General features: G+C 46.4%; 1 protein-coding gene, 1 long non-coding RNA gene and 1 pseudogene across 2 annotated transcripts; 1 reads left to right on the top strand and 2 right to left on the bottom strand.

Annotated features, from left to right (window-relative positions):
* Positions 1-29585: 29585 nt before the first annotated feature.
* On the top strand, positions 29586-32312 carry LOC147978724 (uncharacterized). The gene is made up of 3 exons (XR_015618252.1): positions 29586-30060; positions 30810-31051; positions 31780-32312. It is a non-coding gene; the product is annotated as an uncharacterized LOC147978724 (long non-coding RNA).
* Positions 32313-37715: 5403 nt separating this feature from the next.
* LOC125546690 (aspartic proteinase CDR1-like) lies at positions 37716-39013 on the bottom strand. Its single transcript, XM_087514868.1, has 2 exons — positions 38966-39013; positions 37716-38921 (listed from the first exon to the last, which is right to left on the bottom strand). Exons 1-2 carry the CDS (start codon positions 39011-39013, stop codon positions 37716-37718), a joined length of 1254 nt encoding a protein of 417 aa, XP_087370994.1.
* Positions 39014-42388: 3375 nt separating this feature from the next.
* On the bottom strand, positions 42389-43996 carry LOC125546689 (aspartic proteinase CDR1-like; annotated as a pseudogene).
* Positions 43997-72089: the final 28093 nt, after the last annotated feature.

Here is a 72089-nt window from a genome sequence, read left to right as displayed (position 1 = left end):
AGCGTATGAGGCAAACTCAATTCCATATTTTTTTGTAGTTTTCTTTTATAAACTAAACTAGTGATAAAACAAGAAACAAAAAAATTCGATTGCAAGATCTAAAGATATACCTTCAAGCGCTAACCTCCCCGGCAACGACGCCAGAAAAGAGCTTCATGTCTACTACACAACCTTCTTCTTGTATACGTTGTTGGACCTCCAAGTGCAGAGGTTTGTAGGACAGTAGCAAATTTCCCTCAAGTGGATGACCTAAGGTTTATCAATCCGTAGGAGGCGTAGGATGAAGATGGTCTCTCTCAAGCAACCTTGCAACCAAATAAGAAGGAGTCTCTTGTGTCCCCAACACACCCAATATAATGGTAAATTGTATAGGTGCACTAGTTCGGCGAAGAGATGGTGATACAAGTGGTATATGGATGGTAGATAAAGGTTTTTGTAATCTGAAAATATAAAAACAGCAAGGTAACTAATGATAAAAGTGAGCGCAAACGGTATTGCAATGTGTTGAAACAAGGCCTAGGGTTCATACTTTCACTAGTGCAAGTTCTCTCAACAATAATAACATAATTGGATCATATAAATATCCCTCAACATGCAACAAAGAGTCACTCCAAAGTCACTAATAGCGGAGAACAAACGAAGAGATTATGGTAGGGTACGAAACCACCTCAAAGTTATTCTTTCCGATCAATCCATTGGGCTATTCCTATAAGTGTTACAAACAGCCCTAGAGTTCGTAGTAAAATAACACCTTAAGACACAAATCAACCAAAACCCTAATGTCACCTAGATACTCCAATGTCACCACAAGTATCCGTGGGTATGATTATACGATATGCATCACACAATCTCAGATTCATCTAATCAAACCAACACAAAGTACTTCAAATAGTGCCCCAAAGATTCTACCGGAGATTCAAGACGAAAACGTGTGCCAACCCCTATGCATAGGTTCATGGGCGGAACCCGCAAGTTGATCACCAAAACATACATCAAGTGGATCAATAGAATACCCCATTGTCACCACGGGTATCCCACGCAAGACATACATCAAGTGTTCTCAAATCCTTAAAGACTCAATCCGATAAGGTAAATTCAAAGGGAAAACTCAATCCATTACAAGAGATTAGAGGGGGGAGAAACATCATAAGATCCAACTATAATAGCAAAGCTCGCGATACATCAAGATCGTACCACCTCAAGAACACGAGAGAGAGAGAGAGAGAGATCAAACACATAGCTACTGGTACATACCCTCAGCCCCGAGGGAGAACTACTCCCTCCTCATCATGGAGAGCACCGGGATGATGAAGATGGCCACCGGAGAGGGATTCCCCCCTCCGGCAGGGTGCCGGAACGGGTCTAGATTGGTTTTCGGTGGCTACGGAGGCTTCTGGCGGCGGAACTCCCGATCTATTGTGCTCTCCGAAGCTTTTAGGGTATATGGGTATATATGGGAGGAAGAAGTACGTCGATGGATCTCCAGGCTGTCCACGAGGCAGGGGGGCGTGCCCAGGGGGTGGGCGTGCCCCCCACCCTCGTGGGCAGCCCGGGACTCTCCTGGTCCATCTCCGATACTCTGTGGGCTTCTTCTGGTCCAAAAATAAGTTCCATGAAGTTTCAGGTCAATTGGACTCCATTTGATTTTCCTTTTCTGCGATACTCTAAAACAAGGAAAAACAGAAACTGGCACTGTGCTCTGGGTTAATAGATTAGTCCCAAAAATAATATATAAGTTTATAATAAAGCCCATAAACATCCAAAACAGATAATATAATAGCATGGAACAATAAAAAATTATAGATACGTTGGAGACATATCAATTAGCTACATGGAATTGGTGCAGCCAAGCAGCCTTTTTTTATGCTGAACATAAATTCAGTGATCTATGAGATCCAAAGGATGACAGTAGCGCCAGCACAACCGTCACATGTTTGGTAAAACTTATTGAGTAAATAGATCAGTCTAATCCTCAATTTTTAGCCTATGCATGCCATCTTTAAAGAAAAACGAGGTAAATGTCATTATCAAATAAAACATGTAGGAAGTTAGTGTAAGAAATAAGGAAAAATATCTCATGATTTCATGAGTCAAAGCAATAACGATTCATGTATCTTGTTAGCTGCTCCAACAACAGTGTGAATCTCCTCAATGAAGAGAATGACATGTCCATCAGAATCTGCGTCTTCTTTAAGCCTATCCTCAAATTCTCCTCGATATTTTGCACCGGCAATCAAACCACCCATGTCAATTGGTAATTAGCTGCTCAAAACAAAAGCAAAAATCACTCATAAGATCCTCCCACTACTGGAATCACCCTATACGCCGAGTGCCACGGACACTCGGTAAAGGCCCAAAAACCGCCGACAACGCCTTTGTTGAGTGTCACCTTCGGCAAAAGCCACCCGGCGTACACCTCTTCGGCAAACAGGAATTTGTCGAGAGCCATAACACGGGCACTCGGCAAAGCCTTTGCCGAGAGCTAAACAGCCCGTCTCGGCAAAATAAAGCAGCTAACGGATAAGTCCGTTAGCTCCAGGCATGTGGGACCACGTAAACTTTATCGAGAGCCACTCTCGGCAAAGGGAACCATTAGGAGGCTGACACACGTTGCCTCTTGACATGTGGGACCACAACAACAGGCCGAGGGCCAACTTTGCCGAGAGCCACTCTCAGCAAAGGGAACCAGTAGGATGCTGACACGTGTCACCTCCTGACATGTGGGACCATGAGAGCAGGCCGAGGGCCAACTTTTCCAAGAGCCACTCTCGGCAAAGAGAACCAGTAGGAGGCTGACACGTGTCACCTCCTGACATGTGGGACCACGAGAGCAAGCCGAGGCCCAACTTTGCCGAGAGGCCCTCTCGGCAAAGGGAACCAGTAAGAGGCTGACACATGTCACCTCCTTACATGTGGGACCACGAGAACATGCCGAGGGACAACTTTGCCGAGAGCCCCTCTCGGCAAAGAGAACCACTAGGAGGCTGACACGTGTCACCTCCTGACATGTGGGACCACAAGAACAGGCCGAGGGCCAACTTTGCCAAGAGCCCCTCCCGGAAAAGAGAACCACTAGGAGGCGGACACGTGTCACCTCCTGACATGTGGGACCACGAGAACAGGCCGAGGGCCAACTTTGCCAAGAGCCAACCTTAGCAATCCTTTTCCCTTTACCGAGAGCTCCTCTCGGTAAAGTTGTCAGGGGAACCACAGGTTATTATCGTTTACCAAGAGGCCTCTCGGTAACCTGACACCTTTAGCGAGAGGCCTCTCGGTAAAGGGTGCATTCTGGTCTAGTTTCACAGTCATTGCCGAGAGCCACCCTCGGTAATTGTGTGCCTAGGAGCCTTTTTTCCTGTTTTTGTTTCTTTCCTGCAGCAAAACATATACAGCAGCAGCATATAGTTCATCACACATAGAACATGTCACATATAGGCATCATTGAACAAAAGAAGCAATGATTGATTTTGAAAAACATTCCACATAAAAGCAATAGTAGTGAAGACACTCGACTACCACAAGTTTACAAGTCTCAAGATGCAAGAGTTCTCAACATACAAGGAACAGTTTCAAACATAACATAACATGAAGTTAACGCGATTTTGGAGATCGGAGTGATAACATCAACATTAGAAGGCATCATTCCGTTTGCTGCCCCAACTCCATCAACCGGAGTGATAACATCAACATTAGAAGGCATTATTCCGTTTGCTGCCCCAACTCCACCAACTTGAGGTGGAACTACCGGAACATTGTTCGACCCTTGTGATGGGTTGAGTTGTGATGGATTGACCCAATAGTGAGATGAATGCATATGGTAATGCCGAAAATGGTGATAGAAATAGTTTGAACGAAACTCACAATGTTCCACTTTGGCGTCGGTGGCATCTCTGGCACTGGTTGGCCTTGCATGGAATAACGATTGGCCACCATATGTTGTAAATACTTCACTAGATCATCTTGTGCCTTCAGCTTGGCATGATTTTCATCTTGTTCTTTCTCGGTGTCAATCAATCGAGTCTACAATATGGCAATGCAAATGTCATTCATGTTGAAATGCAAATATGCAAGACCATGAAGGATCAATGAAGAAGCACTGACCTGAATATCCTCAATAATGCTCACGGAATGTGGTATGTGACACTCTACGGTAGGAGTAGAGCCAGTACTCATAGCACGGAGCGTGTTGACTCTCGGAAGGGAGGAGGTTATGAAAGAATCGAGGTGAACCGCCATCCGGCCATTCGGTCTACTGCCAGTCGTGGCAATGGCCACAAGAGGGTCAAACGGTAGCACGTGAGGATCAGCGTCAGGCCCGTACGTTGAAGGAAATATGCCCTGGAGGCAATAATAAAGTTATTATTTATTTCCTTATTTCATGATAAATGTTTATTATTCATGCTAGAATTGTATTAACCGGAAACATAATACATGTGTGAATACATAGACAAACAGAGTGTCACTAGTATGCCTCTACTTGACTAGCTCGTTAATCAAAGATGGTTATGTTTCCTAACCATAGACAAAGGAGTTGTTATTTGATTAACGGGATCACATCATTAGTTGAATGATCTGATTGACATGACCCATTCCATTAGCTTAGCACCCGATCGTTTAGTATGTTGCTATTGCTTTCTTCATGACTTATACATGTTCCTATGACTGTGAGATTATGCAACTTCCGTTTGCCGGAGGAACACTTTGGGTGCTACCAAACGTCACAACGTAACTGGGTGATTATAAAGGAGCATTACAGGTGTCTCCAAAGGTAGATGTTGGGTTGGCGTATTTCGAGATTAGGATTTGTCACTCCGATTGTCGGAGAGGTATCTTTGGGCCCTCTCGGTAATGCACATCACTTAAGCCTTGCAAGCATTGCAACTACTGAGTTAGTTACGGGATGATGTATTACGGAACGAGTAAAGAGACTTGCCGGTAACGAGATTGAACTAGGTATTGGATACCGACGATCGAATCTCGGGCAAGTAACATACTGATGACAAAGGGAACGACGTATGTTGTTATGCGGTCTGATCGATAAAGATCTTCGTAGAATATGTAGGAGCCAATATGGGCATCCAGGTCCCGCTATTGGTTATTGCCGGAGACGTGTCTCGGTCATGTCTACATTGTTCTCGAACCCGTAGGGTCCGCACGCTTAAGGTTTCGATGACAGTTATATTATGAGTTTATGAGTTTTGATGTACTGAAGGAGTTCGGAGTCCCGGATGAGATCGGGGACATGATGAGGAGTCTCGAAATGGTCGAGACGTAAAGATTGATATATTGGAAGCCTATGTTTGGATATCAGAAGTGTTCCGGGTGAAATCGGGATTTTACCGGAGTACCGGGAGGGTTACCGGAACCCCCCGGGAGCTATATGGGCCATAATGGGCCTTAGTGGAAAAGAGAATGGGCTGCCCTAGATGGGCTGCGCGCCTCCCCCTTTCCCTAGTCCTATTAGGACTAGGAGAGGTGGCCGGCCCCCTCCTCCTCTTTTCCCCCTCCGCGAATCCTATTCCAACTAGGATTGGGGGGGGGGGGAATCCTACTCCCAGAGGGAGTAGGACTCTCCTGGCGCGCCAAGCTTGGCCGGCCAACCTCCCCCCCTGTAGTCCTTTATATACTAAGGCAGAGGCACCCCAGAAACACACAATTTGATCCACGTGATCTATTCCTTAGCCGTGTGCGGTGCCCCCTGCCACCATAATCCTCGATAATACTGTAGCGGAGTTTAGGCAAAGCCCTGCTGCTGTAGTGCATCAAGATCGTCACCACGCTGTCGTGCTGACGGAACTCTTCCCCGACACTTTGCTGGATCGGAGTCCGGGGACCGTCATCGGGCTGAACGTGTGCTCGAACTCGGAGGTGCCGTAGTTTCGGTGCTTGATCGGTTGGATCGTGAAGACGTACGACTACTTCCTTTACGTCGTGTCAACGCTTCCGCAGTCGGTCTGCGTGGGTACGTAGACAACAATATCCCATCTCGTTGCTATGCATCACATGATCTTGCGTGTGCGTAGGAAATTTTTTGAAATTACTACGAAACCCAACAGTGGCATCCGAGCCTAGGTTATTTATGTTGATGTTATATGCACGAGTAGAACACAAGTGAGTTGTGGGCGATATAAGTCATACTGCCTACCAGCATGTCATAATTTGGTTCGGTGGCATTGTTGGACGAGACGACCCGGACCAACATTACGCGTACGCTTACGCGAGACCGGTTCCCCCGACGTGCTTTGCACACAGGTGGCTTGCGGGTGACTGTCTCTCCAACTTTAGTTGAACCAAGTATGGCTACGCCCGGTCCTTGCGAAGGTTAAAACGGAGTCTATTTGACAAACTATCGTTTTGGTTTTGATGCGTAGGTGAGATTGGTTCTTGCTTAAGCCCGTAGCAGCCACGTAAAACTTGCAACAACAAAGTAGAGGACGTCTAACTTGTTTTTGCAGGGCATGTTGTGATGTGATATGGTCAAGGCATGATGCTGAATTTTATTGTATGAGATGACCATGTTTTGTAACCGAGTTATCGGCAACTGGCAGGAGCCATATGGTTGTCGCTTTATTGTATGCAATGCAATCGCGATGTAATGCTTTACTTTATGACTAAGCGGTAGCGATAGTCATGGAAGCATAAGATTGGCGAGACGACAACGATGCTACGATGGAGATCAAGGTGTCACGCCGGTGACGATGGTGATCATGACGGTGCTTCGGAGATGGAGATCACAAGCACAAGATGATGATGGCCATATCATATCACTTATATTGATTGCATGTGATGTTTATCTTTTTATGCATCTTATCTTGCTTTGATTGATGGTAGCATTATAAGATGATCTCTCACTAAATTATCAAGAAGCGTTCTCCCTGAGTATGCACCGTTGCCAAAGTTCGTCGTGCCCAGACACCACGTGATGATCGGGTGTGATAAGCTCTACGTCCATCTACAACGGGTGCAAGCCAGTTTTGCACACGCAGAATACTCGGATTATACTTGACGAGCCTAGCATATGCAGATATGGCCTCGGAACACGGAGACCGAAAGGTCGAGCGTGAATCATATAGTAGATATGATCAACATAGTGATGTTCACCAATGAAACCACTCCATCTCACGTGATGATCGGACATGGTTTAGTTGATTTGGATCACGTGATCACTTAGAGGATTAGAGGGATGTCTATCTAAGTGGGAGTTCTTAAGTAATATGATTAAATTGAACTTAAATTTATCATGAACTTAGTCCTGGTAGTATTTTTCAAATCATGTTGTAGATCAATAGCTCGCGTTGTTGCTTCCCTGTGTTTATTTTGATATGTTCCTAGAGAAAATTGTGTTGAAAAATGTTAGTAGCAAAGATGCGAATTGGATCCGTGATCTGAGGTTTATCCTCATTGCTGCACAGAAGAATTATGTCCTTGATGCACCGCTAGGTGACGGACCTATTGCAGGAGCAGATGCAGACGTTATGAACGTTTGGCTAGCTCAATATGATGACTACTTGATAGTTTAGTGCACCATGCTTAATGGCTTAGAATCGGGACTTCAAAGACGTTTTGAACGTCATGGAGCATATGAGATGTTCCAGGAGTTGAAGTTAATATTTCAAGCAAATACCCGAGTTGAGAGATATGAAGTCTCCAACAAGTTCTATAGCTAAAAGATGGAGGAGAATCGCTCAACTAGTGAGCATGTGCCCAGATTGTCTGAGTACTACAATCACTTGAATCAAGTGGGAGTTAATCTTCCAGATAAGATAGTGATTGACAGAATTCTCTAGTCACCATCACCAAGTTAGTAGAACTTCGTGATGAACTATGATATGCAAGGGATAACGGAAATGATTCCCAAGCTCTTCGTGATGCTGAAATCAACGAAGGTAGAAATCAAGAAAAACATCAAGTGTTGATGGTTGACAAGATCACTAGTTTCAAGAAAAGGGCAGAGGGAAGAAGGGGAACTTCAAGAAGAACAGCAAGCAAGTTGCTGCTCAAGTGAAGAAGCCCAAGTCTGGTCCTAAGCCTGAGACTAAGTGCTTCTACTGCAAAGGGACTGGTCACTGGAAGCGGAACTACCCCAAGTGATTGGTGGATAAGAAGGATGGCAAAGTGAACATAAGTATATTTGATATACATGTTATTGATGTGTACTTTACTAGTGTTTATAGCAAACCCTTAGTATTTGATACTAGTTTAGTTGCTAAGATTAGTAACTCGAAACGGGAGTTGCAGAATAAACAGAGACTAGTTAAGGGTGAAGTGACGATGCGTGTTGGAAGTGGTTCCAAGATTGATATGATCATCATCGCACACTCCCTATAATTTCGAGATTAGTGTTGAACCTAAATAAGTGTTATTTGGTGTTTGCGTTGAGCATGAATATGATTTGATCATGTTTATTGTAATACGGTTATTCATTTAAGTAAGAGAATAAATTGTTGTTCTGTTTATATGAATAAAACCTTATATGGTTACACACCCAATGAAAATAGTTCGTTGGATCTCGATCGTAGTGATACACATAATCATAATATTGAAACCAAAAGATGCAAAGTTAATAATGATGGTGCAACTTATTTGTGGCACTACCGTTTAGGTCATATTGGTGTAAAGCGCATTAAGAAACTCCATGCTGATGGGCTTTTGGAATCACTTGATTATGAATCAGTTGATGCTTGCGAACCATGCCTCATGGGCAAGATGACTAAGACCCTGTTCTTCGGAACAATGGAGCGAGCAACAGATTTGTTGGAAATCATACATACTGATGTATGTGGACCGATGAATATTGAGGCTCGCGACAAGTATCATTATTTTCTGATCTTCACAGATGATTTGAGCAGATATGAGTATATCTACTTGATGAAACATAAGTCTGAAACATTTGAAAAGTTCAAAGAATTTCAGAGTGAAGTGAAAAATCATCATAACAAGAAAATAAAGTTTCTACGATCTGATCGTAGAGAAGAGTATTTGAGTTACGAGTTTGGCCTTCAGTTAAAAACAATGTGAAATAGTTTCACTACTCATGCCACCTGGAACACCACAATGTAATGGTGTGTCCGAACGTCATAACCGTACTTTATTGGATATAGTGCAATCCATGATGTATCTTACCGATCTACCACTATCGTTTTGGGGTTATGCATTAGAGACAACTGCATTCACGTTAAATAGGGCACCATCAAAATCCGTTGAGACGACGCCTTATGAACTGTGGTTTGGCAAGAAACCAAAGTTGTCGTTTCTTAAAGTTTGAGGTTGCAATGCTTATGTGAAAAAGTTTCAACCTGATAAGCTCAAACCCAAATCGGAGAAGTGCGTCTTCATAGGATACCCAAAAGAAAAATGTTGGGTAAACCTTCTATCACAGATCCGAAGGCAAATTCGTTGCTGAGAATGGATCCTTTCCAGAGAAGGAGTTTCTCTCAAAAGAAGTGAGTGGGAGGAAAGTAGAAAAACTTGATAAGGTAATTGTACCTTCTCCCTTATTGGAAAGTAGTTCATCACAGAAATCTGTTCTTGTGACTACTACACCAATTAGTGAGGAAACTAATGATGATGATCATGTAACTTCAGATCAAGTTACTACCAAATCTCGTAGGTAAACCAGAGTGAGATCCTCACCAGAGTGGTACGGTAATCCTGTTCTGGAAGTCGTGTTACTAGACCATGACGAACTTGCGAACTATGAGGAAGCGATGATGAGCCCAGATTCCGCGAAATGGTTTGAGGCCATGAAATCTGAGATATGATCCATGTATGAGAACAAAGTATGGACTTTGATGGATTTTGCCCGACGATCGGCAAGCCATAGAAAATAAATGGATCTTCAAGAGGAAGACGGACGCTGATAGTAGTGTTACTATCTACAAAGCTAGACTTGTCGAAAAATGTTTTTGACAAAGTTCAAGGTGTTGACTACGATGAAATTGTCTCATTCGTAGCGATGCTTAAGTCTGTCCAAATCATGTTAGAAATTGCCGCAATTTTATGAAATCTAGCAAATGGATAAACAAAACTACATTCCTTAATGGGTTTAAAGAAGAGTTGTATATGATACAACCAGAAGGTTTTGTCAATCCTAAAGGTCCTAACAAAATATGCAAGCTCCAGCGATCCATCTATGGACTGGTGCAAGCATCTCAGAGTTGGAATATACATTTTGATAAGTTGATCAAAGCATATAGTTTTATACAGACTTGCGGTGAAGCCTGTATTTACAAGAAAGTGAGTGGGAGCACTATAGCATTTCTGATAAGTATATGTGTATGACATATTGTTGATCGGAAATAATGTAGAATTATTCTGTAAAGCATAAAGGAGTGTTTGAAAGGAGTTTTTCAAAGAAAGACTTTGGTGAAGCTGCTTACATATTGAGCATCAAGATCTATAGAGATAGATCAAGACGCTTGATAAGTTTTTTCAATAAGTACATACCTTGACAAGATTTTGAAGTAGTTCAAAATGGAGCAGTCAAAGAAAGAGTTCTTGCCTGTATTACAAGGTGTGAAGTTGAGTAAGACTCAAAGCCCGACCACAGCAGAAGATAGAAAGAGAATGAAAGTCATTCCCTATGCCTCAGCCATAGGTTCTATAAAGTATGCCATGCTGTGTACCAGATCTATTGTATACCCTACACTGTGTTAAGCAAGGGAGTACAATAGTGATCTAAGAGTAGATCACTGGACAGCGGTCAAAATTATCCTTAGTGGAATAAGGAAATATTTCTCAATTATGGAAGTGAACAAAAAGGTTCGTCGTAAAAAGTTACGTCGATGCAAGTTTTGACACAGATCTGGATGACTCTAAGTCTCGATCTAGATACATATTGAAAGTGGGAGCAATTGGCTACAGTAGCTCCGTGCAGAGCATTTTTGACATAAATATTTGCAAAATACTTATGGAACTGAATGTGACAGACCCGTTGACTAAAATTATCTCACAAGCAAAACATGATCACACCTTAGTACTCTTTGGGTGTTAATCACATAGCGATGTGAACTAGATTACTGACTCTAGTAAAACCCTTTGGGTGTTGATCACATATCAATGTGAACTATGGGTGTTAATCACATGGTGATGTGAACTATTGCTGTTAAATCACATGGCGATGTGAACTAGATTATTGACTCTAGTGCAAGTGGGAGACTGAAGGAAATATGCCCTAGAGGCAATAATAAAGTTATTATTTATTTCCTTATTTCATGATAAATGTTTATTATTCATGCTAGAATTGTATTAACCGGAAACATAATACATGTGTGAATACATAGACAAACAGAGTGTCACTAGTATGCCTCTACTTGACTAGCTCGTTAATCAAAGATGGTTATGTTTCCTAACCATAGACAAAGGAGTTGTTATTTGATTAACGGGATCACATCATTAGTTGAATGATCTGATTGACATGACCCATTCCATTAGCTTAGCACCCGATCGTTTAGTATGTTGCTATTGCTTTCTTCATGACTTATACATGTTCCTATGACTGTGAGATTATGCAACTCCCGTTTGCCGGAGGAACACTTTGGGTGCTACCAAACGTCACAACGTAACTGGGTGATTATAAAGGAGCATTACAGGTGTCTCCAAAGGTAGATGTTGGGTTGGCGTATTTCGAGATTAGGATTTGTCACTCCGATTGTCGGAGAGGTATCTCTGGGCCCTCTCGGTAATGCACATCACTTAAGCCTTGCAAGCATTGCAACTAATGAGTTAGTTGCGGGATGATGTATTACGGAACGAGTAAAGAGACTTGCCGGTAACGAGATTGAACTAGGTATTGGATACCGACGATCGAATCTCGGGCAAGTAACATACCGATGACAAAGGGAACGACGTATGTTGTTATGCGGTATGACCGATAAAGATCTTCGTAGAATATGTAGGAGCCAATATGGGCATCCAGGTCCCGCTATTGTTTATTGACCGGAGACGTGTCTCGGTCATGTCTACATTGTTCTCGAACCCGTAGGGTCCGCACGCTTAAGGTTTCGATGACAGTTATATTATGAGTTTATGAGTTTTGATGTACCGAAGGAGTTCGGAGTCCCGGATGAGATCGGGGACATGATGAGGAGTCTCGAAATGGTCGAGACGCAAAGATTGATATATTGGAAGCCTATGTTTGGATATCAGAAGTGTTCCGGGTGAAATCGGGATTTTACCGGAGTACCGGGAGGGTTACCGGAACCCCCCGGGAGCTATATGGGCCATAATGGGCCTTAGTGGAAAAGAGAATGGGCTGCCCTAGATGGGCTGCGCGCCTCCCCCTTCCCCTAGTCCTATTAGGACTAGGAGAGGTGGTCGGCCCCCTCCTCCTCTTTTCCCCCTCCGCGAATCCTATTCCAACTAGGATTGGGGGGGGGGGGGAATCCTACTCCCAGAGGGAGTAGGACTCTCCTGGCGCGCCAAGCTTGGCCGGCCAACCTCCCCCCTGTAGTCCTTTATATACTAAGGCAGAGGCACCCCAGAAACACACAAGTTGATCCACATGATCTATTCCTTAGCCGTGTGCGGTGCCCCCTGCCACCATAATCCTCGATAATACTGTAGCGGAGTTTAGGCGAAGCCCTGCTGCTGTAGTGCATCAAGATCGTCACCACGCTGTCGTGCTGACGGAACTCTTCCCCGACACTTTGCTGGATCGGAGTCCGGGGATCGTCATCGGGTTGAACGTGTGCTCAAACTCGGAGGTGCCGTAGTTTCGGTGCTTGATCGGTTGGATCGTGAAGACGTACGACTACTTCATCTACGTCGTGTCAACGCTTCCGCAGTCGGTCTGCGTGGGTACGTAGACAACAATCTCCCATCTCGTTGCTATGCATCACATGATCTTGCATGTGCGTAGGAAATTTTTTGAAATTACTACGAAACCCAACATACGTCTCCTTCAATTTTTTGGTGTAGTTCTCTCCATCTGATATAACCCTCGACAATATAGCATCCTTGCATTGAAAAGTATACTTACTCGACAATTTGTCAGTGCTTGTGGGACATCTCCTTGCACTATCCTCTGAGCAAGCCTAAATAAGAATGGAAAATACAGTAAGAGAAACTACTTACATACTCACCACCCAATCATGAGGGTTACCAGGGTATCTGATCAGAAACTAGTTTTGCAATGCACTGGAAAAGACCATATATCCATAATGGTAACAAATCTCATTGCGGCAATATCTCTAACAATTCAGAAATATTACATATTACAAAACAACACAATAGCACACGCAGTAGCAGTAGCAAGCAACATTCCCTGCGCTCTTACATTGAGTGACCATCCTCTCACACAGCAAACAGAACAACAACCAAGTCTCTCTAGCCTCCCTGATTGCTAGAAATCACTCTGTGGTTGTCGGTGTCAAAACCGGCGGATCTCGGGTAGGGGGTCCCGAACTGTGCGTCTAAGGTGGATGGTAACAGGAGGCAGGGGACACGATGTTTACCCAGGTTCGGGCCCTCTCGATGGAGGTAATACCCTACTTCCTGCTTGATTGAACTTGATGATATGAGTATTACAAGAGTTGATCTACCACGAGATCGTAGAGGCTAAACCCTAGAAGCTAGCCTATGGTATGATTGTATGTTGTCCTACGGACTAAGCCCTCCGGTTTATATAGACACCGGAGGGGGCTAGGGTTACACAGAGTCGGTTCCAAGGGAGGAGATCTACATATCTGTATTGCCAAGCTTGCCTTCCACGCCAAGGAGAGTCCCATCCGGACACGGGACGAAGTCTTCAATCTTGTATCTTCATAACCCAACAGTCCGGCCAAAGGATATAGTCCGGCTGTCCGGAGACCCCCTAATCCAGGACTCCCTCAGTAGCCCCCGAACCAGGCTTCAATGACGATGAGTCCGGCGCGCAAATTATCTTTGGCATTGCAAGGCGGGTTCTTCTCCAAATTCTGAATATCTGTTGAGTAGTGTCTGGCTCCCCATAAATGTTGCACTTCTTGGCTTACACGCCCAATAAGGGCTATCTTCCACGTGTCTAGCGAATGCGAGGAGCCAGGGCATTTTTAAATTCGCCACCCTAGCCATGTAAGTAAACTGTCTATTAAAGAGACGGGGATTCTTAGATCCAAACCACACCATCCTCCCACGGCGAGTATCCATCAGAGCGCGCTTGGAAAAATCCATTCTAACATGGCCGGCCATCGCAGCTCCTCCTCCCGCTCCCGTAGCCCTAAGCCCAGTGACTGGGAGAAGTGTTCCATCCCGCACAGCCAATTAGTAGAGTTACAGACCCAAGGATTTCTCCCTCCAGCGTATATGGTCCCCGTTTGAGCCGGCTCGCCACCTATAATGGCGGGGAGCAAGCGGAGAGCTTCCCCAATCCTTCCAAGGGGGAGCGGGTATGCCTTGTCCCTTATTTACTAAGGGGACTTGGATTTCCGATCCATCCGTTCCTCCGCGGGCTCCTGGAGTTTTATGGCCTCCAGTTGCATAATTTCACCCCCGCTTCCATATTACACATCGTTGGTTATGTTGCCCTTTGTGAGCTGTTTCTGGGCTGCGAAGCTCATTTCGAGCTGTGGAAGAGGCTATTCTGCCTTGTGCCCCATACACAGAAGGGGTCAATATATCAAGTGGGCGGAGCCGAAATATGGCGCATCGTCGGGACCGGATACCTGTCCGGTACCCCGAAGAAGACATCCGAAGACTGGCCTTCGGAGTGGTTTTACATGGAGGACACCCCCCTTCCAGACCCTATCCGGATGGGTCTTCCCGAGTTCGACAATGCCTCTTTGAAGAAACGCCGAAGCTGGCGCCCACGGAGCCCTCAGGAGGAAGATAACGGAGAAGTCTGTTACCTGATGGGCCGAATAAAAGTGTTGGCTCAATCAGGACTGACAATAATCGAGGTTATGTCAATATGTATAATGCGGGGGGTGCAGCCACTTCAATATCGAGGGCACCCCATGTGGCGCTTTAACGGGGAAGATGATGCCACCCGCTGTGGGCGTAAGGGACCGGACTCAATTGCTGCTCTAGCAAAAATTCTGTCCGATTTATTCAAGGGAGAGGAAGAGGAGTTCATCCGTATTAAGCCACGGGATGGATTCTCCATGTACAACCCTCCAAGCTGGGTGAGCTGTCACTTTTTACTCCCAACCTTCCCGCATTCTTCGTCATAAATACTCACCTTGCCGTTTCATCGCAGGAACTGCGAAAAGCCGTAAGGGAGGTCAACAGCCCACCTCCACAACCAGAGGACCCTGACCGGGCCCTCGATCCCGGACTCGAAGAGGATCCGGACATATTTGTGGAGCTGATTGACAGGACATTCTATCAATTGAGCTGCGATGATGCCATGGTGGCCATCATAGCCGACTATCCTGGGCTACTCCCTGCATCGCATGTAAGAAAACCGGAGTCCCAACTTTCGAGAAGGATCCTCTTTTATGCACTTCACCTACCGTACACATATGGTGTTTTACAGGGAAGGCCCTCGGGACGCCATGCCGAACCCGCAGTGACTCGCCAACAAGGGACACCGAAGCCGGGTAGGCTAAAAAGGAAGGCGGTCAGGACTGAGACGCCGGCGCAGAGGTATGATACAGAACCTCGCTCCCTGGTTGTCGTCTTTATTAAAATATAATGACGTCCATGTTTCCTAGTAGGAAAAACGCTCGCCGGACTATATCCGGAGAGGTTGCTGATCACGCCTCCACCAGTCGGGCTCCATGGCCGGACATAAAGGCGGAAGCTAACACAGGGCGAACGCCGGATGCTCCTCCTACATAGGATGCGGATAGACTATCCGCTACAAATTCCAAAGTGGAGAGCGCCATGAATCACAGGCGTCGCCGGGCCATACTTCGTGACGCTTGTTTCTCCCAAGGGGCATTCGATGCCTTCAACTCAGGAGACGTATACATCCGTGCTGCTCAAAACGGTCTTGCCAGAGCCACTGACCAGTATGTAAAGGATATACGGGTAAGAAAATCTGACGATTATATATATTAGTAGCCCCTGAGACTTGAAACAGTTGACACAACTGATTTAAGGATCATTATTTGTGCAGGTTCTTACAGAAAAGAATACCCAATTGTCTCAAGATCTGGAAGAGTGCAAAGCCCAGCTACGGGCCGCGGTTGCCGCGTTGAAGGAGTCCGAGAAGGCCCCCTCTGGTAACACTTGTTTCCATTGCAAAGAATGACAGGTGCCAGATAGTATGCGGCATGCATGCAAATCTAACAACAGATGTTGCAGATGACTCCGGAGTGAAGCCGGAGGCCGTGCCGGAGAATGCGCAATGTGCTAATCGACAGCTAAATGCTGGCAAGCGCGTGCTTACGCGGGTCATGCAGTAGAAAAATAATCTCTAGGATGCCAATATCCAGCTGGGCATGGAACTGAAAGATGTCTGAGCCCAGCTTGCGGACTCCATGAAGGAGAATAAGCGGCTTCGATGCGACATTTTCAGTAAGTGCTTGAACAAACTTTTGAAAGAGTTCGACGAAGAAGCCGGCTAACAGAGTTATGTCTGCAGGTATGCTGACGGGTCGTCCCGTGAAGGAGATGCCCGGGTCTGCAGGTGATCTTCTACCAGAGCTCTCACAACTGCACGAACAAGTTCGGCAGGTGATGCAGGGTATTGCCCAAGCCTTGTGGCCATCCGCCTCCCTGCTAGGAGGCATGGGGGAGCTTATAGAGAAGCTCAAGGGAGCACGGCGGCGCTTCCGATTATGGAAGATATCAGCCTGCCGACAAGGTGCAAGGGAAGCCTGGGCCATGGTGAAGACGCGATATACCAAAGCTGACCCAAACCACATGGCCTAGGTCGGACCCATGGGGCCCGATAGGAAAGAGATCCCCGTCAGTTTGGTGTATGACCAAGTAGAATTAGCCGCAAAGTATTCCCAACAGGATTGTAGGCTAGACAGCCTGTTTGATGGTATAGAAGAAGAATTTAGTCAGTCTTAGTGACTGTGTACTTTAAGTGACATATATAATGTCCCTAGACGGATTGTAAATCATTTGTCATGGCGGACCTTTTCACTTCGACCTCCGAACCCGATAGTCCGGAGTGTAGTCGAATACCCGCTCGGTTATGTAAAAGTCGGGGTATGCCTGGAAACCAGGCGTAGGGGTCATAAGTGCCTGAGCAGACAAGTACCCAACTAGCTATGTTATATTACATGGATAGTAAGAAACATCTTCCAGGGAGAATAGTTCCGTTAAGGGTTCCTTTCCCTGGGTACGCATGCCCTAATGTGCATGTTCGAACTATGAAAAGAGACGCATGCTATAAACATCTGGGGGTATGTATCAAAATAAATAAAAGTCATCTTTTGTTCACTGACCGAATATTCCCTTGAGAACACTAGCTTTCGGCTTCACCCAGTCTGAGGTGCACATCCGGCTGACCTGGCAGTAACAATCGCAGAGGTGCTCCCCTTATGCCCTAGCCGAATTAACGAGAACGTAGGGCATAAATACAAGAGCCAGGCAACCCAGCTTGGCTAAAACTTAAGTCATATCGATGCATATAATGGCGAAAAAGGTACATGTGGAAGAATAACACATGTGTGGGGCATAAAGCCCAGAAAAATAGTTATATTAAGCTTCTGTATAAGAAGCCCCCAAGTATAATGAGCGCGGTTAGCGCATCAAGATTGTGTAGTCAAGACACAAGTTAGCCTTTTAAGGCCTTGAGGAGAAGAGAAAAGAAGAGAGAAAGAGAGAAAAGACAGATAACGGATATGCAAAAAATTGACGGGGGTGAGGAGACGAACATAGAGTCCGGCACTAGGCGTAGAATCTTCGGAGTCTGGCTGCGTTCCATGGGTTTGGCTCGAGTCGATTGTCCGATGCATCCCGTAGACGGTACGCTCCACCGGTCAGAACCTGGTCAATAATGGAGGGACCTTCCCATTTGGGCTTGAGCTTGTTCTTTTTCTTCTCCGGCAGGCATAGAACTAGTTCGCCAACGTTATAGGTTTTGGCCCGTACTTCTCTGCTTTGATACTTTCGAGCCTGTTGTTGATAGAATGCATAACGGGCTTTTTCCATGTTGTGCTCCTCCTCCAGGGCATCCAAACTGTCCTGCCGATCGAGCTCGGCCTCTTTTTCTTCGTACATGCGCACTCGAGGTGAGTCATGAATTATGTCACAAGGCAGATCCGCCTCTGCGCCGTACACCATAAAAAACGGTGTGTATCCGGTAGTGCGATTTGGCGTGGTCCACAGCCCCCATAGTACGGAGTCGAGCTCCTCTACCCAGTGCGTGTTTGATTCCTTTAAGGACCGCACTAATCTGGGTTTGATGCCGCTCATGATAAGACCATTTGCTCGCTCGACTTGACCGTTAGTTTGCGGGTGATAGACATAAGCATAATCGAGCTTGATGCCCATGTTGCTGCACCAAAGTTTTACCTCGTCGGCTGTAAAGTTCGTGTCGTTGTCAGTGATGATGCTGTGGGGGATGCCATAACGGTGTACAACCCCGGATATGAAGTCTATCACCGGTCCGGATTCAGCCGTTTTAACGGGTTTGGCTTCTATCCATCTGGTGAATTTATCCACCATGACCAGTAAGTATTTTATCTTATGGGTTCCCCCTTTAAGGGGTCCGACCATATCAAGCCCCCAGACCGCAAAGGGCCAAGTAATGGGGATTGTTTGGAGAGTGGTAGGCGGCATATGGCTTTGGTTTGCAAAAAGCTGGCAACCGACGCAACGTTGGACCAGATCCTGTGCATCTGCTCGGGCGTCGGCCAATAGAAACCTGTACGGAAGGCCTTGCTTACAAGGGCCCGGGCTGCGGCGTGGTGGCCGCTGAGTCCAGCATGGATTTCTGCCAAAAGCTTACGCCCTTCCTCTTCGGAGATGCACCTTTGAAGGACTCCGGTAGTGCTTTTCTTATAAAGCTCTCCCTCGTGGACCTTGTAGGCTTTAGATCACCTCACTATGCAGCGTGCCTCATTTTGGTCCTTGGGTAGTTCCTGCCTGGTTAGGTAGGCCAGGAATGGTTCTATCCACTGGGCGATGACGGCCATTATCACATGGGCTGAAGGTGTTATTTCGATGGCAGAGCCTCCGATTGTGTCAGAGTGTTTGGTATTTGGTGTTGTGGCCGGGTCCGGACTATTGTTACCGGTGTCCCCTTCCCATACCACGGATGTCTTAAATAGCCTTTCCAAGAATATGTTAGGTGGGATAGGATCGCGCTTAGCGCCGATACGGGAGAGGATATTCGCCGCCTGATTGTTTTCCCAAGCCACATGGTGGAATTCAAGCCCCTCGAACCGAGTTGACATTTTGAGGACGACGTTGTATGCCGCCATTTTCGGATCCTTGGCATCGAAGTCTCCATTTATTTGAGATATTGCGAGGTTCGAGTCCCCATGCACCTCCAGGCATTGAATGCCCATGGAAACTGCCATCCGGAGACCATGTAATAGGGCCTCATATTCGGCTGCGTTGTTGGAGTCTGTGTATAGTATTTGGAGTACGTATTGGACTGTATCTTCGGTGGGGGACGTCAGGACGACGCCAGCCCCCAGACCAGCCAGCATTTTAGAGCCGTCAAAGTGCATGATCCAATTGGAGTACGCGCCGTACTCTTTAGGGAGTTCGGCTTCTGTCCACTCGGTGACGAAATCGGCTAGTACTTGCGACTTAATGGCTCGCTGTGGTCTATATGTTATGTCGAACGGGAGGAGCTCGATAGCCCATATGGCAATCCGGCCGTGGCATCGCGGTTGTTTATTATGTCGTTGAGTGGTACTTCTGAGGCCACCGTAATTGAACACTCTTGAAAGTAGTGTCATAATTTCCGGGATGCCATGAATACCGCGTATGCTATCTTTTGATAATGTGGGTACCGTGATTTGCATGGAGTGAGGACAGTGGATACATAATATACCGGCTTTTGAAGTGGGAATTTATGTCCGTCCGTCTCTCGTTCGACGACGAGCACTGCGCTTAAAACTTGGTGAGTTGCCGCTATATATAACAGTATTGGTTCGCCGACATTTGGCACGGCCAAGATTGGGTTGGTGGCCAGGATGGCTTTTATTTCTTCCAATCCGGCCATGGCTGCGTCCGTCCACTCGAAGTGTTCGGTGCGCCGAAGAAGGCGATAAAGGGGGAGTGCCTTTTCTCCTAATCGGGAGATAAAGCGGCTTAAGGCCGCCACACATCCAGTTAACTTCTAGATTTGCTTGAGGTCAGTTGGGATAGCCAACTGCGACAGAGCTCAGATTTTAGCCAGATTTGCTTCAATTCCTCTACTGGAGACAATGAAGCCCAGGAGCTTTCCGGCGGGTACGCTGAAAACACATTTTTCCGGATTGAGCTTAATGTCGTATGTTCGGAGATTGTCGAACGTGAGCCTCAAGTCGTCTATTAAGGAGTCAATGTGTCTGGTTTTAACGACCACATCGTCTACGTATGCCTCCACTATTTTGCCGATCTGCTTTTCCAGACATGTCTAAATCATGCATTGATACGTTGCGCCGGCATTTTTGAGCCCGAAGGGCATTGTGTTAAAACAGAAGGGGATGTATGGAGTGATAAATGTCGTTGCGGCTTGATCGGACTCCGCCATCTTAATTTGGTGGTAACCGGACTATGCATCGAGGAAGCACAATAAGTCGTGTCCTGCGGTGGCGTCGATAATTTAATCGATGCGAGGGAGGGGGAAGGGATCCTTTGGGCAAGCCTTATTAAGGTCCTTGAAGTCGACGCATAGGCGCCATGATTTGTCCTTCTTTGGTACCATTACCAGGTTTGCTAGCCCGTCCGGATGTTTTATTTCTCTAATGAATCCGGCCTCCAGTAACTTGGCTAGCTCCTCTCCAATGGCTTGTCTCTTAGGATCGAAGAAACGACGAAGAGTCTGCTTGACCGGCTTGAATCCCTTTAGAATGTTAAGGCTATGCTCGGCCAGCCTGCATGGGATTCCTGGCATGTCTGAAGGATGCCAGGCGAATATGTCCCAATTCTAGCGCAGGAACTCCCGTAGTTCGGCGTCTACAGTGGGGTTTAACTGTGCCCCGATGGATGCTGTTTTTGTGGGGTCTGTTGGATGGACTTGGAATTTGACTATTTCATCCGCTGGTTTAAAAAAGGTGGACTTGGATCTTTTGTCGAGTATCACGTCGTCCCTGTCCACTGTGGAGCGCAGCGCAGTTAATTCCTCCACCGCAAGGGCTTCGGATAATGCCTCGAGGGCCAGTGCGGCTGTTTTGTTCTCGGCGCGGAGTGCTATGTCCGGGTCACTAGCTAGAGTGATGATTCCATTGGGCCCGGGCATTTTGAGCTTCATGTACCCGTAATGGGGTATGGCTTGGACGGTCATGAATGCCTCCCGCCCTAGAAGGGCATGGTACCCGCTACTGAACGGGGCCACTTGGAATGTAATTTCTTCGGACCTGTAATTCTCCGAAGTGCCGAATACCACATCTAGTGTGATTTTCCCGACGCAACGTGCCTCCCGACTGGGGATGATTCCTCGGAAGGTCGTGCTGCTTTGCTCAATACGGTTTCTGTCTATTTCCATTTTTTGAAGAGTCTCCTCATAAATGAGGTTTAATCCGCTGCCGCCGTCCATGAGCACTTTAGTAAGCCGAAAGCCGTCCACAATTGGACTGAGGACCAAGGAGGCTGGTGCTCGGGCTATTCGGAATTTAGGTTCGTCACTGGCATTGAAGGTGATAGATGTGTCACTCCATGGATTTATTGCTGCCATGTGGCAGACTTCGGCAAGGCTATGGAGTGCTCGCTTACGCCTATTATTTGAGGTGAAGGTCTCGAAGACTGTCAATACTGTATTGTTATTCATGGGATGGTGCTCTGTTGTGTTTTGAATGAGGAGATCCTCACCGCTCTTGGCCACCTGCCGGAGTACCCAACATGCTCTAAGGTTGTGTGTTGGTATGGTATCCGTTGTACTATGAATTTTGCAGGGCCTGTTAAGCCATCCCTCCAATACGGTTCCATGCCCTGTAGTGGGCTTTTGCTTCTTTGTAATTGAGTCGGGCGACTTATGAGAGTGCACCCTTTTAGTTCGGACTGGGGGTTTTGTCAGAGCCGGATTATCCCAAAATTTTGTTTGGGTTTTCCAGGCGCTTTCAATCGCACAGTACTTCCATACTATGGCCGCCAAGTCAGCGAAGTGTGCAATGTCACGGCGAATTATGGCGTTGAGGATTCCCTTGTCCATGCAATTGTTGCAAAAGAACGAAATTGCGTCTTCCTCGCGACAGTCCTTGACCTTGTTCATTACAAGGAGGAATCTGGCCCAATAGTGATGTACTGTCTCTTGGGGCTCTTGCCTAATGTGGGAAAGATCGTTTATATCTGGGTTGGTGGGTGGATTTAAGTCCAGACCTTGACCCAATCTAAGACCCAGGGGCGGGGGAGTTTCCGATCTTGGAAGTTCGGGCTCCGGGATGTTGCCCCGCAGGTTCGGCATGCAGCCTGATTCTAGGTTCAGGGTTAGGGCGATGTCCTCCCGTGGACGGGTATCCGGCTCAGAGAGATCGGGAATCCGGACATAGTTCGTCCTCAGGATAGAGGAAGAATCGCCGCATTGCTCCTCCACCACCGCTATCTGATGGGTGACCGACGGAGAGTTAATCTCCCTTTGGTCGGGTTTAAGCCCAATCTGATCATAGTCTGTGGCGACTCCCAGAGCGGTGATGCGGTCCAAGAGCTCGTTCAAAGAGGAGAGCTCCATTGGATCCATCTGCTCGGTGAATTTCGAGCCGATGTGGAGGCTATTTTCGATGACCCAAGAAGTCATCGTCGGTGCAGCGGCCGAGCGGGCGATCATGACGAAGCCGCCTAGTCGGAGAGTTTTGGCCTACAGCCAGAGCTCCCCCAAAGGTGATGTTGTTCTTGGCAACGAGACGAGCCATGCCTCCTTATGATGACGACACAGTGGAACTCTCTAGGAAAGCACCAATGTCGGTGTCAAAACCGGTGGATCTCGGGTAGGGGGTCCCGAACTGTGCGTCTAAGGTGGATGGTAACAGGAGGCGGGGGACACGATGTTTACCTAGGTTTGGGCCCTCTCGATGGAGGTAATACCCTACTTCCTGCTTGATTGAACTTGATGATATGAGTATTACAAGAGTTGATCTGCCACGAGATCGTAGAGGCTAAACCCTAGAAGCTAGCCTATGGTATGATTGTATGTTGTCCTACGGACTAAACCCTCCGGTTTATATAGACAGCGGAGAGGGCTAGGGTTACACAGAGTCGGTTACAAGGGGGGAGATCTACATATCCGCCAAGCTTGCCTTCCACGCCAAGGAGAGTCCCATCCGGACACGGGACGAAGTCTTCAATCTTGTATCTTCATAGTCCAACAGTCCGGTTGTCCGGAGACCCCCTAATCCAGGACTCCCTCAGTGGCCCTTGCTATAAATCCATGATTGCCGGCTAGACAATTCTCTCCCGCTACCAGTTGCACGACGTACCTTTTCTTCTCACCCTCTCTCCTTCAGATCAACACATTTGTCATTTGGGAAAACAGTACAAAAAGTTGGATGAATATTCAATGTATATACATGAATTCAATAGTAGCTACGATGGTCACATACTTCATCTTCTTTTCTATCAGAGTAGACACTCAATCAAGAGAGTTGATGGTGCTCCTCCTCAACTCGTGGTGGTGAAGGAAGAGAGAGGGGTGCAGCCCGCGGTGACGAATATGGACGGGGCTTGTCTTGGCCGGAGCACGTCATCATCACCTGTAGGGATCAGGTTGTCGTCATCAGGCTGGAGCTGATCTCGAGGGGAGGGATGTAACACCTCGTCCCCATCATGGTGGTAGTGCGTTCGCGGTGCTCGTCGCCGCCGCCGCGACATACTCCGCCTCGTCCCCACCATGGTGGTAGCACGTCCGCGGTGCTCCATGGTCGACGTCGTCCTCCCGCGCGTCGGTCTCGCGTAGGTGACGGCGAAGTCTTGCGGAGGAGGACGGCAAGGGCGTGAGGAGGAGGAAGTCGTCGCTAGGAGGCACCGCGTCGGCGTGAGGTGGAGAGCCAGATCGGGGTGTCCGTGACCCACGCGTAGCGGCCATTAGAATGACATCAAATCTTCACAAACCCGACGACGGTCTGGAGAGCAGGCGACTACAGCTGTGGAAGCATGAGGATGGTCGAACAAAGAAAAGAAGGGGGATAGGTCCTCATCGATTACCAGGAGTATTATCGATAACCAATGAATTTTCCCATGTATTAGCAGTGATTTTCGATTGCCTTCTGTTGCGGACATGTACCTGAACCAAACATGGATGAATTCCCATGTAACACTGTCAAATTCCCCTTCCCTATCCCTGATGAATTCCCATGTACCTGAACCAAACATGGGACGTTGAACCTCACACCCTGTGAACTCCCATTCCCCACATCCTACTCCCCCCAACCAAACGCGTTGTTAATCGTAGAACCACGGGAGCAGCGGCCAACACAGTGATGCAACCAAATCCGCATTGATCGAGCGGTACCATAGGAGAAGGCAGCAGGAGGTTGGGAGATTTGGAGCGTTACCTAGGATGTCGAGCCTGATGGAGCCGTGGACGACGTCGACGCCGATGCCGACCACGGAGACCCTGGCCACCTGCCAAAGCAACATCACGAGGGGAAGAAACTGACCGGTCAGTAAGTCAGATCCGATCCGCGAGGCCGCAGACGAATCAGGGGAGGGGTAGGGAGGGGTGCGTCGGTCGCTTACGAGAGCGAGTATGCTCTTGTCGGTGGTTCCTAGCGCCCTGCCCTAGGGTTCTGCATAGGTGGCGGCGCGTGGATCAGCGCCGGCTCCTAAAGGGGATCGGCAAACGGCTCCTCAAGGGGGTCGGTGGCGGCTCCTCAAAGGGTTCGACGCCGCCGATCCCATTGGAGGCCTCGATCCTTGATGCGAGCGTGAGGGCTGTGACGAAGGACTGGATTGCAAGTTGCCTGATGCGAGTGCGAGGGCGGCGGCGAAGCGATCTGGAGGCCTCGCTCGAGGGCACTCTGGAGGTCACTCGCTCGTGCGTGCGAGTCGGATGATTTTTTGTCGGTTTTTTTTCGCTGGTTTTTTTTTTGTTCAGGCATGCGAGTGCGAGGCGTGCGAGGGACGAGAGGTATTGCTCTTACGTGGTTTTGGTAGGTTTTTTTTTGGTATACGGGAGGTGGGAGGGAGAACGAAAATAAACCGGCGTTGGTGGAACGAAATTTAACCACGGAGACTACCAACCGAGATATTAGAAGTAGATATTTGCATGTTATTTATGAATGAATTGTACTGTTCGATAATTATTTTGAGTGTTGTGAAATAAAAAACATTTAGGAGATAAGGTGGATGACCGATTGTCGTATCCGTGTATGTGAACCGATATGTGTCAGTTTTACACGTGAGTGTGGAGATGTCCAATTTTCACTTGGACGGTTTTTCTTTCCGCCACAATTTTGGATAGGATGGGTATTTCGTAGCAAAATATGGGTATATGCCTAAACGCGTACACTTTTTTTTAAAAGATGCTGCACTTTTGGGTATGCTGCTGGAGGTACTATTTGGACAAAATATCCATATTTTGTAACTTCAATTATTCTTTGAAAATTTGGATTTGCGCCGTTGGAGATGCTCTAATCCTTGCCATTTCTCGAAGACTAGCAGTTGCTAGCATCCACAAAAATAACCAATGCCCGATTATCCCTCTTCAACTAGCCACAATGAAGAGTAACATACACATATCCCTAAATTATATTACTATCTTTATAATGGGTACTAAGGCTGGTCATAGTAGGGAGTAACTTAGACTGGTGTCATGCATATGACACTAGTCTAAGTTACTACCTTCATAATGCAAAGTAACATACTAGTAGTATCATAAATAGCTTCATTTATTAGCTCGTAGACTCATCTTGTCTTGAAAAACATTATGTTACAGTAACATATTATGTTACAGTAACATATTATGTTACAGTAACATATTATGTTACCATCTCTCATTAATTACTTGCCATATAAGCAGAATTTTCTCGAAGTGCGTTATGTTACTAGCTAAGTTACTCCCACTATGACTAGCCTACATAAGTATGGTAACATGCAAAGTCTTATTTATTAGTTTATAAATTCATATTGCATTGGGACATGTGATGTTACAGTAACTAGCTAAGTTACTCAAACTACCTCTTTCCTTATTAACTCATTGCCACATAAGTAAATTTGCTGAGTTGGACTCAATATTACTACCGAAGTTATTCCCGCTGTAACTAGTCTTCTGCAAGATTGGTAAGTAATTAATTACTCCTCATCTCTTAGCATGGAATTAATTACTGCCTTCAAACTCTTCAGTTTCAAATGCAAAAGGTAGTAGTAGAAAGTTAACGAGTAGAAACTAGTAACCGCCCTCCCAATCAACTCTACGCTTATGTTACACTAACCCCTCCCCCCCCCCCCATTAATAAGGCTACCTCAGCATTGCGTGTTAGGCCAACTTCACCGCGCTATCCCATCCTATATGCATGCGTCTGTTTAGAGTAAAACAGACAAACTAGACGGCCCAGCGCGCGGGCGCAAACAAATTTTGTTCATTTTTTGTCCGCTTTTGACTCATCCCGGTCCAAGTTTGTGCCGCTTTTAAGGTGAAACGGACAGCACGCGGGCGGGCAGGGCGTCTGCGCGTGTCCTCCCCTGGCTCACCCGTCGATGGCAGAGGGGCTCCTTTTTCTACCCCCCTCCCTCCGGCCGCACCCCCTCCACTCTTCTCAACTATCCCCACTCTTCCCTCGCCGCCGCAACCGCCACTGCCATTGCAGCTGTACAGCTCGGACGTGCGCTCGTCCAGCCTCTTCCCCTCAGTGCCCCCGAGCTACCCAACCACGGCCACCTGATTTGCGCACCCGCCGGCCGGATTTGGGGCGGATCCGGTCGGTCTTGAGCTCGCCCGACTGTGGGAGGCCGCGCCACGCCATGGACTGGCCGAGCACCGGGGCGGAAGGCCCTGGCAGGGCCGCAAGGCCGCATGCAGGCAGTGGCTCCTCCTCTGGCCGCTCGGATCTACACCGTCGGTGGTCCGGCGGCAGATACATGAATGGCGGTCAGTCGGGCTCAGTGCTAGCCGAAAAGCTCGCCGGCGCATCGTTGCAACACATTAAGTGCGACCACTGCCCAAAGAAGGTCATGCGCCACGTGTCTACAACGCCGGAACATTCCGGATGGGTGTTCATCAAGTGCTTAAACGATCGGGTATGTGTTCTTTTTAGCTTCGGTTTGTGCTCCTAGATTTGACTAGTTGTGCTAACTTAAAATTTTATGGTGTAGCATGGATGCAAGTTTTGGTATTGGGAAGAAGAGTACATCGATATATTGATACAGCGCAATTTAGTAAATGTTCGTGCACTTTTAGCTAGCATAGAGACTAGAGATGAGACTAGCGCACTTGTTGATAGATTAGAGACTAGACATAAGACTAGATGCGAGGAAGCAACCTCTACTTCTTTAGACTCGAAGAAGAAAGAAGCACGCAAGATCGAGCCTCCTCCACAGATAAACAATGAATGCATCGAGAAGGCACTAATCCAACTTACAAGAGCAGTTATGAAAGTTGGATATCTTCTAAAATGTATTCTTGTGGTTCTTGTTTTCTTTGATCTTACTTTTCTAATCAAAATTTGGTGATGTATCCTCATGTACCAAAAATGAATGATAAAAAAGTTAAGGGCTTGCAAAAAAATGTATGCGAACAGGATACGTCCGCACATTGGGGGCACGGCCACCGCATCCCAGAAACGGTCCGGAGACGACCCCATTGCCCTACCCAAACGGACAAAATCCGGGCAAAACAGACGTCCGTTTGGGATCGCGTGGTGGAGTTGGCCTTACTACGCCAGAACATCATCGATCATAGGCAATGGCAGGTGCGAGATGCTACGCTCTCCTTGTCGTTGGCGTCGTCCTGCCAGCCCAGCTATGCGGATGCACGACGTACGTCGGTGGCGAAGGCTTTACCGTGGAGTTCATCCACCGGGACTTTGTTCAGTCGCCGTTCCACAATCCGTCGCTCACCTCGCACGGCCGCCTGCTTGCCGCCGTGCGGCGTTTCGCTAAAGTTTTCGTTTTAAAAAAAACACTTATGTTTCGGTAGACTCCTCTAAACACATCGAGAACTGAGATTGTCCCATACCCCTTTATAATAAAGGGCAAGATGATCTTTATAAAAGTATGCCGTGAATCCTCGTATACGGATTACACAGACAAGAACGGGCCGGCCCACTAAGCCATGCCCCTCCTAACAATAAAAGCAGGGTAAAAATAGAATAAAAAGGTGAACTCATGTGGGCGGATGCACGACGTACGTCGGTGGCGAAGGCTTTACCGTGGAGTTCATCCACCGGGACTCTGTCCAGTCGCCTTTCCACAATCCGTCGCTCACCTTGCACGGCCGCCTGCTTGCCGCCGTGCGGCGTTCCACTAAAGTTTTCGTTTTAAAAAAACACTTATGTTTCGGTAGACTCCTCTAAACACATCGAGAACTGAGATTGTCTCATACCCCTTTATAATAAAGGGCAAAATCATCTTTATAAAAGTACTAGTAAGTGTGCACGTGCAACACACGTCTTTATTAACGCATAAATTTTACTCTTTTACAACCTACAACGCACGTTTTCTTGCACAAGGCAAGATTCTCTACACATCTAGGTTACAACCTACAACAAATATATTTGAACACAGTTTCCAACTTGCAAGCAGGTGGTAAAATCAAGAAAATACGAAGGTCATCCTTTTAGGAATTAGAGGTCCTCGTCAAGGATTTCATTGTTTCTCTCCTTATTTTTATTGCCACCTGGCTATCATAAAGAGTGAAAATGTTACATACATCTTAGTGTCATATAATCCTATTCAAGTGTTAATATAATAAAATATTCTTGATGACCTTTAACACTTCCAAAAACACTCACTGTGAAACATAAAAGTGTTCAGTTGTCTTAACAAATACTTGTAAAACTGAAAAAACAAATTCATGGCGTAAATTTAAAAATTAACATAAAAATAATGCCGAAGAAAATGTAAGTATAAATAAATTTGAACTAAACTTGACATATTTCAAAATCAAAACCTTTATATGGCTGGCAATGAATCATCCTATACAACAAAATATGAGTGTCGGACAAAATACCGCCCGTAGATACTCCATGAAATTTAACATTCAGAGACCACAACTTGCATGATTATGAAATTTTGATAGGTTCAATAACAAATACCGATAAAAATCTTAATAGTTTTATAAAACTTTCAAAATGATTGTGAATGAATACTTTTTGTACCCCTTGTGACTGTATAAAACGATCGCACATCCACATAGTCAAACTGAACACACCTGATAAAAAAGAATTAGACAAAGTCCAATACTGAATACAAACCAAATGACCAAATGCGCTAGGGATAAAAAAAATGAATTGGACAACATCGGACGCTATATCTGATCTGACTTAGACCAAAAGGGCTAAAATACCAGCTCAGAAAAGAAAAGAAATGACCCCTTAAAAAAGAAAAAAGAGCTAAAAAAAGCACACTTGTCTCTCCCTCTCGGTTCTCCTCACCTCTCTCACCAACCTGCCCCTAACCTTATCCCTTCACTGTCTCCCCACTGCTCCCTATTCCATGGTGGCCACAAGCCCACAACACACACACACACACACACTATCTCTCTCTACCTCCTCAGGCCGCCCATCCTCTTCGTCCCCATCACCGGAGCGAGGTCTTGCAGGCTCGCACTCCCCCCAATCTTCTCGGCCCCTCCTCGTCGAGTCTGTCGCCGAAGTGCCCAAGGATCCGCTCGAGCTCGGCATGGTCGCTGGGCGCGGGACTCGTCTCCATCAGATTGGGGGCAGTGGCAATCGTGCATCGCAACCTCCGCGCCCGGTGCCTTCATCTCCATCTCGCTCGTCGGTGGCTCCCACCACCCTGTGCGTGCGACTGCGCCGCACCCTGCCCTGCCTAGGTCCGGCAGCAGTGCCGCGGTGGCTGGTCCCTGCAAGGGCAAGCCGGCGCCATTAGACGATCTATTCCCCACTTCAGCTTTCATATCTGCTTGTATCTGATGTGAGTTACTCCCCATTACCCACTTCTTCCAATCCCTAATTGCTATCCATTCCTGTATAGTACATATGTAGCTCAGTAGTCTAGGTTTAAGCATGAGAGTCATTTTAGAATCGGGGAGAAAAATTAGAAGTTGGGGTGATCCTATTTTGGTCTGCCTAATCTTGGAGTAAGCTGTTCGATTAGACGTTCTTAACTTGGTTGGGGCAACTGTTATGAGTGGGGATTCCAGTTAGTTAATATTCTTCAGGCAACCATACTGCGATAAAGCTGATTGATTGGTGGATTAGAATTCTGGGTGGCTAGGGGCGATAGGGACCAAGACAGATGAGGTTGATTTGGCTTGATCCTGCCAAAGAAATTTACTTCTATTTTGAAAAATGAACACATGTTCTTAGATGTGCAGGGTTAAGTTTCCAAATGTGAGGTTTATAGCAAATCAAAGAGGATCAAGAGAAGCATAGTACGATAGTACAGTAGGATAAGCATGTATGACTGTAGGATAATACAGTTTGAAGAATGATGATGGTATGGTTCTCATATATAGAGGACGGTGGTTGGCTCAAAGAGTTTATCACCTCAAAAATTTCCTTTCTTGGAATAACTTGCCTTATTAGAAGTCCATAAACATCTCTGGCATCTTCAGTACTACTTACGGCAGCTGCACAAGTGTTATTCATGATATAGCACGACCTTTTAGATATATTTCTTGTTGTCCCGGCCCCCCTGTTAAAACAGAAGTGCTTTTGCAGGCTTACAAGAAATGGATTTTGAAGACCATCTAACTATCTAAGAGTCATGGAATTCGTTCCATCCTAAATTTTTGGGACTCTGGAATAAACACAAAGATGGGAATGGGGATGCGTACCTGCCTGCCATACACATTGACATGTTTTCAATACTCATCCCGAAGCTTTTCAGCGTTGTACAGAAGAAGTTATTGACAGGTTTACTTCATGATAGTCTTGGCTTTTGTTTTGGCCAAAATGATCAGGTACTTACTCACATAATTTCTGAATATTCCAGTTATTTGTTGAATGCATCAGTTAGACTACTGTGATACATCAAAGCTTCTCTGTAACTGAAACGACATAATTTTGGAGGAGGACTATCCTGTTTCCAAATCCTAGCTCTGCCATTGATTCTACCTGAATTTACTTTAGTAGATTTTCTCTTGTAAAATCCAAACTGTTTCCGAGCCTATATGTTTGGTTTAATATTTTTGTTTATCATGCAATACTTATCCCGCAGCCATCTAATATGCAAATTTGATAATAGAAGACGACCTCATTTATGTACAGAAAAAATGCATATTGTTGGACTGGGTTTTCTTCCGCACTCTCTTGGATCAGGTTACAAATACATCATACTGACTGGGTTTTATTCATTCAGTCATATAGATTTGAATACTATACTGTTAAACCAATATGATGGAGGGCTCCAGTTTGATGCACTGTTAAAATTCATGTTGAAGTTACAGGAGGTAGATCTATTATGGTTTGCACAAAAATGATGCATTGATCAGCACATTGTTGTAAATATGCAAATTTGAGAGTGAAGAACATTGTTATAAGGATGCAAATTTGACATGGATTAGGGAAGCAAATGAAGAACGCACATATATGTTAAATAGAATTTTGTGTAAAATCAGGAACTGGTCGGCCCCATAAGTTAACCCAATTGAATATCCTGTAAAATCATACCCATGTTCCTTTGGTGCAGGCAGGTGCGTTGCCTGAGGAGTTCGTCGGCGCCTACGTCGTCGGCCGCGAAAGGGGGCGATGGCCAAAACTGGCTGGGCGGCGACGGCGCAACAGTGGCTTGCGGCGCCGACGTCTCACTGCAGTGTCCGTCTGAATAGCGACATCGAAGAAAGACACTGAGATTAACTGGGATGGAACCGGCCACATATTGCGCACAAGAGGATAGTCTGCACCTACTTTCGCGAGAAGCTCTTCGGCGCGGTCGTCGTCCGCGCCACATGGCTGCGATGGCGCAGGACAGGCTCTGCGGCTGCGACGTACGTCCGGGTGGGCAAGGGTAGGAAGATCCATCTGATTCCCGTAAGTTTAGCTATTTGTTGTTAGGCGGACGTGTTTAATTGCCGTTAATTGTGGCTAATTTTCTGTAGTTTAGCCATTTGTTGTTGGGACGCGAACAGAATTTGTGAAACCGTTCCGATCTTGCGCGAGCGTGTGTTTAATAGTAGTGTAGATGTGGCTAATTTTCTGTAGTTTAGCCATTTGTTGTTGGGACGCGAACAGAATTTGTGAAACCGTTCCGATCTTGCGCGAGCGTGTGTTTAATAGTAGTGTAGATGTGGCTAATTTTCTGTAGTTTAGCCATTTGTTGTTGGGACGCGAACAGAATTTGTGAAACCGTTCCGATCTTGCGCGAGCGTGTGTTTAATAGTAGTGTAGATGTGGCTAATTTTCTGTAGTTTAGCCATTTGTTGTTGGGACGCGAACAGAATTTGTGAAACCGTTCCGATCTTGCGCGAGCGTGGGTCCGGCAGAGTTTTCGTCCGCCAAGTTCTCCTGTTTAATAATAGTGTAGATGCCGTGAATCCTCGTATACGGATTACACAGACAAGAACGGGCCGGCCCACTAAGCCATGCCCCTCCTAACAATAAAAGCGGGGTAAAAATAGAATAAAAAGGTGAACTCATGCGGACTCGAACTCAAGACCTCACACTTAAGCACACGTGTTGCTAACCAATTCACCCACCACACCTTGTGAAAATTTGTGGCGCCAAATAAATAAGAAAACACAACAGCATTCATACATATGAAATATTTTCTAAAAAAAAGGTTCAAACTTTTACTGAACAAAACAGGAGCGATTTTGAAATGCCGTATTATTATTTTCGTTTCTCCTGATTGTAAATTTTTTATTTATTTTCTATTTTTTTTTTCAAAATTCACAGACTATTTTTAAATATTGAACATTTTCTTAAATATGTGAACTTTTCAAATTCGTGAATATTTTCTTAAATTCGTGAACTTTTTCTAAACTATTTTGTCAAATTTGTGAACTTTTTTCAATTTAGTAATTTACCAAACTCTTTTGTCAAATTTGTGAACTTTTTTCAATTTAGTAATTTACCGAACTCTTTGCTCGTGTCCGGATCGCTCCCAAGCCCACATCTGACCACCCCTCGTTCCGCGCCCGTGTTCTTAGCCCGCGCCAGCTACCCGCATTCATGCCGATGTTGTGTCTCTCCACATTGAACACGACTCAGGATGGATGCGACCTCTCGCTGCCTCCGCCATTGAAGCGACGCGTTGGTCGATGGCGCCGCCCGAGAGCGTCTCTGGTGTCTGCGCATGTTCAATGCCAGAGACGCGTTACTGGATGGGACGGACGGATATCTACCACGGCGATTCTATTGCATGTTCATTTGTATGCCGTTATTAAGCAGGCTCGCCGTCTGAGAGATGACGGGACGGGTGGACAACCACTATGACCGCGAGCGGGAATGATCTATGGGACAGTCTGTCACTAGAGATGAAGCATGCGGTGGCCACCCTTGCCGTCGCGTGGCAGAACCGCCATGCCAGGCGAAATGAGGCTGGCTTGCCTGCCAGTTCGCCCAAGGTCTCCGACGAGAAGACAACTCCACGATGGAGACGGGCTCAAACGACATCATCCCGGCTCCCGTGCCTCATGTGCACGTCAGCTTCACCATGGAGCAGGCGCAGGCGCAATACAACGCCGCCATGGCGGAGGTGCAGCCTGGGCCAGCACCTTTGTTCCAACAGGCGTGGGAGGGACATCGATACAACCTGTTCCTCCTAGAACAGCACCGGCTGGCGCAGGGCTAGATCTACGGCGAGTGCGCGGGCGAGAAGACCGTGTCGGACCATAGCCGCAATGAACCCTAATTTCGTCGCAGAGCAGTGTGTCATCTATGATGTCGTCCGCGCTCAAGCCACTGCTCGCCAGGAAATAAGGATGGTAGGATACGGGCATAATTTTGTGCCCACGGATAGTACCCATACCCTACCCGTTAAGTCATGGGTAGGGCACGGGTATAGCATTTCATCCATGGATATATCCATACTCTACCCATTTATACTAAATATGTGAACCTTACCCATGATAAAAAGTGTACCTATTTTAAAGTTGTGTTGTGAGATTGTGAACCTATGTTAAAGTTGTCACCAATTATCATTTTGAATTAAGATAATTGTCATGTAGCCATCCATCTATTATTGAGTTGAGATCAATGTTTTTTTCCTCAAATGTGCTATAGATGAATGTAAAATTGCGAATAATTTGTATACTGTTTGATCTACCCATTGGATATCCAATGCGTATGGGTACCCATCGGGTATGGGTACGGATAAAGTTTCGTACCCATGGGTACGGGTATGAGTATGGTATTGCTCTACCCGCTCCATACCCTACCCATTGCCATCCTTACCAGGAAACGACTGCCGCTGAGGCGCAGCTCTGGGCCATCACAAAGGAGAACAAGGTCAGTTGTGTCTCCTACATGTCGCCAATGAACCATCAGGCGGCCCGGTGGGACAACAACAACCCGGCTAACTGAACAATCCGAGTCAGCGTATATAATTGCCCAACAGGAGGCGCGGGTATTGCGCACAACCAACTTCTCCCGGGTATAGTCCCATCTCGTCTGTGAGAGGAGATGACGAAAAGATTTCCAACTATATAAAAGGTGTTGCTGCTGCATTTGAATCACAACTACTGAAAACTATACCATACTGAATTTTCAGTTATCTATTTTAAATTACAATTTTTGGTTTTTGTTTGTCTAACTGAATTAAAAAATTAACCGGATGGTAAAAACCAAATTTTTGGTTTATACCGAACACCCACTCCTAGTTGCCGGTTTTTCAATTTTTTTTAAAAAAATCATAGTTTAAAGAAAAGTCTGCAAGTTTAAATAAGTTTATCGGTATGATAGAAGTACACAAATGGAACAAAAAGTCCATGAAATTGAAAAAAAATTATCGATTTGAGAAAAGTACATAAATGTGCCAAAAAGTTCGGGAAATTGAAAAAAATAAGCACTTTTGTAGGGGTTTTTTTTTCAAATCAATGAACTTTTTCAGTTTTCCAATTTTTTTCCAAATTCGTAAACTTTTTTTCAAATCGGTGAACTTCTTCAGTTTCACGAACTTTTTTGTCCTTGGAGCTAGGGGTGGGCATAACAACCGACAAACCAAATACCAAACATAAAGAACTAATTTTTTTATTTTTTGTGTTGGTGTTGGAAAATTTCTGCCACATGTTCGTGTTATAATATTTATTACTGTACATAAAAATTATTTGCATTTTCAAAAAATTGTTCACTATTTCAAAATTTGTTCTTGTTTTCAAATTTGTTTCTTTTTTCATAAATATTTGAGATTCCCAAAAAATTGTTCGCATTTCACAAATGTTTGACATTACAATATTTTGTTCAGAAACTTGAAATGCTCGCGTTAAAAAAATATTTATTTATTTTCAAAAAGAAAATCATCAGCTCCCCCACAAGGCACCTCAAGGGGTTGGCCATCCTCGAAACCCTGACGGCCTGGTCTATCTGGAAGCAGCGAAACCGCTGCGTTTTCAATGGCGAGTCCCCCTCCGCTTCCTGGCTCCTTGAGCTTATCCAGAGCGATGCACGCTCTTGGGCTAGGGCTGGAGCTCACGGTCTTATTGTGCTGCTGCCATAGGAGCTTAGCCATGTATCCGGGCTGCGCAGCCCGTCATCACTGCTCCCTGCTCCTTGTCTTGCCTGCGTGCTAGACACCGAGCCCCCCCCCCCCCCCCCCCCCCCCCCCCCCCGCGCGCGCGCGGGTACTCACTCTTTCTACCTATCAATAAAAAGATATGCTCTCAAGCGTATTCGCGAAAAAAAAGTGCCATGCCACCATTGCAAGGATACGTGGGTTACTAATATACTAAGACCATTTGGATCACTAAACTAGTGTAAGACAAGGCAGCTAGCTAGGTGAAGTTGTGATTCTCAAAAAAAAAAAACTAAAAAAATAGGTGAAGTTGTGGTGACGTACACGTAGGCATGCATGGATGTACCGATTGGTACACGAGTACTTGCACACATGCATTACTAGACAAGAGTGTAGAGAGGAGGTTGGGTTGTTGGTTCGGAGGAGGTGTTGGGGTTGGTCGACGATGGTTGAGCTTGGAGACGTGGAAACGGTCGACGATGCATGCATGATCGATCTCTTTGGGCTTGGTGAAGGAATCAAAGCCGGCTGATGAAGAGGTCGAAGTAGTGCGGAGCCATGCATCCAGCGTGTGTTATTGGTGGTACGCGATTCCCGATCGATCCAGCGCCGGTTGCGGCAACGGAACGGAATGGAATCCAAACGAGAAGAGATGCGCCCTTGGTGCTCCCTACCAGAGGTGCGCGTAGCCTGTGGGCAGAGCACTTTTGAGCTCCTCCTCCTCGCCGTCGACCCGTCGTTCATGCTGCACGTCGCTGCCCGCACAGCTCCGGCGGCACTCGTCTGCGTGCTGCACGTCTGCCTTGACGTCGTCGGCGATGGGAGGTGGATGGAGGCTGAGGCCATGGCCGGTTGGGAGGCTCGCGGGTAGAGGGGTCAATGTGAGGAGAAGGGCCATTTTGAGGTGGTGTCGGACGCGGAAGCATGGCGGATGGGAGAGAAGGTGACCTAGTTGCAACGACAAGAATTCTAGCGTTGCATGTGGAGCGTGGGCGGTGACGTCTTATATCAGTGGATGTGGGTCACCGAGGAAGACATTGTTGTGTGCTGCCGAGGTCATCTTTTGAGTGTCCAGTTATATTGTCTGTTTGCACGTTAGCCCGTCGTCTAGCCGAGGGGCCTGTTTCGTCTCGTGTCGTGCACTAATGAATGAATGGCGGGGAAAAAAGAATAGACCCCTCTCGACAGAGATTTTGGTGAAGCTCGTCCGGTGTGGGCGGGCATCGATGTCTCTGGTGAACGTGCGAGCACTTGATGTGCCTCGGCTTGCGGCGATGGCATGGCGACCACCGACCGCCACCGGCGGCATGAGAAATTGGTGAGGAAGGAGGCCAGTTTTGTCGAGATGGACAGGGTTGCTAGTTGTTGATTGGTTAAATAGTCAGTACTCTGACCGGCCGGTTGACCACCGTTGGAGTCGACGTACGTCAAGCAAGATACCGTTGGGGTATTGATTAATTCTTTTTGTTACTCCTGGACTTGATCGAATTAAGTTGATTCTGAATAGAGGCCGGCCGCGTACGGCATTGCAAGACAAGATGCAAAAAGGGGTGGTTGACTCATGCAATGCAGCTCCATGTATACTATGCTAAGCTATGCTGCTTATCTTTGTCGCAGAAAAAAGACTTGTTTTTCTCTCCATGGAAAACCATCGAAACAGAAAGCTGGCTGTCCCTACAAGAGTCGTACGGTGCGGGGGTTCATCGAGTGGACGCACGCATGCGAGTTGAGTCGAGTCGAGTCGAGTCGAGTCACGCTTATTTATTTGCAAAATGTCAGCGAGCGAGCGAGCGATCGATCGACCGATGTTCTTTTTTGTTTTGAGCATTCGATGGATGGAGACACGCATCATGCATGCATACGTACGGGTCGCCCAAGCACGGGTCATGTGTACGCGCGCATTATCCAAAGTGCAACACATGGATCGCGAGCATCCAAACGCTGAGTTCATGGTGCTACAGAGAGACAGAGGCGGGAGGAGAGGGGTAGGAGCTCGCGCAGTCGGCAGCGGCGAAGGTGACGGTGCCCTTGTCCAGGTCGAACCCCACCCGGAAGTTCTGCTGCGCGATGTTCCCGATGATCGCCACCGACCGATCGTCCGTCACCGGCGCCATCGCCAAGCACACGGTCCCCACCGGCAGCTCCGCGAACGCGTTCCGCGCCTGCAGCGTAATCGTTGCGCCGCCGCCAAACTCCAGCGTCACTTCCGGGAAATTCTTCTCCCAATCCTGCGTCGCACCGCCCACGCCCACGTCATAGCACAGATCCAGCTGCTTCTGCGGCGACTGCTTGCGCGGGAGCTTGATGCTCTTGCTGAGCTCCTCCACGATCGGGTCCAGCAGCGCCTTGTCGAGGAACGTCAGTGACGTGCCAGAGTCGACGATGATGGGGTACGGCTTCGGCGGCGCGATGGTCGAGCTCCCGATCTTGACGGACGTGAGCAGGATGGTGTAGAAAGCGTCCACGGCGGAGGGGATCAGCGGCGTGGTCACCGCGCCCGGCTCCGTCACGGTGGCGCGGGCGCCAAAGTCGAGGATGGACGAGACGTTGACGTAGAAGGGCGCGAGGCAGTAGGCGAATCTCCGGCCGAGCGACGTCAGGGCTCCGATCTGGTTCACGAGGGAGCCGTTCCCGGCGCCAAGGCCGACGTAGCCGGCCAGCTGGAACGTGTTGCCGGTCGCTTTCGTGGCGCAGCCGAAGTTGACCCTGGACAGATGCAGCTGCGGACGCTCGCGGCATCCAAGACAGCCGCCGGGAGCGTCGTCGAAGTAGAAGGTCTCGGTGGAGAGGATGCCGGACGTGGTGGAGCCGTCGCCGTAGGAGGACTGGTACTGACAGAATTGGTTGGCGTCGCAGGACGTGCCGTAGATCGCCTGGCACGAGGGTAGCCGGCAGGCCACGAGGCCGTAGGTCGACGAGGAGGACAGGTCGAACACCGGCGCTGCTCCCCCGGCGGCTGGCCGAGGACCGGAGGTAGAGGTTCCGTTTCTGCATTTGAACCACACGAGGTTGCTGCCGCTGTCGACGAGGGCGAGCATCCGGGTGGGCGGCGTGCCAATGTGGCATGTAAGGATTTGGTATGAATTGCTGATTTCCCGCCGTGTGCGTAATGGTGAATTGGAGAGAGATTTGTGATTTTGAAGGCGGTAATTAAGTTCGTGCTAAAAGATGATTAGTAGTTATACTTGTTAATTAGCAGGCGAACATTCCGGTGGCCAGACAGGGCAGCTGATTGATTCTTTTCCTTGGCCATAAAAATTGCATGAACATTGAATTTTTTACAACGGCAGCGATTAAACTGATTGCAAATTTTTCCCGTCTTCTTTTCTTTTGTTCTCCCCACTTTCTTCTCTAACCTCATTTAATAATTCAAATTTCATACTTAGTCAGTCCAAAAGTGCACACGGTCGATCGATTAAGCACACTGATCGGTATCGCTAATTCGGCCAAATAAAACCTTGTTGTGCAAGACTTATCCTAGCCGCCTCATCAACACCCCCCCCCCCCCCCACCCCCAAGCACACACACCTCCTCCCCTCTTCCTCACTCCACGGCATCAGCGAGAGCAAGAGGAATAGGGACCAATCTGTCCGTTTTTCGTTTCTCCCCTTCGGGTTTTGTTTCTCCGGTGACATCGATGAGGTGATTGCCGGCGATGACGTGTTGGACTAAGGTATGTCCAACCTCAACGACGTCTGATCCGGCTCCGGTGAAGGGCCTGTGAAAGTTTGTACCATAAAATTTGTTGGCTCTCTTCTGATCTCACTAGTTGGTGTGTCTTTCAATAAAAGCAATTGGTTGGCTTTTGATGTGACGACTTTGAATTGCCGCAAAAATAAAGATGTGACGACTTTGACATCTATTTATGTGTTGTACTGTGGCATGGTCTAGTTTCTCCAATCCTCGGGATTGGTGGTGATGGATTCCAAACCTAAACTACATGGGTTGATGCTCCTCCTGATGCTTCTTTAGTGACTCCTACATCTCGTCTAAAGGGGCTTGTAACTATTGCGTCCTTAAAGCCTGGTGTGATGAAGGCGTTTGTAGGTGTAATTTCTTTATTGTTGTTTCAGTGTAATTTTCAAACTCCGACGGGGGGCATGCAATTGGATGAATAAGAAGTCTAGTATGTTTTGCAATGCAATTTTATTTTATACTGGTCAATCTACGTCTAGTTGTCTTCCATTGTATCAGCTATTGTTTTCCTAATAAATATAAGATATAAGATGTCGTTTGGGAGTAGGGCATTTTTTTTAGAAAAAACTCCATAAAGCTTTTTTTTGTAAAAAATGCAAATAACTTTTTCAAGTGTCAAAAAATTCTGTAAAAATCATACATGTTCATATTGATCTGTTTTACATGTGTGTAAAGTCGGACGATGAAATACATTATGGTTGGAGCTACACACAAAAGGGAATATCGTGATCATTTCAAAACCATCTTCAAATTTTACACACATGTACTACTATACATCAGTATGAACGCGTGTGTTCTTTAGATTTTTTGAAACTTAAAAATGAGGTTTAAAATTTTAAAACAAAGGGCTCCATGGAGCTCCTCCTCCAATTAGCACTTTCAGTCGTTTCGGTGTCTCTTAAAAAAAGACCACGGATAGGTCGACTCCTACACCATAAGATTGGGCCGCTTATATGCGTTGGATCGCCTTTGTGTTGCCCCTGCACATCGCTCGCGGCTCCCCAGGTCTCCAGTAGGCGCGCTACCCGTCTCACTCCTATCACCGGGTGGCTAGCAACAACTAGAGTCATCGCTCGCAGTAGAGAGCCCTCGCTGACCGCCGCCACTCTCCACTCGTCCCCATTTTAGGATGGCTTGCCGCATCACTGCTCAGGTGCATCCCTTGTCACCGAATGTCTCGCAACACATTGGGCCACTGCTCACAATAGAGCGTCCTGGTGGTCGTATGGCATCATCGTTTTTCGTTGGTCGGCAGGTAGCACTAGCAGAGCGACACGCGGATGCAACATCGCGGTTGTGCATGTCTGGTCGCTGGCCGGCTTGCGGCCACGCCATCAGCCAGTGGTACCAACCCCTCTACCGTTCGTTCGCATCGTTGTGAACCAGTCGCAGCAACATCGACTGGGGTGACAGCGTTGCCGCTAGGCAGTTGAAGCACCACTTGTCGTCACACGCATCTGGTACTAGCGGTATCGTCGCTGCTACTATGGATGATGGATCAACCAACTCAAATTGGTATGTTTTTTTTTTTCAGAAAGATGATTACCCTTGGTCTCTACATCAGACCGATGCATTCGGCTAATTGGTAGGGTTTTTACCCAGGCCGTTTGCTTCAGACACAACATCGACCAGCTAAATCGTGATGATGCTACAATCACATGTTTGACCGCTTTAGTATATCAACTTATTGACATACGAAAATCAGCACTCCCGTCGTGCAGGTCATGCATCCTCTGAAAAGTAGTTTCGGAGATGAAAGTACATGTTGCATTCATGGTCCAACTTCGACACTGAGACACATCAACGCATGCATGCATAGATTTATTATGGCAAAACAATAGACGTAAGGGTTATTAGGCCCTGTTTGATTCATAAGTCTTATGACTTTTTCTAGTCTCTATTCCTTAAAAAGTCATTCCCTGTTTGTTTCTAGGGACTAAAAAATACCTAGTCACTCAGGTTATTTTTTTTTCTCAAATACGTAGGAGAGAGTGCGTATCATTCATTAGAGAAGAAAGGATACGAAATCCATGTCCACCGTTACAGCGTTATGTACAAGCGGATTTCCGCCTACCTTTGACTACCAAAGCCTACTACTCGCTGACATCCCACGCAACTTGAGCTACCTCGAACCCTATATTATCCTCCTTGAAGAGACCCCACAATTGTCCTTCCTCGTGAATCCGTTGCATGGCGTGTTGAAATGATGGCGTTGCTCCATTAAACACCACATCATTCCTATGCTTCCATAATGTCCACATGACCAGCAGACACTTTGCTCTGTGTGCTCTCCGGTTAGCCGAGACATCCTCCTGCCGTAGACACCATTGCTCAAGCGATTCCCCATATCTGGGCTGAACCTCCACCTTGTTGGCCATGCTTTGTCCCTCAGGTTATTAAATGACCATGTTACCCCTATTATATAAAAAAATAACAACCAAACAACATCATAGGGTGACGGGCCAATGGGTGCATGGAGGGGCATTGTTGGAAAAGTCCCAAAAAAGACTCTCCTTGAGAGTCTTCTTCATTTAGTATCAAAAAAGCAACTTTTAGTCCCTAGTAGTCCCTCCCGTTTGGTTAAAAAGTCTTTAAGAGAGACTTTTTTTAGTCCGTACACTAAAAAGTCCCGGAAACAAACACCCCCTTAGTTACTCCCTCCATCCCGAAATACTAGTCTTAGAAATAGATACAAATGAATGTATCTAAAACTAAAATACATCTAGATACATCAATTCTTTGGACAAGTATTTCTGGACAGAGGCGGTACTCGATAATCCTAGTTATTACTCCTTCCGTTCCGAATTACTTGTCTTGAATTTGTCTAGATACGGATGTATCTAGACTTATTTTAGTGCTAGATACCTTCGTATCCAGACAAATCTAAGACAAGTAATTCGGAATGGAGGGAGTACATGGTGATTAGCTATATCTACTCATGGTGATTAGAGGCGGGAGGAGAGGGGTAGGATTTCGCGCAGTCGGCCGCGGCGAAGGTGATGGCGCCCTTGTCCAGGTCGAAGCCGACCCAGAAGTTCTGCTGCGTGATGTTACCGATGACCGCCACATTGTCCGTCGCCGCGGACATGGCCAAGCACACGGTCCCCCGCTGCGGCTGTACGAACGCGTTCTTCGCTTTCAGGGTGATCACGGCGCCGCCGCCAAACCCCAGCGTCACCTCCGGGAACAGCTTCTCCAGCACCCAGTCCGGAATCGTACCGCCCACCTCGTAACACAGGTCCAGCAGCTTCTCCGGCGACTGCTGAGCTCCTCCACGATCGGGTCCAGCAGCGCCTTGTCGAGGAACGTCAGTGCCGTACCAGAGTCGACGACGACGGGGGACAGCTTCGGCGGTACGATGGTCGAGTTCCCGATCTTGACGGACGTGAGCAGGATGGTGTAGAAAGCGTCCACGGCCGACGGGACCAGCGGCGTGGTCACCGCGCCGGGCTTCGTCACGGTGGCGCGGGCGCCGAAATTGATGGAGGAGGCGTTGACGGATAAGGGCGCGAGGCAGTACGAGAACCTCCGGCCGAGCGATGTCTGGGCACCGATCTGGTCGATGAGGGAGAGGTTCCCGGTCAAGAGGAACGGGCTGCCGCCGGTCGTGTTCGTGTTGCAGCCGAAGTTGACTCTGGTCAGTTGCAGGCTTGCAGCTGCGAACGATCGCGGCATCCAACACAGCCGCCGGGAGCGTCGTCGAAGGTGAAGGTCTCGGTGGAGAGGATGCCGTCCGTCGTGGAGCCGTCACCGGAGGAGAAGTGGTACTGGCAGAGGGAGTTGGCGTCGCAGGAGGTGCCGCGGACCGCGTGGCATGAGGGCAACCGGCAGACCACGAAGCCGTAGGACGACGAGGAGGAGGTGTCGAACACGTAGCTCAACGCCCCCCCACCCCCCCCCCCCCCCCCCCCCCCCCCCCCGCCCCCGCGGCGGCTGGCGGAGGGCCGGAGGTTCCGTTGATGCATTTGAACGGCACGAGGTTGCCGCCGGTGTTGACGATGGCGAGCATCCGGGTGCGTGGCGTGCCGATGTTGATGTACATCAGGTACTCGTACGGACTGGACCTGATCTCGACCACGCCGCCGGAAGAACCGTACGAGCGCGCCGTGGAACGCCGCACGGCGGCAAGGACGCGGTCGTGCGAGGTGAGCGACGGGTCGTGGAGCGGCGACTTGGGTGGTCTACACCCGCCATTGTGTAGTACCTCTACACCCGGTCGCTTGCTAGAGTCCCGGTGGGGAGACGAATGTGGTAAGCAAGAAATGATAATTTCCTGCAATAATTTGATTGGAGAGAGATTAGAGATTTGAAGGCGGTAATTAAGTCCGTGCTTAAAGTTTTTTTTGTGATCACTTGTTAATTTGCTAGCACGCGAATATCTCAGTGGCAAGACAGACAACTTTTTTAGAGAAAAGTTTAGAGTCTGACTTTATAAATAAAGCCATCCGGCAGAGTCAACAATGTAGCCGTACCAAACGAAACGACACACCATTCGCAAAGTATCAACGCCAAAACACGGCAGACAGAAGTTAACATACATAGCTCCCAGGCTAGTACACGGCACACAGGCCGGAGACTCAGGAACGACGATAGTAGGGTCATCAGCTCCTAACCGCCGGCCTGAACTCGAGGAAGGGTAGTAGCTGTAGCCCGAATCTTGGTAGCCAAGCTAGTACACAGCACACAGACCGGAGACTCAGGAACGACGATAGTAGGGTCATCAGCTCCTAACCGCCGGCCTGAACTCGAGGAAGGGTAGTAGCTGTAGCCCGAATCTTGGTAGCCATATCATCAAATGCGTCCCGATCCTCCTCCTTAATCAAGAATCTCTACTGCTCCCTTCAAAAAAAAAAGAATCTCCACTACTGCAGCAATATGCAAGTTTTAAATAAGCAATCAGCGGGTTTAGCAGGAAAAATGTGTTCAATGGTAAACTTGTTCCTAGTCGTCCAAAGGGTCCAGCGCATGGCTGCGAATCCCATCCAGAACATTCTTCTCTGAGCCCCAACCAGGTTAGAAGCCAAAAGACAAAGTTCTAAGAAGGAAGCAGGCCTTCAAGAGACATGAAGCCGCGATCTGATACAACACCAAAATAGCTTAGCCAAGACACAGTTGAAGAAGATGTGAGTTGTGTCTTCTCTCTGGCCACATAAAGCACATCTATCAGATCGCGGACCATTACGCTTGCGAATCTGGTCAACTGCCGGAAGGCGCCCTCGTAGAGCTTGCCATAGGAAGACCTTAACCTTAGGAGGGATGCGGGCCCTCCGGACACTTAAATTTGGTAGTGGTCGATCCAGATATGAGTTTGCCATATAACGATTTCACAGGAAAAACGCCCAGATGTAGAGTGAGGCCAGGCCACCGAGTCCTCCTCCGAGAGCACAGGGAAGAGGGCAAAAGGACGTTGCCAGTCGACCAACTCTTCAAGAGACAGAGAACGAGCAGCTCAAGGTCCCAATTGTTGTCAGAGTCCTCCGTCAGAAAAATGGCAAGGACATTAAATCATTCAGAAACGGCAACGGTTAAACTACTGCATGATTTTCTCCTATTTGTTTCTTTATTATGTTCTCCTCGCTTTCTCATCTAACGTATTTCATAAATCTTTTGTGTTTTCCTCGTGAAAGAAAATGATTCTGCCAATACAAGAAAAACATATTTTGTCTTGTGTTTCTCAGTTATGCCGAGAGTATTATGTCGGTGGGATTGCAAGGGCGCTACGACAAGCAAAGACCCCAGCCATGATGATCAAGCTTGACATCGAAAAATCATTTGATACGGTGTCATGGGAATTCTTGCTGGAAGTTTTGCAGGCGAAGGGGTTCGGCAGGAAATGGTTGAATTGGATTTCAAATCTGCTTGCCACTCAATCCACTCGGGTGCTCATCAATGGGAAGCTTTCCGAGCCAATTATCCATAGAAGAGGTTTGCGCCAAGGCGACCCATTATCACCGCTCCTCTTCGTCATCGTCCTGGACTGCATGGCAACAATGTTCGCCAAATCATCTCAAGTAGGGATTCTAAAGCCCATTGGCAACCAGAGATTGGCCTACAGAACATCCCTATACACCGATGATGCAATTATATTCATAAACCCAGACATCCAAGAGATGAAGGCTGTTCGGGATATGCTAGACACCTTTGGTACAACATCAGGATTGCGTACGAACTATGGAAAGAGTTCATTAACACCTATCTGCTGTGGAGGGATAGATATGGAAGCAATTGCCGGGGAGCTGGGCTGTCCGATCAAGCACTTTCCTTGCACATACCTGGGTATGCCTCTCTCTGACTGCAGGATCACTAGAGCTGACTGGCAACCGGCGCTGGACAAGGTCTACGGCAAGATGAAAGGATGGAAATTAGCTCACTTCTCCATGGACGCCCGGCTGAGCCTAGTGCAACAGGTCCTCTCGGCCATGCTTGTCTTCCAAATGATCTCCATTGACCCTCCAGTCTGGCTACGCAAAGCTGTTGATAAGGTCCGAAGAGGATTCCTTTGGGAGAGCAAAGAGGTCGCCCCGGGCGGGAAATGTTTGGTAAACTGGAGGGCCGTATGCAGACCACGAGAGCTCGGAGGGCTTGGCATCACCAATGTTGAGGCACAGAGCACAACACTTAGAATGAGATGGCTTTGGCAAACATGAACCCAACCTGAAAAACCATGGCCAGGCTTGCCACTGCCCACGGATGAGCGTGTAAGGGCACTCTTCAATGCATCAGCGAAATTCCATCTTGGAAACGGCAAGAAGATAAGCTTTTGGACGGAACCTTGGCTCCTAAGTGCAAGTTCGAACATTTGCCCCCCTGAGCTCTACAAACACTGCACAAGAAAGAAGCTCACGGTGGCAGAAGCAATCGGCGGCACAAGATGGACAAGACATATCAAAGCAAACCCCTCGGGCCAAGCCATCCGGGAGTTCACCACACTCTGGGTGCAACTTCAACATGTGGTGCTGACCGACGAGCCGGACTGGGTGGAATGGAAATGGACGGCTGACGGACGATTCACGTCGGCATCAGCGTATGCGATTCAATTCGAGGGATCGATGTGGACTGAATTCAAACATATCATCTGGAAGGCCGACGCACCCATGAAGTGCAAAATATTCTCCTGGCTTGCGGTGCTAAATTGATGCCTCACCGCCGACAACCTGGCCAAACGAGGATGGCTACACAATGCATCATGCAGTCTCTGCCAGAGGATGCCGGAGAGCGCATTTCACCTGCTCGCCTCATGCTCCTTCACCACAGAGCTTTGGCAGAGGGTGCTAAGCCGGTGCGGTCTACCGGCGATGCTGGCACCGTCCGCAACCGCGGCAAACCTTCTAGAATGGTGGGATCAAAGCCGGTCCAGGGTGCCGAGGGACCATAGACGTGGATGGAGCTCGCTGGTGCAGCTGGTCTGGTGGACGGCATGGAAAGAACGAAATGCGTGGATCTTCGTTAACAAGTTCTCGACGGGGGTGCAAGTCTTCCGCCGCCTGATTGAAGACATCAACACTTGAACGATAGTCGGTCGTAACAAGATCAATAACCTGCTGCATAGACCTCTAGAACCAAACTAGACATTAGGATACGGAATGCGGTGGTGCACATTTCGTGCAAATTTTGTAACTAACAGGCGTTGTCTTCCCTCTCTCATATTCAATGAAAAGCTGCACAGCAGCATTTTCGTCAAAAAAGTATTATGTCGGTCACTCGGCTGAAAGCACAAGTGCTCCCTGGGTGGTTTTGGTAATTAATGTCAACATATCTCTTGTTGGACTAACACTTTTACCTAGTATGTTTAAGATAAGTTCAACAATGGAGTGGCATGGACTAGAGGATGTGGAACCCCTTCAAGATGCTAAGGACAAAGGATTGGCTCAAGCTTCAAGATCAAGACTACATTTTCTATTTTAGTGATCCAAGATCACATTGAGTCTATAGGAAAAGCCAATACTATCAAGAGGGGATGAGGTGTTGCTTAATGGCTTGCTTTCTCAAAGTGCTTAGTGATATGCTCCAAAACCCTCAACTACCTTCCCACATCCACATATGACCTAAACCAAAAGTCAAACTCGGCCCCACCGATTCTATCTATCCGGCGCCACCGAGTTTCAAATGTCATAGCCACTGCCACAAACCCTAGCAAATTGGTTTCACTAATAGGGATCTCGGTCTCACCGAGATGGGATTGTAATCTCTCTGTGTATGTCCATTACCAAAATCGGTCTCACCAAGTTTGAGCAATCGGTACTACCGAGATTACAATGCAAACCCTCTGGTTAGCTTATTACCAAAATCGGTCCCATCGAGTTTGTGTAATCGGTCCCACCGAGTTTGCCTGACCAACTCTCTGGTTAGCTTATTACCAAAATCGGTCCCACCGAGTTTGTGTAATCGGTCACACCGAGATTACGTTATGCCCTAACCCTAACCATATCGGTCCTACCAAGTTGCATCTCAGTCCCACAGAAAATCTTAACGGTCACTAGGTTTGCTGAATCGGTCCGACCGAGTTTAACCATTCCGTCCCACCGAGTTTGGCAAACTGTGTGTAACGGTTAGATTTTGTGTGGAGGCTATATATACCCCTCCACCCACTCTTCATTCGTGGAGAGAGCCATCAGAACATACCTACACTTCCAATACACATTTTCTGAGAGAGAACCACCTACACTTGTGTTGAGGTCAAGATATTCCATTCCAACCATATGAATCTTGATCTCTAGGCTTTCCCAAGTTGCTTTCCACTCAAATCTTCTTTCCACCAAATCCAAATCCTGTGAGAGAGAGTTGAGTGTTGAGGAGACTATCATTTGAAGCACAAGAGCAAGGAGTTCATCATCAACACACCATTTGTTACTTCTTGGAGAGTGGTGTCTCCTAGATTGGCTAGGTGTCACTTGGGAGCCTCCGACAAGACTGTGGAGTTGAACCAAGGAGTTTGTAAGGGCAAGGAGATCGCCTACTTCGTGAAGATCTAACGCTAGTGAGGCATGTCCTTTGTGGGCGACGGCCGTGATGGAATAGACAAGGTTGCTTCTTCATGGACCCTTCGTGGGTGGAGCCCTTCGTGGACTCGCGCAACCGTTACCCTCAGTGGGTTGAAGTATCCATCAACGTGGATGTACGATAGCACCACCTATCGGAACCACGACAAAAACATTCGTGTCTCAAATTGCGTTTGAATACTCCAAACCCTTCCCTTTACATTCTTGCAAGTTGCATGCTTTACTTTCCGCTGCTCATATACTCATTGCATGCTTGCTTGATATGTATTGTGTTTGTTAAACTTGTGCTTAAACTCCACTTAAACTTAAGAATATTAAAAACTGCAACTTTTGACACTTAGTGTCTAATCACCCCCCCTCTATAGACACCTCTTCACGATCCTTTCATCGGCTTATGGCCCTCTAAGCCGTGTGTTGATGCCAAGACGCACGGAGCGGAGTCTCGGCGCACCACCACATACACCATGGTACGGCTCGAAAACACTCAGCGTATTGGAAAAAAACTCGGCATATAGTGATAAAATTCGAGTGTTATTGTGGCCCGCGCGACGGATTACCACATAATAGATTCGAGTGTTATTCTGGCCCGCGCGAGCCACAATAACACAATAAAGAAATTTGAGTGTTATTGTGACCCCTTGGCTTACCGCACATGATGACATCGTGACGGCGTACATAATAGATTTTCTTGTAAAACAAATCTGAGAACTCATCATCCAGGGTAAGCCAAGGGGTCGACAAAATGCACTCGGCTACATTGGATAATATCCGGCTAACCGTCCATTCGTATGATAAACTATTATTTTGGCTGCGTGACTGTTGCTACCTTGCTATATGTATCGATGCAATTGTTGTTTTTTATGATCTAATACACTATGCTTCCTAATTTTGGAGCCCTCTCTTTCAATTGAGGTGTTTCATTTTTAATTGGGTTAATTATCTTTTTGCCCTCAGTGGTGTTCATGTACTCAGTTTTGCCCTCAGTTGCGAATCATGCTCAGTTTTACCCCTAGACTGTGTGCAACTGCTATGACGAGCCCAAACGGGCAGTTTTGAGTCCATTCCATCTATTGGCGTTAGCAGTAGTGGGTCCGGAGCTTACATGTGGGACCACGTGGACGTGGGTACGCAGCTTACATGTGGGACCATGCAACAACGTCCCCAAATGAATCCTAGGGTCTAACCGGGCCACTCGACGCCACTCTGTTTCGTCCGCCGTCCGGCCGTCCTGCGCCACCGCCACCACCTGCACCGCCGCCAAACGCCCGCCACCTTCCTAAGATGCCATGTGTGGGGCGCCCGCCACCTGCTCGACCCGCGGTGTGGCCTCCTTCCGTGCGCCCGGCCAGAACGCTGATAGGGGGGCTGGTGCACACAGAGGAAGTACGAGGGTGAACCCCAGGGCAAAATGGCGAGCGACGGCAACCCCAGAGTATTTGGCGAGGCAGGCATCGGGCCGTAGATCCGCCGCGTCCATGACTGGGTTCCCGAGGGGTAAGTCACGATGTCAGTGTCAAAACCGGCGGATCTCGGGTAGGGGGTCCCGAACTGTGCGTCTAAGGTCGATGGTAACAGAAGACAGGGGACACAATATTTTACCCAGGTTCGGGCCCTCTCTATGGAGGTAATACCCTACATCCTGCTTGATTGATCTTGATGAATATGAGTATTACAAGAGTTGATCTACCACGAGATCGTAATGGCTAAACCCTAGAGGTCTAGCTTGTATGGCTATGATAATGAGTATCCTCCTCCGAACTAAGTCCTCCGGTTTATATAGACACCGGGAGGATCTAGGGTTACAATATGTCGGTTACAAAGAAAGGAATCTACATATTTAGTCGCCAAGCTTGCCTTCCACACCAAGGAGAGTCCCATCCGGACACGGGTGCAGTCTTCGGTCTTCGTATCTTCACAGCCCATCAGTTCGGCCCATGGCTAACAGGCCGGACGCCCGAGGACCCCTTAGTCCAGGACTCCCTCAGTTTTGGTGCTTTCATTGAGAGTTCCACTGTGCCGTCATCAAGAGGTTCGATGGCTCCTTCAACCATCCACAATGATGCTGCCCAAGGGGGAGCCTTCCTCCCCGGACAGATCTCCGTGTTCGGCGGCTTCGCTCTGCGGGCCAACTCACTTGGCCATCTGGAGCAGATCGAAATCTACGCCCCTGGCCATCAAGTCAGATTTAGGAGCTTGAACTACGTTGCGGACATCCGTGGAGACTTGATCTTCGCCGGATTCGAGACCGCGGATACCACTCCTGGTCACCCCGAGGGACATGACCTAAATCTGTCATCGGACCGCATCCAGGAGACAGCTCCCATAACCGCCCTGACCTTAGATCCAGAGCAGACTGCGCCATCCAAGGACGGGAGGATCGACCCCACCACGGAGGCCACAGATTCCATGGCGTTGGAGCCGCACATAGGCTTGATCTCACACGATGCCTGTTCCACCGGAACTCCAGACTCGTTTCCGGCCGTAAGTTCCGAACCATGTGAGCCCGCGGACGCCGAACTTGATCATTTATCAATCTTCGAATTCAGCGTCGCAAACATCTTCCAGCACTCGCCTTTGGGCGACATGCTAAACTCATTAAAGAACTTGTCCTTGGCGGATGACTCATAGCCGGACTATATCCGACTCGAACTAGGGGCTGACGACTATTTAAATCATTGGTTATGTTAATTTTTGAATGCATATAGCTTAATATTTGAATTTTATGAGATTTGGTTCAGTGGACTTGCATTTGTCAATCAAAAAATCTGTACCTCAAATGTTCCGCCCCGGCTAAGTTTAATTCCTGGATCCACCACTGTAGTCAGTGAATTATAGTAATTCAACTAGCACTACTAGTTCACGTACTGGTGAATCATCATGCAAAGGTCAAAAGTGAACTGGATCCTTCTCGCTAGTTCAGTATGGATCAGCTTGTTTGTTCACGTCGTCGCCGTCAGCAGGTTTTATTTTTCCTAACTATTCGTTTAGGACGTAAATTACTACATACAGAATATTTTCGATTGGTTTGTACTGCATTATTTTTTGCAGAGATATCTGGCCAAAGTTCTCGCCGACCGACTCCTCATTCGCGGCCTGGCAGATGTCAAAATTCTTTTGAGTGTGAACGGCAGGTGCTCTGCCTTTGCATTATAGAAGAGGGAAAGTGGTCCAGTTAATAGGGAAACCAGACCCGAAAACCATACAACACACGGTTAATATGGGAAACTGGCAAAAACCACACCCAACAACTCATGGCACATCATCTGTGCCGGAAACAAGAGCCCCAGACCTAGGAATGGAGGCCATGCCTTCTATCCAACAAAGACGAACTCCACAAACACCCACAAACTCTCTACAATGGCAGCACACCGAAGTGCACCCTCGCAACAGAAGTGGTCAAGCATTGGCCTGAACTAATGCGCGCACCGCCTCGATCGCCTTGGGCGTGTGTTCCTTCTTGTACATCTGCAGATAGTGTTGCATCTTCTCATTCAGGTCTTCTTCAGATGCTTTTCCTTTGTTCTTGAGTGTTGGAACCTCTCCAAAGGCCTCCGCTCGCCTATACTCTGCGCGCTTGGCTACAGGAATGTCGCAATCTTTGTTTTTCTTGTCCAAACGGCAGCTTCATCACTGTAAGAGAGAAGGAGCAGCCTCTCCCACCTGCAAAACTTGCGGCGATCTCGACACAGTGAGAGCAAGATCTTTGAGGAACTCCCCCCACGGAGAGGAGGCTCTCCCAAGAGGCTCATTTGCATACATCCGGATCAGCTCCTTTGAAGGCTTGCTGGTGCAAGGAGCACTGGAAACCTTCGGCTCCTCCAGTGTCGACTGCTCAACAAGCTCCACCTCAGACATAACCATGTCAAAACAAGAAGACACCTTGGCCCGCTCCTCCACGCCTTGACTCACCATCCCGAGTAGGACAGAAGCCAAGTTAGGAGGATCATCCTCAAGCATGACCTTCTCCAAGGCAGGCGGATCATCAACGGACTGAGCCTTCTCACTCAACTCAGCTGAGCAGCCAGCCACAACAAGCGCACTGCAATCCTCACCAACGGCCACAACAGGAGGAGCAGATTCAACATTGGCAGGGTCTTGGCTGCCTCCGATAGCTTCCATAGGTTCCCATAGGCTTGAGACTTGAGCAGTCCAACTCTCCACAGCAGCAACCAAGTCTTGAAGAGGCTTGAACAGCACCTCAAGAAGAGCAGCGAACAAGGCCTGTAGCTCAGCGCCGAGCGCCTCCGCCTGAGCTGCAAGGAGAGGCCGCAAGGGCTCCAAAACAGCAGGAGGCACGCCGGGGTCAGCCGCCGACACGACACCATCAGTCGCAGGGTTGTCTTGGTGAGAAACCACCAAAGCCCAAGTGCGACCAGGTCGATGAAGTGGGGCTGGAGGCGATCCGCTGCAGGGGGGAGGCCGCTGACGAGGCCCGGTAGGCGCGAGCGGGGGACGACGAGGTTCTGAACCGGCAGGATGTCGTGCCAAGCACTCCCGCTCGCGATGGCCGGAGTGGCCACATCCCAAGCACCGGACAGGGCCGCGGCAGCCCGCGACGAAGTGGTCCAACGCCAAGCACCGAAAGCAGAGGCCGAAAGTCCTCTGCTTGAAAGTGCAAGGCAGTCCAGCATCCTTCCTGGGAGGGGGAGCAACCACCTTCTCCAGGCTCGGGCGGCGCCGTCTCCCAACCTCCACCCAAGCCGGGGCGGCCGGGGCCAGAGCGGCGGGCGCCGGGGTTGGAGCCGCAGGGGCCGGAGCGGCCAGGTCCGGGGCGGCCGGGGCCAGAGCGGCGGGCGCCGGGGCCGGAGCAGCAGGGGCCAGAGCGGCCGGCGCCAGGGCTGGAGCAGCAGGGGCGAAAAGAACGACCGCCGGAGAGAGGCACGGGTCGGGATCCGAGTCAGGCCCTTCGTCCCCGGCCGGGCTGGGAGGGGGAGGGGGAGGGGCGGCGGCGGGGAAGCGGCATGGGCTAAGGGGGCCATGGGCGAGGGCGGCGAAGGGGGCGGCGCGGTGGCGGCGGCGGCCGCGAGCGGAGTCGCGGGAGGTTAGGGTTGTCGCAGGATAGACGTCAAAATTCGACTGTGACCATATCCTATCGTCACCTCGGCCGCCCAACCTACACGTCAGAACCTTTGCCAAACCAACATCCGCATTCAGATCGAGCGTTTCATATGTTGGTCGGCCAGATGTAGTCTTGAGGCACTCTGGCCAGGACGTCCCTCGTACATAATCATCTCGTCTGCCATCAGTATGGACGTCGTCAGATAAATCACCAGGTGCAATCGCTCTAAGTTATTCGCGATGTGCATATTAATTATATTTCAAAGATTATTTTCTATTGGTTAGCGACAATTGGTGCTATAGGTTTTGCACTCCGGTCTACACTGCGGCCGTCGTTTCAGGGCGATCCAATATGCCACCGCAGTCCTGCGCACGTCACGTCCGTAACTCGGGCAACCCTGCAAATCCGGCACCTCGTCGCGCGACGCCCTGTCGACATCGGCCTCTCGCCAGGCCAAATCTCTTTTAATAATTAATTTTGCATAAATAAATTATGTTAAGAATTTTTATTTATTTTATTATTAATATCTGACTTGTGCTACTTTATGCATATAGATGACCAACCTTTACTATGTAATGTTGATGTCGCTTGAAGCGACATCAGTATTTCCCCAGAGAGGAAGGGATGATGCAGCACAGCGGCGGTAGGTATTTCACTCAGATGTGAAACCAAGGTTATCAAACCAGTAGGAGAACCAAGCAACACAATGTAAACAACACCTGCACACAAATAACAAATACTCGCAACCCGACGTGTAAAAGGGGTTGTCAATACCTTTCGGATAACGGCGCCAGAAATTGGCACGTGGACGGGAGAAAGTTGTAAATATTGATAGATCGAACGCTAAATAAAATAAATTGCAACAAGGTATTTTTGTATTTTTGGTTTAGTAGATCTGAAAATGAAAGGCAAATAAAATAGATCGCAAAGGCAAATAATATGAGAAAGAGACCCGGGGGTCGTAGGTTTCACTAGTGGCTTCTCTCGAGAAAAATAGCAAACGGTGGGTAAACAAATTACTATTGGGAAATTGATAGAACTTCAAATAATCATGATGATATCCAGGCAATGACCATTACATAGGCATCACGTCCAAGATTAGTAGACCGACTCCTGCCTGCATCTACTGTTATTACTCCACACATCGATCGCTATCAAGTATGCATCTAGTGTATTAAGTTCATGGAGAAATGGAGTAATGCAATAACAATGATGACATGATGTAAACAAGATCTATCTATATAGTGATAGAACCCATCGTTTTATCCTTAGTTGCAACCATACATACATGTCGGTTCCCTTTCTGTCACTGGGATCAAGCACCATAAGATCGAACCCACTACAAAGCACCTCTTCCCATTACGAGATAAATAGATAAAGTTGGACAAACAAAACCCAAATATCGGAGAAGAAATACAAGGCTATAAGAAATCATGCATATAAGAGATCAAAGAAACTCAAATAACTTTCATGGATATAAAAAGATAGATCTGATCGTAAACTCAAAGTTCATCTGATCCCAAAAAACACACCGCAAAAAGAGTTACATCATATGGATCTCCAAGAGACCATTGTATTGAGAATTAAACGAGAGAGATGAAGCCATCTAGCTACTAACTACGGACCCGAAGGTCTACAAATAACTATTCACGCATCATCGGAGAGGCACCAATGAAAGTGGTGAACCCCTCCGTGATGGTGTCTAGATTGGATATGGTGGTTCTGGAATCTGCGCCGCTGGAATTGATTTTCGTCGACTCCCCTAGGGTTTCTGGAATATTGGGGTATTTATAGCGCAAAGAGGCGGTCCGGGGGCACCCGAGGTGGGCACAACCCACCAGGGCACTCCTGGCCTCCAAGCGCGCCCTGGTGGGTTGTGCTCTCCTCGGAGCACCCCCCCAGGCGCAGCCTTGGCCCATTAGCTGTCTTCTGGTCCATAAAAATCTTCGTAAAGTTTCATTGCATTTGGACTCCGTTTGGTATTTAATTTCTGCGATGTAAAAAACATGCAAAAAACAACAACTGCCACTTGACACTATGTTAATAGGATAGTACCAAAAAATGATATAAATGACATAAAATGATTCTAAAACATCCAAAATTGATAATATAACAGCATGGAACAATAAAAAATTATAGATACGTTGGAGACGTATCAGCATCCCCAAGCTTAAATCCTACTCGTCCTCGAGTAGGTAAGTGATAAAAACAGAATTTTTGATGTGGAATGCTGCCTAACATATCATATCATATTCTTTTCTTTATAGCATGGACATTTGGACTTTTATATTGTTCAAAGCAATTGTCTAGTTTTGACATGATAACTTAAATACTCAAGCATATCAACAAGCAACCATGTCTTTCAAAATATCAATGCTAAAATAAGCTATCCCTAGCCCACCATGCTCAATCATTGATCCATTCATGAGACACACTCACATATTAACTACACCCAATGCTCAAGTACGATCTTAGTGCCTCCTAGTTGGTGCTTTTATAAGAGAATCTGGAGACTCAAATTCAAAAATAAAAATTGCATAAAGTAAAAGAAAGGCCCTTCGCAGAGGAAAGTAGGGATTTGTAGAGGTGCCAGAGCTCAAAGCAAAAAACTTAGAGATAAAAACATTTTGGGAGGTGAGTCCTTCCCACCAACAAAAACAACTTAGAGTTCCCAACACTTTCCATGCTAGATACTCGCTCCATTCCGGAATATTTGTCTTTCTAGAGATTTAACAAGTGACTACATACGAAGCAAAATGAGTGAATCTACACACTAAAATAAGTCTATATACATCCGTATGTGATAGTCCATTTGAGATCTTTAAAAAGACAAATATTTAGGAACGGAGGGAGTATATCATAGGCGGTTCCCAAAAAGAAAATAAAGTTTATTCTTTTTTCCACCATACTTTCACTTTCCATGGCTAACCGTATCCACGGGTGCCTTCCATACCAACACTTTCCAAGGAATTTATTATTTGACAACATAAAGTAAATTCATTTTTCATTTCGGGTCTGGGCATCCCTAATACCTTTTCCTTACTCTCGTGCAATGACAAGTGAATAAACACTCATCGTGAGAATAACACATCTAGCATGGAAAATATTAGCCACCCCTCACCGCTCCGCGAGCGAAACAAACACACAAAAGAGAAGTTTATTTTGAAAATTAGAGATGGCAAATACACTTTTTCTTAGAACGGCAAAAGAATACCGCATATAGGTTGATATAGCGGACTCATGTGGCAAAACTGGTTTAAAGGTTTTTGGATGCACAAGTAGTGATCATACTTAGTGCAAAATGAAGGCTAGCAAAAGATTGAGAAGCGACCAACCAAGAAACAAATAATCTCATAAGCGAGCATTGAGCATAATTAACACCGAATAATGCACCACAAGTAGGATATAATTTCATTGTGTAATTATTGACTTTTGTGCTTGCATAGGGAATCACAAACCTTAACACCAATATTCTTGCTAAAGCATAATTACTCATCAACATAACTCCCATATCACATCATCATATCTCAAAACTATTACTAAGAATCAAGTTTATTTTGTCCAGTGATCTTCAAGAAAGTTTTTATTATATCCTTCTTGGATATCTATAACTTTGGAACTAATTTTCATATGTTTCTTTTGATAAGCTCAAACAGATATAAGTGAAGATCATGAGCATAAAATTTCTTTCTCTCAAATTAATTTAAGTGAAGCAAGAGAGAATTTCTTGAAAATTTTACTAACTCTCAAATAAATCTAAGTGAAGCAAGATATTATTTCTTCAAAAATACTAAAGCACATCGTTCTCAAAAAGATATAAGTGAAGCACTAGAGCAAGACCATAGCTCATAAAAATTTAAGTGAAGCGTAGAGAGCAATTCTAACAAGTCATGACATAATTTTGGATCTCTCAAATAGGTGTGGCCAGCAAGGAATCAAGACTAAAAACACAAAATAAAACAAGAAAAGACTCATATCATACAAGACGCTCCAAGCAAAACACATAGTATGTGACGAATAAAAATATAGCTTCAAGTAAAATACCGATGGTCGTTAGAAGAAAGAGGGGATGCCACTCGGGGGCATCCCCAAGCTTAATTGCTTGCTCTCTTTTGGATAATAGCTTGGGATGCCGGGGCATCCCCAAGCTTAGGCTCTTCTTACTCCTTATTCCTTCATCCATCGTAATATAACCCAAAACATGAAAACTTCAATCACGCAAAACTCAACAAAAACCTTCGTGAGATCCATTAGTATAAGAAAACAAATCACTACTGTAAGTGTTGTAGTAAACCAATTCATATTTTGTTCTTGCATTATATATACTGTATTCCAACTTTTCTACGGAAAAAACTCATCAAAGAAAACCATAGAGCCATCAAAATAAGCACACAACACAAAGAAAATAGAATCTGTCAAAAACAGAAGTCTGTAGAAATCTAGGTGTTTAGAATACTTCTGTAACTCCAAAAACTCTGAACAAATAGGACGACCTGATAAATTTGTATATCGATCTACTGCAAAAGGAATGGGCATTTTATCGCTCTCTGGTTAAAAATGAGAATTATTTTTGTGAGTGTAAAAGTTTCTGTTTTTTCAGCAAGATCAAACAACTATCACCCAAGAAGATCCTAAAGGCTTTACTTGGCATAAACACTAATTAAAACATAAAAACACAATCATAACAGTAGCATAATTGTGCAAACACTCAAGAACAGGAAGCAAAAAGCAAAAATAAATTTTATTCATTGGGTTGCCTCCTGATACGTCTCCAACGTATCTATAATTTTTGATTGCTCCATGCTATATTATCTACTGTTTTGGACATTATTGGGCTTTATTATCCACTTTTATATTATTTTTGGGACTAACCTATTAACCGGAGGCCCAGCCCAGAATTGTTGTTTTTTGCCTGTTTTAGGGTTTTGAAGAAAAGGAATATCAAACGGAGTCCAAACGGAATGAAACCTTCGGGAACGTGATTTTCTCATCGAATATAACTCAGGAGACTTGGACCCTACGTCAAGCCACGTAACAGGAGGCCACGAGGTAGGGGGCGCGCTGTTGGGGAACGTAGTAATTTCAAAATTTTCCTACGCACACGCAAGATCATGGTGATGCGTAGCAACGAGAGGGGAGAGTGTTGTCCACGTACCCTCATAGACCGAAAGGGGAAGCGTTAGCACAACGCGGTTGATGTAGTCGTACGTGTTCACGATCCGACCGATTCAAGTACCGAATGCACGGCACCTCCGAGTTCAGCACACGTTCAGCTTGATGACGTCCCGCGAACTCCGATCCAGCAGAGCTTCATGGGAGAGTTCCGTCAGCACGACGGCGTGGTGACGGTGATGATGTTGCTACCGACGCAGGGCTTCGCCTAAGCACCGCTACGATATGACCGAGGTGGAATATGGTGGAGGGGGGCACCGCACACGGCTGGGAGAGATCAACTGATCAACTTGTGTGTCTAGAGGTGCCCCCTGCCCCTGTATATAAAGGAGCAAGGGGGGGAGGCTGGCCGGCCCTCTATGGGCGCGCCAGGAGGAGGAGTCCTCCTCCTAGTAGGAGTAGGACTCCCCTTTCCTACTCCTACTAGGAGGAGGAAAGGAAGGAGGAGAAGGAGAAGGAAGGAGAGGGAGGAAAAGGAGGAAAGGGGGGCTGGCCCCCTAGTCCAATTCGGTTTGGGCTAGGGGGGCGGCGCGCCATGCCTCCTCTCTTCCACCACTAGGCCCATGAGGCCCATTACTTCTTCCTCGTATTCCCGTAACTCCCCGGTACCCCCGAAAATACCTGAATCACTCGAAACCTTTCTGATGTCCGAATATAGTCGTCCAATATATCGATCTTTACGTCTTGACCATTTCGAGACTCCTCGTCATGTCCCCGATCTCATCCGGGATTCCAAACTACCTTCGGTACATCAAATCACATACACTCATAATACAATCGTCACCAAAACTTTAAGCGTGCGGACCCTACGGGTTCGAGAACTATGTAGACATGACCGAGACATGTCTCTGGTCAATAACCAATAGCGGAACCTGGATGCTCATATTGGCTCCCACATATTCTACGAAGATCTTTATCGGTCAGACCGCATAACAACATACGTTGTTCCCTTTGTCATCAATATGTTACTTGACCGAGATTCGATCATCGATATCTCAATACCTAGTTCAATCTCGTTACCGGCAAGTCTCTTTACTCGTTCCGTAATACATCATCCCACAACTAACTCATTAGTTGCAATGCTTGCAAGGCTTAAGTGATGTGCATTACCAAGAGGGCCCAGAGATACCTCTCCGACAATCGAAGTGACAAATCCTAATCTCGAAATACGCCAACCCAACAAGTACCTTCGGAGACACCTGTAGAGCACCTTTATAATTACCCAGTTACGTTGTGACGTTTGGTAGGACACAAAGTGTTCCTCTGGTAAACGGGAGTTGCATAATCTCATAGTCATAGGAACATGTATAAGTCATGAAGAAAGCAATAGCAACAAACTAAACGATCAAGTGCTATGCTAACAGAATGGGTCAAGTCAATCACATCATTCTCCTAATGATGTGATCCCGTTAATCAAATGACAACTCATGTCTATGGTTAGGAAACATAACCATCTTTGATCAATGAGCTAGTCAAGTAGAGGCATACTAGTGACACTCTGTTTGTCTATGTATTCACACATGTATTATGTTTCTGGTTAATACAATTCTAGCATGAATAATAAACATTTATCATAATATAAGGAAATAAATAATAACTTTATTATTGCCTCTAGGGCATATTTCCTTCAGTCTCCCACTTGCACTAGAGTCAATAATCTAGATCACATCGCCATGTGATTTAACATCAATAGTTCACATCTTTATGTGGTTAACACCCATAGTTCACATCGACATGTGACCAAAACCCAAAGGGTTTACTAGAGTCAGTAATCTAGTTCACATCGCTATGTGATTAACACCCAAAGAGTACTAAGGTGTGATCATGTTTTGCTTGTGAGATAATTTTAGTCAACGGGTCTGTCACATTTAGATCCATAAGTATTTTGCAAAGTTCTATGTCTACAATGCTCTGCATAGAGCTACTCTAGCTAATAGCTCCCACTTTCAATATGTATCTAGATCGAGACTTAGAATCATCCAGAATGGTGTCAAAGCTTGCATCGACGTAACTCTTTACGACGAACTCTTTTATCACCTCCATAATCGAGAAATATTTCCTTATTCCACTAAGGATAATTTTGACCAATGTCCAGTGATCTACTCCTAGATCACTATTGTACTCCCTTGCCAAACTCAGGGCAGGGTATAAAATAGGTCTGGTACACAGCATGGCATACTTTATAGAACCTATGGCTGAGGCATAGTGAATGACTTTCATTCTCTCTCTATCTTCCGCCATGGTCGGGTTTTGAGTCTTACTCAACTTCACACCTTGTAACACAGGCAAGAACTCCTTCTTTGACTGTTCCATTTTGAACTACTTCAAAATCTTGTCAAGGTATGTACTCATTGAAAAACTTATTAAGCGTCTTGACCTATCTCTATAGATCTTGATGCTCAATATGTAAGAAGCTTCACTATAACGCCCCGGACACACCCGCCGGTGGTCGTTACTCCTGGCGGGATATAGACTGGCCCCACAGATCAATACTAGTCTTTTCTGCGCACTTTGTCCTCACTCGTGCGCACCCGGGAGCAACTTCCTGGTCGGTCACCCATCCTGAAACTACTCCAAGCTGAGCACGCTTAACTTGGGAGTTCTGTCCGGATGGGCTCCCAGAAAAGAAGGAATTCCTTATTGATATGAGTAGTCTATCATCCCTAATAAGCCAGGCCATCACATACACCCCCACTCAGAGGAACCGACGTCCTCGTCGGGCCACAGGAACATTCCCTCTTGGCACATATGTTTGTGCTTCCAGTCTAGTACATATGTCATGCCGTGTGCCACGACGGGTCACAAACGTCATGAACAACATGACCACGCACCTGTCCGCAACCATCCGTGTAACCGCGAGGGTCGTCTCTGATACCAACTTATAACGCCCCGGACACACCCGCCGGTGGTCGTTACTCCTGGCGGGATATAGACTGGCCCCACAGATCAATACTAGTCTTTTCTACGCACTTTGTCCTCACTCGTGCGCACCCGGGAGCAACTTCCCGGTCGGTCACCCATCCCGAAACTACTCCAAGCTGAGCACGCTTAACTTGGGAGTTCTGTCCGGATGGGCTCCCGGAAAAGAAGGAATTCCTTATTGATATGAGTAGTCTATCATCCCTAATAAGCCAGGCCATCACATTCACCGAGGTCTTTCTTTGAAAAACTCCTTTCAAACACTCCTTCATGCTTTGCAGAATAATTCTACATTATCTCCGATCAACAATATGTCATTCACATATACTTATCAGAAATACTGTAGTGCTCCCACTCACTTTCTTGTAAATACAGGCTTCACCGCAAGTCTGTATAAAACTATATGCTTTGATCAACTTATCAAAGCGTATATTCCAACTCCGAGATGCTTGCACCAGTCCATAGATGGATCGTTGGAGCTTGCATGTTTTGTTAGTACCTTTAGGATTGAAAAAACCTTCTGGTTGCATCATATACAACTCTTCTTCAATAAATCCATTAAGGAATGCAGTTTTGTTTATCCATTTGCCAGATTTCATAAAATGCGGCAATTGCTAACATGATTCGGACAGACTTAAGCATAGATATGAGTGAGAAACTCTCATCGTAGTCAATACCTTGAACTTGTCAAAAACCTTTTTGCGACAATTATAGCTTTGTAGATAGTAACACTACTATCAGCGTCCGTCTTCCTCTTGAAGATCCATTTAATCTCAATGGCTCGCCGATCAATGGGCAAGTCAATCAAAGTGCATACTTTGTTCTCATACATGGATCTCATCTCAGATTTCATGGCCTCAAGCCATTCCGCGGAATCTGGGCTCATCATCGCTTCCTCATAGTTCGTAGGCTCGTCATGGTCAAGTAACATGACCTCCAGAACAGGATTACAGTACCACTCTGGTGCGGATCTCACTCTGGTTTACCTACGAGGTTCGGTAGCAACTTGATCTGAAGTTACATGATCATCATCATTAGCTTCCTCACTAATTGGTGTAGTAGTCACAGGAACATATTTCTGTGATGAACTACTTTCCAATAAGGGAGCAGGTACAGTTACCTCATCAAGTTCCACTTTCCTCCCACTCACTTCTTTCGAGAGAAACTCCTTCTCTAGAAAGGATCCATTCTCAGCAACGAATATCTTGCCTTCGGATCTGTGATAGAAGGTGTACCCAACATTTTCTTTTGGGTATCCTATGAAGACGCACTTCTCCGATTTGGGTTTGAGCTTATCAGGTTGAAACATTTTCACATAAGCATTGCAACCTCAAACTTTAAGAAACGACAGCTTAGGTTTCTTGCCAAACCATAGTTCATACGGTGTCGTCTCAACGGATTTAGATGGTGCCCTATTTAACGTGAATGCAACAGTCTCTAATGCATAACCCCCAAACGATAGTGGTAGATCGGTAAGAGACATCATAGATCGCACCATATCTAATAAAGTACGGTTATGACGTTCGGACACACCATTACACTGTGGTGTTCCAGATGGCGTGAGTAGTGAAACTATTTCACATTGTTTTAACTGAAGGCCAAACTTCTTAACTCAAATATTTTACCTCTGCGATCATATCGTAGAAACTTTTATTTTCTTGTTACGATGATTCTCCACTTCACTCTGAAATTCTTTGAACTTTTCAAATGTTTCAGACTTGTGTTTCATTAAGTAGACATACCCATATCTGCTCAAATCATCTGTGAAGGTCAGAAAATAACGATACTTGCCGTGAGCCTTAACACTCATCGGACCGCATACATCAGTATGTATTATTTCCAATAAGTCAGTTGCTCGCTCTATTGTTCCGGAGAATGGAGTCTTAGTCATCTTTCCCATGAGGCATGGTTCGCAAGCATCAAGTGATTCCAAAAGTCCATCAGCATGGAGTTTCTTCATGCACTTTACACCAATATGACCTAAACGGCAGTGCCACAAATAAGTTGCACTATCATTATTAACTTTGCATCTTTTGGTTTCAATATTATGAATATGCGTATCACTACGATCGAGATCCAATGAACCATTTTCATTGGGTGTGTAACCATATAAGGTTTTATTCATGTAAACAAAACAACAATTTATTCTCTTACTTAAATGAATAACCGTATTGCAATAAACATGATCAAATCATATTCATGCTTAACTCAAACACCAAATAACACTTATTTAGGTTCAACACTAATCCCGAAAGTATAGGGAGTGTGCGATGATGATCATATCAATCTTGGAACCACTTCCAACACACATCGTCACTTCACCCTTAACTAGTTTCTGTTCATTCTGCAATTCCCGTTTCGAGTTACTACTCTTAGCAACTGAACTAGTATCAAATACCGAGGGGTTTCTATGAACACTAGTAAAATACACATCAATAATCTGTATATCAAATATACCTTTGTTCACTTTGCCATCCTTCTTATCTGCCAAATACTTGGGGCAGTTCTGCTTCCAGTGATCAGTCCCTTTGCAGTAGAAGCACTTAGTCTCAGGCTTAGGACCAGACTTGGGCTTCTTCACTTGAGCAGCAACTTGCTTGCCGTTCTTATTGAAGTTCCCCTTCTTCCCTTGGCCCTTTTCTTGAAACTAGTGGTCTTGTCTACCATCAACACTTGATATTTTTCTTGGTTTCTACATTCGTTTGATTTCAGCATTACGAATAGCTTGGGAATCATTTCTGTTATCCCTTGCATATCATAGTTCATCACGAAGTTCTACTAACTTGGTGATGGTGACTAGAGAATTCTGTCCATCACTATCTTATCTGGAAGATTAACTCCCACTTGATTCAAGCGATTGTAGTACCCAGACAATCTGAGCACATGCTCACTGCTTGAGCTATTCTCATCCATCTTTTTAGCTATAGAACTTATTGGAGACTTCATATCTCTCAACTCGGGTATTTGCTTGAAATATTAACTTCAACTCCTGGAACATCTCATATGGTCCATGACATTCAAAATGTCTTTGAAGTCCCGATTCTAAGCCGTTAAGCATGGTGCACTAAACTATCAAGTAGTCATCATATTGAGCTAGCCAAACGTTCATAACGTCTGCCTCTACTCCTGCAATAGGTCTGTCACCTAGCGGTGCATCAAAGACATAATTCTTCTGTGCAGCAATGAGGATAATCCTCAGATCACGGATCCAATCCGCATCATTGCTACTAACATTTTTCAACATAATTTTTCTCTAGGAACACAATAAACTGGGAGCAACATCGCGAGCTATTGATCTACAACATAGATATGCTAATACTACCAGGACTAAGTTCATGATAAATTAAAGTTCAATTAATCATATTACTTAAGAACTCCCACTTAGATAGACATCCCTCTAATCATCTAAGTGATCACGTGATCCATATCAACTAAACCATAACCGATCATCACGTGAAATGGAGTAGTTTTCAATGGTGAACATCATTATGTTGATCATATCTACTATATGATTCACGCTCGACCTTTCGGTCTCCAGTGTTCCGAGGCCATATCTGCATATGCTAGGCTCGTCAAGTTTAACCCGAGTATTTCTGTGTGTGCAAAACTGGCTTGCACCCGTTGTAGATGGACGTAGAGCTTATCACACCCGATCATCACGTGGTGTCTGGGCACGACGAACTTTGGCAATGGTGCATACTCAGGGAGAACACTTTTATCTTGAAATTTAGTGAGAGATCATCTTATAATGCTACCGTCAATCACAGCAAGATAAGATGCATAAAAGATAAACATCACATGCAATCAATATAAGTGATATGATATGGCCATCGTCATCTTGCGCTTGTGATCTCCATCTCCGAAGCACCGTCATGATCACCATCGTCACCGGCGCGGCACCTTGATCACCATCATAGCATCGTTGTCGTCTCGCCAATCTTATGTGTAACATCCCAAATTTTCAATTTGGAATGTTATACATTAGATCACCAATGCATATCATATATTATTTGCTTTTGGTTTTGATCCTAGAAATTCTACGCAACTCAAGGACCCACGGAGAGAGTTGGGGATTTCTTTATTTTCATATTTGAGTTTTCTCAAATTTTGAGAATAGCATCATTTGATTTTAATTATTTTATCATCAATTATTTCTATTACAAAAATACGAGAGAGGGAATAAAATGACTTTCCAAAATAAAGAAATATTGAGGATTTAATAATAAAATCAAATAAGATTTTGTTTCAGAGTTTTTCGTTATTTTATTTGAATTTAGGAAAAATGTGCGTTTTTCAAAATTGCATTTAGGCCCCACATAAATATTCACCTTGTGAGGCTTGATTTTAGAAGCCCGGGAAAATTTATTTCGGGATTTTTGGAGTCCGTTTAGTATTTCTTTTTATTTTTCTTCTGCGCGTAATTATTTTAAAAAAAATCGCACCGACCTACGTGCCGTGTCCGACCGGGACTCCGGCCCGACTAGCCTTTATAAGCCGGCCCACCCCCGGGCCGAAACCCTAGCCCCGAGCCGCCCCAGCCCCGCCCGAGCCGCCGCCGCCGCCGCGCCTCGCCGCCTGCCGCCGCTGCCCGTCGCCTCGCCGGACGCCGCCGCGCCTCGCCGCCTGCCGCCGCTGCCCGTCGCCTCGCCGGACGCCGCCGCCCGCCGCCGCTGCCCGTCGCCTCGCCGGACACCGCCGCCTCGCCGACCCGCCCCCGAGGTTGCCTCGAAATCCGTGCCACTGTTTTTTTCAAAAAACCGTCGGTTTTTTGTCGGTTTTTTTTGTTTTTGTTATTTTATTTTATTTTATTTTAGATCGGTTTTATTTTTTTTCTCGGTTTAGGTTAAATAGCGAGCGTTCGCTCATTCGTTCGTTTTAACGAACGTATTCGTCGTTTAGATCTGGTTAACGAACGTTCCCTCGTTAATCCGTTCGTCATTTTTCTTTTTCTTGGATTTTTCGCGATTATTTTCTGATCGCGATTTTTGATCCGATTTTCGTTTTAGTATAACTTTTCGCTCGTTTATCGGAATCAGGCGATTCAAGCGCTTAGAGTTTCGTCTCGAAACCCTCTATCCGTTTAACCAACTTAAACAAGTTTTTGCTACTGTAAAATTTGACTTAGATCCAGATTAGTAGAACGAAGTTGTTTTCTTCCGCCATTTGACTTTCGTTGCTTCGTTCGATTTGTTTCTTTTTGCAAACCGGAGTTCTTAAGTTTAACTTTCTGGTTAGATCTCTTATTTGAGTTTTACCTGTGCATTAGATGAGTGCTTATTGTATGCTTGTTTGTTTTTCTGCGATAGAATACCGGAGTGCGCCGCGTGTTACTTCGAATCTCTAGGTTTCGCGGATCATCAGCAAGGCAAGTAACACTTCGATCATACATTTCCTACTACCCAGTTTTATTGCATTAGATCAATCCTCACACATTGCATGATTAGGATCTAACTAAATTGTGGGATGGGAAGTAGTTGAGGTAGTACCTATTACCTGTTTTATTATCAAGCCTTTGGGAGTTACTTCTACATTTGCCATTATGCCATGCTATGCTAGTAGACGTGGATTGGGTGAGTGATATCCATGACCGATGTGAGTTTGTTAATTAATGATTTATCTAAGGTGGCAACTTAAATACACATTTGGGTGGATTGAGGTACCTGGGTATTCCAGGATTGCCTGTTTCTTTTTGGACCGCCACCCAGGCTCAAAGGGATCATGAGATTATTCATACTAGAAACTTCCCTGTGCAGCCACAAGCCATTGCTCTGGCATAGTTGATTAAGTCGTGCGAACTCTTACAGGGTAGACTAGCAGATGTAGGGGAAAGTAGGTGTAACGGTCTATCCATCGTAAGGTGCTAGTGCTTCTGAAAGACTATGTCTCAGTCATCCGTCTTCTCAAACACCATGTAGTGCGAGAAACCAAACGGAGGTGATCGAGTCTTGTTGGGAAAAGTGCGCAAACCTCTGCAGAGTGTAATAAACTAATCATGATTAGCCGTGTCCCCGGTTATGGACTTTTTGAGTATCTAGTACTTGGATTATCATGTGAATCTCAACATGTTACTCTAAATTAATTTTGTTGGGTTTTGATAATGATGATGTTTAATTGGTATTGAGGATGATGTCAACCATTCTCAATGTTTAACAACTACCATGATAGTAAATAAAATTTATTCCTTTGTTGTAGGGAAAATTGGCTTTACGCAAAACTGTAACCATAGAGCTTTCCACCAGCCAAATATGCATATAGTATAGTTGTTTCATTCCATTACTCTCTATGTGTTACCTTGCCAGCATATTCCATGTGCTGACCCATTTTGGGCTGCAACGTTAATGTTGCAGACTTTTCAGACGACGATTAAGGAGTTTTTAGGTCGTGGTTCTATACTCAGTGATGCCGTTGGAGTTGATGGACTCACTTATCTTCCAAGCCTTCCGCTGTTATCGCTATTAGATGGCCTTAAGCCATATTTATTGTAATAAGTTCTCTATTGAGACACTCGATGTAATAAGTGTGTGATTGCTACTCTGTTATAAATCCTCTGAGTACTGTGTGGTGTCAGCATTACTGATCCAGGGATGACACCGGAGCACAGAGATCAGACTGTTTGAGGTCTGGTCGCTACAAAAGAGATGGTATTAGAGCACACGTTGACTGTAGGACACGACCACTAAGCTAAAGACCTAGATCACTATTCACTCTCTTCTCTTCTGACCTCTCATCTTTTCTACTCTTTAGGATGGCGGATGCAAGGAACAAGTTCACGCAACCGGATGAAAATACACCCTTTGGACGTAACTTGAAGGAAGTCACGAGATACCTGAACATAGGAGTACCCAGCTTCACCGGAACCTACAACGCCACTTTACCTGAAGAAGAGCGCTGGATGATTCAAGTTCAAGTTCCAGGAAGGACGTTCATGCCAGTCACTGAGCCCATAGAGTTTTCTTTTGATTCACCAACTTGGAGTCTAGGAAAGAGCATGGCAGCTCACATCGCCATGGGACGCATTGGGGAAGTCTACCGTAATGATCTCAAGGATACTATCTATCAGATTTGTGGGCGCCGAGATGAGCACTGGGAGATGATCAGCACCAGAAAGGATAGATCAATTGCAGCTTTTATCCAGGAGTTAAACCAGCACATTCGACGACAGGAGAACCAGATGTGCGCCGACATGATAGACCTGAAGAAGGCAAGGACAAGAATCAAGGAACTGGAGGAAGAACTCAAGGCTACACGTGAAGATTATGAAGAAGAAATTGAAGTATTAGTGGATAAGAATGCCGACCTAACAATGAAGGTCGGGATATTTATGGGAGGCCCTACACCAGTAGATGAAGACGAAGAACCCAAGGAGATTCGTCTGGAAGACTACATCATCATCGACGACACTAACTCGGACCCAAATGATAGCGATGATGACTATGTTGATGAAGCCAAAGCAGATATCATGGAGTCTGCAACCGAAGAATATTTCTAGTAGACCACCTCATCAGTAGTAGTAGTCCACCATGTAAATACAGTAGTCCGAGCACTTTTGCGATAGTTAGATCGATTGTATGCCCTTGTTTGATTGAATGAAGTGAATTGTTTGCTTTTGCCTCATGTGCATATGGGTAGTGTTTTCTCTTTAGACCCCCTCTATTCTTAAATCTCATCTTTTATAAACCCTTAGATGCCTCTGAGACGTGACCCCGAATTTACCTTTCCACCGGAGCTCACCCAGTTGATCCAGCAGCAGAACACATTGATGCAGTTGCTAGTCCAGAATCAGAATCAGGGGAACAACAACAACAACCCACCACCACCACCACCTGTTGATCACTTAGCCCGTTTTCTTAGGCTGAATCCGCCGGTGTTTTCCAGTAGCACTGAGCCGATAGTAGCAGATGATTGGCTCCGCAAGACAGCTAGAGAGTTGACCACAACAGGATGCACAGATGCGGAGAAGGTGAAGTTTGCCGCACATCAGCTTGAAGGACCCACAACATCATGGTGGGAGAATTTCACAGCCACTTTCCCTGTCGACACTGTCACATGGGACCAGTTTCAGCAGGCCTTTCGTACTGCCCATGTTTCAGCAGGAGCTATGGCCATGAAGAAGCGTGAGTTTCGCAACTTGCGCCAAGGAGGACGGACAGTTGGCCAGTATGTGGAGGACTTTAGTAAATTAGCACGTTATGCCCCAGATGACGTTGCTACGGATGTAGCCAAGCAGGAGAAGTTTCTGGAAGGACTGAAGGATGAGTTGAGCATGCAGTTGATGGTGGCAACCTTCAACAAATACCAGGAGTTGGTAGACCGTGCTCTTATGATTGAAGGCAAGCAGCAGCAAATTGAGAACCGCAAGAGGAAGTATGGACAAGGAAAGTACAATTCAGGAGCTCAGTAGAAGCCATTTTTTACCCCTAGACCGGGAGGACATTTTCAGCATACCCATGGAGGAGGTAGCTCGCACAATCACAATGGCACCAAGAATGGTAATGGCAATGGAGGAAGCAACGGCCAGAATCGCACCAACCCATCAACCCCAGCCAAGAAAGACCTGAGCCAAGTCACTTCCTTTAAGTGTCAGAAGACCGGACATTATGCCAATGAATGTCCTGAAGGCCAGAATGGCAATGGAAGTTCTGGGAAGAAGACGAACCCTTTCAACAGGGAACAGGTGAACCACGTTAACGTGGAGGAGGTTGAAGAGCAGCCGGATGCCGTAATCGGTAAGTTTTCGGCTAAGTCATTTACTGCACTCGTTCTTTTTGATACTGGTGCATTGCATTCATACATATCAAGGGGATTTGTGGATAAGTATAACCTGCCCACTAAGGTTCTTAGAACACCTATGCTAGTAAGCTCACCACGAGCGGAGTATATGGCCAGTCAAGGATGTTTTCAAGTGCCATTGAGTATAGGTAGGCATGTGTTTCCCTCGGATTTAATCATTTTGTAATCACAAGGATTGGATGTAATTCTGGGTATGGATTGGCTGTCGATGTATGGAGGAAACATCGATTGCGCCAGTAAGACAATTTTGCTTACCACCCCAGAAGGGAGAAGGATCAAGTATCTATCCCGACATATGCCAAAAGGGACTCAAGTAAATTGTTTAACAGGAGTTGTGCAGGAGGAAGTACCAGTGGTAAGGGATTTCCCTGAAGTATTTCCAGAGGAGTTACCAGGCATGCCACCGGATAGAGATATTGAGTTTTTGATTGAGCTATTGCCAGGCACAGGGCCAATATCAAAGAGACCATACAGGATGCCTGCAAAGGATTTGGTGGAAATTAAGAAGCAGATTAAAGAGTTACTGGATAAGGGATATATTCGCCCAAGTTCTTTGCCTTGGGGATCGCCAGTACTTCTAGTGGAGAAGAAGGATGGATCGTTAAGGATGGTTGTTGATTATCGAGGATTAAATGAAGTAACGATTAAGAACAAGTACCCACTACCAATGATCAATGGTCTGTTTGATCGATTGCAAGGAGCTAAGGTATTTTCCAAGATCGATCTGTGATCAGAATACCACCAGTTGAAGATTCGAGAACAGGATATTCCTAAGACAGCTTTTACCACCAGGTATGGGCTGTACGAGTATACCGTTATGTCATTTGGTCTGACTAACGCACCTGCCTATTTTATGAACATGATGAATAAAGTGTTTATGGAGTTTTTGGATAAGTTCGTCGTGGTGTTCATTGATGATATCCTAGTTTACTTGAAAAATGAAGAGGAGCATAAGGAGCATTTGCCTTTGGTGCTTGGTAAGCTCAGAGAACATCAGTTGTATGCCAAGTTCAGCAAATGTGAGTTTTGGTTGAAGGATGTAGGATTCCTCGGACACGTTATATCCGGAGAAGGAATAGCAGTTGATCCCACTAAGGTTGATACCGTGACCAAGTGGGAAGCACCAACCACAGTTGGAGAGATACGGAGTTTTCTTGGACTCGCAGGATACTACCGAAGATTCATTGAGAGTTTCTCCAAGATTGCAAAGCCTATGACGGAGTTATTAAAGAAGGATACCAATTTCAAATGGACTAAGGAATGTGAGGCTAGTTTCCAGGAGTTGAAGAAACGCTTGGTTACTTCACCAGTGTTGATTTTGCCAGATCAGACCAAGGACTATGAGGTGTATTGCGACGCTTCACATCGAGGACTTGGAGCAGTGCTTATGCAGGAAGGGAGAGTTATTTCATATGCCTCAAGACAACTGAAACCTCATGAGTTGAATTATGCTATGCATGATTTGGAATTAGCAGCCGTAGTGCATACATTGAAAACATGGAGACATTTCCTCATTGGAAACCATTGCGAGGTGTACACGGATCATAAGAGTTTGAAGTACATTTTCACGCAGAAGGAGTTAAACCTCAGACAAAGGAGATGGTTGGAGCTCATCAAGGATTATGATATGAGATTGCATTACCATCCCGGAAAGGCTAATGTAGTAGCTGACGCATTGAGCCGTAAGAGCAATG

The sequence above is a fragment of the Triticum urartu genome, chromosome 3A (genome assembly GCF_056163025.1).
Source record: "Triticum urartu cultivar PI428250 chromosome 3A, HENAU_Tu73, whole genome shotgun sequence".
NCBI classification, from domain to species: domain Eukaryota; kingdom Viridiplantae; phylum Streptophyta; class Magnoliopsida; order Poales; family Poaceae; genus Triticum; species Triticum urartu.
This window is presented reverse-complemented; position numbering and strand designations above follow the sequence as displayed.

Coding starts and splice junctions, on each gene's coding strand:
- LOC125546690 (XM_087514868.1), bottom strand. CDS start 39,013: ATGGCCAAGGAAAAGAATCAATCAGCTGCCCTGTCTGGCCACCGGAAT. Junction 38,922..38,965: donor CCCTGTCTGGCCACCGGAAT/GTTCGCCTGCTA, acceptor ATCATCTTTTAG/CACGAACTTAATTACCGCCT.